Genomic DNA, 72,089 nt, shown 5'->3' with positions numbered 1-72,089 from the left:
TCTCTAGTCATCTAATAAAATTCTCTTATCTCCTAAGTGAGGCTCACTGCTGTGTGAAAGAGCGTTCAAGCTAGTGAAAGTTTTTGGGAGCATAACAGTGAATACCTCTTAAAACAAAGAATGAAAAAGAAAAGAAGAAGAAGAAAAAAAAGAAATTGCATGCAGCATCACCATGCTCCTTACTCCTATATCCAACCCCTTCCCACTGGGCCATTCTGGTTTCACTTCCCATGGGACAACAGAAAGGACAGTTTTGAAACTAAATTGACTGAATAATATTTTACAATTGTGATGTGTTTATATGAAAAACTATGTACAGATTGATTATATATTTTATATTTTCCAGAGTGAGCACATGTTGCTTCTTTACTCATAAGGAACAATAAAAATGTGAACATAAACTGAGTTGAAACAGGCCTTTCCTTATTCTCTGGTTCCTTCCCACCAAAAAACTCTAAATTAATGCATCATGTAAGCTGAAGGATTTGTGGTGTAGACTCGTTAAAAAAAGATGAGCATACAGATCCTCCGCATACAATAAAGATTCTTTGCTTAGAACGAAGGTAAATATCTAAACTGCAGTCCCTGCACCAAGCCTCCAAGTCTGGCAGAACTCCTCTCAGGAAATGATGGAGTGTAGAGAGGCCTTGATGGCAAAATGACCTTAGAGTTTTTCATTGTTCCGTTTCTCATGCTATCCCTAAGTCCCAAAGGTTCTTCGCAATGGTTTGGGGCAGAGCAGATGAAGCCAACTGCTTGTGTCCCCATGTGGTATTGTGGGATTTATGCTAGGCTTGTTGGAAGATAAGATGAAGTTCTATTAAGTTTTGTTACTTAATAACTATGAAAGCTTGGATAAATCACTGAATTTCTTTATGATGCAGTTTCCTCATCTGTAAATTAGGTATAACAATATCTATCTTTCCTAACACACAGAGCAGTTGTGAGATTCAAATGGCAAAGGCATTTGGGGTCCATGCCATACAATGGCAGGGCATTATTTGGTCACACATAGTCTGTATACTCAATACCTGTACCTGTTTATCCTAATTATGCATCATCTACATATAACCCATGTATCTATAAAGCATATAAGCATATGAATGAATGATTTGTAATTGTATACTCGCATAGACTTTAATGCACTTTTGGGATCTAGGAACATTAAATGGCCTACACAAATAAAAGTTATCTTATTTTTATCACTGGGAAAGTTTCCAGGACATTATCAACACATGCTAAAGTTTCCTACATAGAATGTAACACTGAAACCTCTGCTACCTTATGCTCAGGCTCACAACTTCCATATGATTTGCCTCTTAAAAAAGCCACAGAACTTGTCAGCCAAATTCCAAAGTGACATTCAGCAGTGAATATTTGGAATCAGTTTTGGTTTTGCTTTCAGGCTGTCACAAAAAACTACAAAACGGCTGGACACATGTACCTCTCTCCACTCTCCATTTCTTTTTCTTTCTCTAGAGCCTGACTAACATGGTGGTTTCAAAACCGTGATCACAAGCATTCACATACACACCTTCAGCAGGATTCTTAAGATATTGCTTCCCATATGTAGCTCATAGATCAATTTAACTATATAGCACTGCCCTGGGTTATCTCTCCTGAAACCATGTGGAATACTCATCTTCTCTAATCCTGGTCTATAATATTTCCAAAGTACTTTACAAGCCTGAGTAGGGCCTCTAATGCCTTGCAGCAGCTGAGCTGGTAGCACACATGATATCTTAAATGTAACAATCAAAGGAGCACGCTGGATCTTGGTATTTCCGCTGGTTTGCAGATGTGCTGCGTCCGGATCCAAAATCTCTAATGTCAATTTTAGATAAAAGAAGCTTTAGACAAAATTGTCTCCCTGCCTTGTGTCAACAACTGAGCCAGGACAAGGGAACGCTCTCTGATAGCGAGGCTGCATGTATTGCATATCAGTTATCTGACCCCTACAATAATTTCTGGGGGGGTGTGTGTCCCTGAGCAACCTTGCTCAAGATTTATGTAATGGAAGGCATTGTTATATTAATCTACACCATGTGGAACTCTCCAGGTGCTAAGCTTTGATCTTCCTGCCCTCTGGTGCATTAAGTTTTCTAGTATTCATTGACAACGATATTTGTGATTTAAAGCAGTCCCTTTCCTGGCTACAGAGGGGGACACAAAAAAGGGTTCAGAAAACTGTATCTTGAACCAGACACCCTCAACTTTCCTTGTTTGGTTTCAGTTTGGTATAAAATCCACTCTGATTCTTTTTGGGAGAATTTGATAGGTATTCCAAGGAGTAAAAGAATATCTTTCTGAAACATTTTATGGCACATTAGATTACTGCTGAAAATGCCAGACTTGGCTGACTGGGGACGCTTGGCCTTTGTCAAAGTGGAATGTGAAGATGGAAAGTAAAATGCGATTTTCCACTTCTCACTGCTACGAGGAAAAGGGAAAGGGAAGTGGGAAGAATACAAAGAGATACAGACATTCAGAAATCCAAGTCTGTCATGAACCTAATAGCGACAAGAACAAAATGATAAAATTTTCTAATACAAAAGCATAATAAGCCCTGATTTGTCATATTTCAGGAAATATAGTATTACTTTGGAGGAAAATGTAAAGAAATACCAAACAGGTTAAAGGTAATAAGGACATAGACCCTGGTGTCAGATTGCCTGGTCCAAACCCCATTTCTGCTGCTTAACTAGTGTCAGGTTCCCCATCTGTAAAATGGGGATAATAATAGTAACTGTCTCCCAGATTACTGGGAATATTAAATGAGCACTCAGAACAGGGACAGTATATCCTCAGTGCTATATAAGTGTTGGCTAACACCTTACCCATATCTTCTGCTGATAATACCTGTAATTTGTAACACAGATTACTTTTTATTTTTACCTCTAGTATTAACTAGTATGATGCCTTTGAACTTCCTGGGCTGGCAGAGGTCAAGGCTGGATTCCTATGAGGTATGTAAATGGCAACTCCTTTATTGGGGAAGAGAATAGGTTCCAACTACATAGATTTGTTCAAGAACACTAATCCCAGAGGAAGAAATTAAGGAAGAGGAACAGTGAGGTTCTGGGGTCATGGAACCCAGAGGGCTCTGGAAGGCCCTCCCTATCTTCTCCCTTATAGGGAAAAGATATTGCCTCTTCTTCAGACCTCTCCATCTGCATAGAATACAAACGCATTCTTGCCTCCATCACCATAGATTCATTTTGCTTCTTCATAAACTCCATATAAATGGAATCCTGTACTAAAACTTACTCTTCTTTGTCTGGCTTTTTCACCCAGTAACAAAACTAAGATTCATGCATGTTTTTGCACATATCAGTAATTAATTCTCTTTCATTGCTGTGTAGAATTTCATAGTGTAAGTATGTCCCAGTTTATTTACTAATTGTACTCTTAAGTTGTTTGCAACTTTTGGAAGCTATAAATACATTTGAACATTAATTTTTGAAAGACATTTTAATAGTAAGCATCATTAACACTTTTGTAGAAATGTATGCACTAACTTTTCTTTTTGCTTACACTCGAGTTGAATTCAGGAAGCTTTGATGTTTTCTAAGCATTTTGGTGGGGGTTCTTTATTGTCTATATTAGATTGTCTCTTTAAGAAGGGTTTAATTTTTATTATGTGGGGCAATGCCAACTATCTTTATTAATAACGATAGCTGAAGAGTAACGAATGATGACCAGGTGAGACTCATCCTGTTATTTTGTAGAACTATTGCAGGATTCCAGGACTCATTTGCTTTCGTTCAAGAGAAAGATCTAAGACATGCTAAGATGATGAAAAATTCATGTTCCTAAACTAGGGTACATAGGACAGAAAAGGTTTTCCTAAGGAAGGTTCCTACGTCCATATTCATTTTGAGGAGATGAGTGTGGGATGCTTTGCAGCCAGGGCCATCGCTAGGCACAGGTGTTCCAGGACTCCATTTCTTGCTCATATGATGGGAGGCAGAAGTTAAGAGGCAATTTATTCCAGAAGTGTAAGAGAGAGGGCATGTCTAACTCTCAAACAGCCTGAGCCTGTTCTGCATTCGTCAGCAATGTCCAGTGCTAGAGACTCAAGTGGGCAACACGGGGGGAAATAAATTGAATGGTTGCGGGACTAAAGGACTGAAAGTCCCATTTCCCATTTCTAGCAGTCCCATTTCCCATTTCAAGATGTGCAGAAATGGAGAAACAGCCTTACAAGACTTTGCAGTACTTGGATATAGTCCAAAGAGAGGAAAAGAAGGCAGAGGAGAGTGCCAGAAAGTCTCCCCCTTTTTAAAGAGAAACTTACCTGCTAAGAATGCATTAAATTAGACTTGTTTAGCCTAGGACTGAGGGTTTTCCACTGGCATGGGACTGGCAATATTAAAATTAAGAAAGTCCTAAGCAAAGCAGGCACTTTGGAGAACAAGGCAGATTTAGCAGATCCCTCAGAGTTCTAGATTGCCTGGGCAGCAAGGGATTACCTAATCGGATTACCTAATCCAGGAGTTGTAAAGTTTGTTTAGCAGGAGACCAGTCTCCCTTTTTTGAATGCAGGATCTTTGGCATTAGCTTAGAAACTCAGCCTGATGAAGTGGAGCTGTCCTGTTCCAAGCAGAGAAGTCTCCATTTGGCCTAACTGCTCCATTTATAGATAGAGAAACTGAGGCCGAGAGACTTGACACACCACATCTAGTTTACAACAGGCCTAGGACTGAATCTCGACTTGTCTTCTGGATTATTCTTGGCCCGCTACAACTGTTCTTCAAAGTATGGGCAGGGTATTCCGCACCACCCCCAGTCAGCATCATCCAAAGCAATTTACAGATGCAATGTAATCTGCATCTAAATGCCAATGATGTTCTTTTTAGAAATATAAAAAAAACCCGAAAATTTGCATGCAATCACAAAATATCTGCCATCTTGAGCAAAAAGAATAAAATAAAGAATAAAGCTAGAGGCATCACACTACCTGACTTCAGAATTTACTACAGAGCTATAGTAACCAGATCATGTGATACTGGCATAAAAACAGACACATAGACCAATTTAACAGACTAGAGAACCCAGATATAAATCCATGCATTTCCCGTTAACTCATTTTCAACAGAGATGCCAAGAAGAAACAATGGGAAAGGACAGTCTCTTCAATAAATGGTGCTGGAGAAACTGCAAATCCATATGCAGAAGAATGAAACTAGACCCTTATCTCTCACCACTTACAAAAATAAAATCAAGATGGATTAAAGACTTTAATCTAAAACCTGAAACTATGAAATTACTAGAAGAAAACACTGGGGAAATGCTCCAAGACATTAGTCTGGACAAAGATTTTTTGTGTAAGACCACAAAAGCCCAAGCAACCAAAGCAAAAGTAGACAAATGGGATCACATCAAGCTAAAAAGCTTCTGCACAAAAAACGATACAATCAACAAAACGAAGAGACAACCCACAGAATGGGAGAAAACATTTGTAAACTACCCATTGGACAAGGAATTAATAACCAGAATATATAGGGAGCTCAAAAGACTCAACAGCAAAAAACAAAACAAAATACCAAAAAACAAATAATCTGATTAAAAATAGGCAAAAGATCTGAATAGACGTTTCTCAAAAGAAGACATACAGTGGCCAACAGGTATATGAAAAAATGCTCAGCATCACTAATCATCAGAGAAATGCAAATCAAAACCACAAGGAGATATCATCTCGTCCCAGTTAGAATGGCTTTTATTAAAAAAAAATAGGCAATAACAGATGCTGGTGAGGATGTGTAGAAAAGGGAGCCCTCGTACACTGTTGGCGGGAAGGTAAATTAGGATAGCCACTATGGAAAACAGTACAGAGTTTCCTCAAAAAAATAAAAATAGAACTGCCGTAAAATCCAGCAATTCCAATACTGGGAATATATCCAAAAGAAAGAAAATAAATATATCAAAAAGACACCTGTACTCCCAGGTTTATTGTAGCACTATTCACAATAGCCAAAATATGGATGGATGAATGGATTTTAAAATGTGGTATATATACACAATGGAATATTATTCAACAATAAGTAAGAATGAAATCCTGTCATCTGCAGCAACAAGAATAGAACTGGAGGTCACTATGTTAAGCAAAATAAGTCAAGCACAGAAAGACAAATATTGCATGTTCTTGTATGTGGGAGCTAAAAAAGTGGATCTCATGAAGATAGAGTATAGATTGTGGTAACCAGAAGCCGGAAAGAATAGTGGAGAGACAGGGATAAAGAGAAGTTGATTAATGGGTACAAATATATGCTTTGATAGAAAAAATAAGACCTAGTGTTAGGTAGATCAATAGGGTGACTATAGTTTACCATAATCCATTGTATATTTCAAAAGAGCTAGGGAGAAGAATTTGAAGGGTTCCAGCATAAAGAAAAGACAAATATTTAAGGTGGTGGATATCCCAAGTACGCTGATTTGATCTTTACAAATTATATGCATACATTAAATGATCACATGTACCCCCAAACTGTGTACAACTATTATGCATTAATGAAAAAAATGAAAAAAATGCTTACCAGGGGACTCTGTTCTAGACTATGGAGAAGTTCTAAAAATATGCATTGTAACAAGTTCCCAGGTAATTCTTATGAACATGTTGCTGCTTAAGTCTTACCACTCCCACGCCTTACTCCAGGATTCTTACCTGACAGGTATTGAAGACCATTTACTCTCATAATCTCTCAAGCTTATCATTTGTAATTTGGGCATTGGAGTTTTCTGCAGGTTAATGAACAGGATAATAAAAGGAACCCCAAATCTTGGGGAACAGGCGGTCTATATAAACCAGCTCCTTCTGCTCATGCTTCTGCCCATCACAGCTGGGCTGGAGCTGGGCTCTTCTTTGTCAAGCTCAGGGGAGTGACACTCCCATGCTGGCCTGGCCAGCTTCGGGATTCACTCTCTTGCATCATCATGAGGTTTTTGTCACTATGGTAGAAATATTCTTTTCCTTGGACAGAGATAGATGAGTCTTCCTGAGAAGCTCTGCCCTATTCCCTTGGGGGCTTTAATTCCTCTCCTGTTGGCCCCATTGTGTCCTATGATGATGTTAACGGCATGGCCCAGTATGGTGTGGTTTATATGGCTTTCCTATTTTTTTTCTTCCATTCTTTTTCAGAAGCAATTTCTCTTTCTGTGTCATATGGTTGGTTTTGGCTTTGAGAAAATTGACAGGGACAGGAGATCCAAACGAGGATGTCTCACCTTATAATGCCAGTTCATCACATTTTGCTATGAAAATATCCTACTGTTATGATTCTGGGGTGGCTCATATAAATAATAAATAGCAACCATTGTGCTGAATTCTCCAATATTATCTCCTTTTAAAATTCTTAACTTCTATTTTTTAACAAAAGTATTACAGCTTTGTGCATTGGGTTTGGTTCAGTTTCTTCCTGGGAGACCTGAATAATACTTTCTTCTACACTCATCCCTGAACCCTCCCTCATCCCCTACCAAATAAAACCAAATAAGAGACTGTGGACTTCCAGAGCATCAGAAGCTGGCTGCTAATTGCATATCCTTGGAGGAATATGTTTGTCTACCTTCTTTGAGGCTGGTGGATCTCCATGCTATGGTTTCTTTTTTTTTATTTTTTTATTTTTTTATTATTATACTTTAGGTTTTAGGGTACATGTGCACAATGTGCAGGTTTGTTACATATGTATCCATGTGCCATGTTGTTTTGTGCACCCATTAACTCGTCATTTAGCATTAGGTATATCTCCTAATGCTGTCCCTCCCCCCTCCCCCCACTCCACAACAGTCCCTGGAGTGTGATGTTCCCCTTCCTGTGTCCATGAGTTCTCACTGTTCAGTTCCCACCTATGAGTGAGAACATGCGGTGTTTGGTTTTTTGTCCTTGCGATAGTTTACTGAGAATGATGGTTTCCAGCTTCATCCATGTCCCTACAAAGGACATGAACTCATCCTTTTTTATGGCTGCATAGTATTCCATGGTGTATATGTGCCACATTTTCTTAACCCAGTCTATCGTTGTTGGACATTTGGGTTGGTTCCATCAGAGTGAACAGACAACCTACAGAATGGGAGAAAATTTTTGCAACCTACTCATCTGACAAAGGGCTAATATCCAGAATCTACAATGAACTCAAACAAATTTACAAGAAAAAAACAAACAACCCCATCAAAAATTGGGCAAAGGACATGAACAGACACTTCTCAAAAGAAGACATTTATGCAGCCAAAAAACATATGAAAAAATGCTCATCATCACTGGCCATCAGAGAAATGCAAAGCAAAACCATCTCACACCAGTTAGAATGGCCATCATTAAAAAGTCAGAAAACAACAGGTGCTGGAGAGGATGTGGAGAAACAGGAACACTTTTACACTGTTGGTGGGACTGTAAACTAGTTCAACCATTGTGGAAGTCAGTGTGGCAATTTCTCAGGGATCTAGAACTAGAAATACCATTTGACCCAGCCATCCCATTACTGGGTATATACCCAAAGGACTATAAATCATGCTGCTATAAAGACATATGCACATGTATGTTTATTGTGGCACTATTCACAATAGCAAAGAGAATAAAATACCTAGGAATCCAACTTACAAGGGATGTGAAGGACCTCTTCAAGGAGAACTACAAACCACTGCTCAATGAAATAAAAGAGGATGCAAACAAATGGAAGAACATTCCATGCTCATGGGTTGGAAGAATCAATATCATGAAAATGGCCATACTGCCCAAGGTAATTTATAGATTCAATGCCATCCCCATCAAGCTACCAATGACTTTCTTCACAGAATTAGAAAAAACTAAAGTTCATATGGAACCAAAAAGAGCCCGCATCGCCAAGTCAATCCTAAGCCAAAAGAACAAAGCTGGAGGCATCAGGCTACCTGACTTCAAACTATACTACAAGGCTACAGTAACCAAAACAGCATGGTACTGGTACCACAACAGAGACATAGATCAATGGAACAGAACTGAGCCCTCAGAAATAATGCCACATATCTACAACTATCTGATCTTTGACAAACCTGACAAAAACAAGAAATGGGGAAAGGATTCCCTATTTAATAAATGGTGCTGGGAAAACTGGCTAGCCATATGTAGAAAGCTGAAACTGGATCCCTTCCTTACACCTTATACAAAAATTCATTCAAGATGGATTAAAGACTTAAATGTTAGACCTAAAACCATTAAAATCCTACAAGAAAACCTAGGCAATACCATTCAGGACATAGGCGTGGGCAAGGACTTCATGTCTAAAACACCAAAAGCAATGGCAACAAAAGCCAAAATTGACAAATGGGATCTAATTAAACATGCTATGGTTTCTAAGCTGAGCAGCACCCCACTGTATTCTTCTCTATCAGGCTCTAATTTCTAAGCAGTAGCCTGGCTTACTGCTCAGACTGAGCCTGAAACAGTCAGTTGGATCTTACATGGTTTTGGGTGGCTCACTGAGAGTGGGACTGGCCCTTCTTGAATGTTCTTGAAGACATTGGTAGTGTCAGATTGGGCCCTTAAGAATTGGTGGTGTCAGATTGGGCCCCTAAGAATGTTTAGCCACATCCCACTCAACTGAATGTATCCACATGCCATCTAGCTACAGACTTCTGAAATCCCATGTTTCTAGATCCTTTAGCTTTAGTAAAATGGAGGAAAATGTCTTGGCATCTCCATCTTGGTTAGGAATATGCAGACCCAGGTATGGTTCAGAGGTCCATGTGGCACAGCTGCTAGTCCTTATGGCTGCAACAGGTGGGTTTCCTGTGGTGGGGGCGGAGGGGGAAGAAAGGGAAAGGAGAGAATGAGTTTCCTCCTGACGACCTTGTCAAGACATGGTGGCCAGAAGTTATGCTGAGGACAGAGTTCCGTCCCCACCTAAAAAAAGAGAGAACACCCTACTGCTGCAGTGGGGTAGTGTGGACACAGGCAGGGCCACCGTTTCTTCTTTCCTGAGAGGGTTCCATTCAGCCTGCTGAGCAGGCCCAGCCCTGCCTTTCTGTCTATGAATCTCTCTCTGGAGCTAACACCCCTGCCTAGACCAACCCACCCTCTGTGAACCTGCTCCCCAATCTGTACCCACCTTTGACTTGTAACAAACCAGTCAGCATTTGCTGCTTACTGAATAAACCACCCCAAAATGTAGCAGCATGCAGTGATAAACATTTGTTTTCATCACAGGTCTATGTGGTGGCCAGGCTGGCTGTGCTCCCTGGGTTCCTTCTGGGGCTCCAGATGAATGAGTAGCCACCAACAGGAGTTATGGAAACACATCATGGCTCTTGGGGAACCAAGACTCAGACCTGCCGAACACTTACTGCCACCCACATTCTCTGGGCCACAGAGAGTCACAGACAAGCCCAGTGTCAGTGGAGCTGGGAAATATCTGCCCATGGAGGTGGGGGTGGAGTGACTATTTGCTAGGTAATCATCTAACCTACCTCACCTGGTATTCCTCTTCAGCCTCTTCATAAACAGAGCCCAGATCCTGGCGCTGACCCCTCTGGGTATTCCGAATGTGTTTGCAGGGTGTTTCTAGCAGGAGAATCCGCTGCTAGGATTTAGCTGTATCTCCATGTCTGCGGTATTGTGGATTGGGCCTGCCAGAAATAGACAAAATAAATGTTGCAGGAGAGACTTTAGTATCCCCTGAATTTCACCTTTAGTAAAGTTAGAGGCTTGTATAAGAAGGCATAGCTCTGAGAGAAGTATTAACTAAAGCCCCAACTCAGGCTTTGATGTTTGAAGTTGATGAGAAGATGGTTCAGTACCACATGGTATCATTACCTAACTGGGCTCCCCAGCAGACATAGCTAATTGTAGATTTCTTTCCTGCTGACAGAGGATGGTAGCAAATAAAATTTCAAGGCAGCATGAAGCACTACTGCTAATAAATTGGATGGCGAGATGGTTCCTTGGTGCTATCCCTGACCCAAGAACTTGAATATAGGTGGGTGGCTTAGGTGTGACAGTGTGACACATCAATGGCATTGCATTTTTGGGAATGGTGCCAGGTGGCACCAAACTCAGAGAGGTCCTGGACAGAGGCCTAGTGTCCTTATGGTTCTTACGTCCAAACTTCTGGTGCAAGGAAGATGGGTGGGCAAAGTAGATCAGCTGTGATTGGCAAGGAAACCGCCTTCTGGTACTGAGGAAACCAAGTTTACAATGGGCTGGATCTGGGAAAGTGACACAAGGCGATAACAGTGAGTAGAATTATGGATCTCTAACTATCTTTAAAGCACTGCTCAGGCAATGCATTGTCAGCAATCCAGAGGACATTGTAAAAGGAATGCTTTCTGGGCAAAGCCCTGAGACTCTGGAAATCAGAAATCATTTTATTAGTTTCACTGAAGACAGCCACTTTTTGGTGGAATAAAATCCCAAAGGGATGCCACCTCTAGTGATTCAGAAGCAAGGGTATGGTTAGGAGATGCCCTTGAATGACAAGTTTACATAAATCTATAGACAGAGGTCTGGTAGGTCCTCCCGGAAAAGAGGGAGGCAGGTAGATAAGTTGCTCAGCACCAAAGCCTTAGGCAGGCAAGAAGAAAGGAGAGACTTATGTCCAATGAGGCTGTATCTAGCCCCAAGTTCCTGCACCCCCCACCCACACCTCTGGCTCAATCAGCTCCAACCAAACTCATCTCTGAGTCCTAAATAGGAAACATTGTTTCACTTAACACTTTATAATTTATTGGGGCCACAAGTCTCTCTGCTTTGGGATCCACATGGAAAATGTGTCCTTAAAGGAAAAGTCAGAAGTTCTTCTCAGGACACCAGGAGGCTTTAGTGACCCTGCGGACCTGAGCGTAATGGTACCAGTTGTGTCTGGCTCAGGCGAGGGTGCTTTGCAGACACTGGTGGATCCTGAGGAATAGGCAGTGGTAGCAGGCAGAGTTGGCCGAAATTTGGCAAAAACCGGGTTGCCTGGCGGAAGCCGTAGTATCTGGCAGGCAGCAATGATGTGCAGTGGATGGTGGGGCCCTGCAGAACAACTAGGGCTCCCCAGGAAGCGTCTCTGTGGGTCGTTGTGGGCAGTCCTGGCTTTACTGGTAGACAGCACTAAAGGATGGAGGAAGAGAGAAGAAACTGGCAGAAGCCATGTGATAGTTAACAAGGCTTATTTAGGAACAAATTGATAATACTCCCTGAGGACTTGCAGAAATTACCAGCAGTGGGCAGGGTTATCTGTGGTGAATTCAGTTATTCCACTTGCAGGAGGAAAGCCAGCCAGCAAAGTCATGACTATTCATGTCAATTTGTTTCCCATTGAAATGCTGGCTTGGTGTGGCCTGGAACATCTAGTTTGCAGAAACTTTCCTGTTAGCTTCTTGCCCTGCCCCTTCACATGTCCTGCAAACACTCTGCCACTTTGGCCTCTGGACCTTGAAGCTTTTTTCTGAATTTACCTTCTCTGAAGGCCAAACAGGCCTTGGAGTCTAGAGTCCGTTTCTGATAGGAGAGACCGCTAATTTGATCATACGAAGTAGAGGTTAGTGTGAAGTCTGGTGTCTAACTCCTGAAAGCCACCTCCAGCTCCCATCTGAGTAGTTTTGTGATCCTGGGCAAGCTATATAATCTCTCAGAATTTCAACTGTGATGCAATTGTAGTAGTACCACTCTGAGGGTCCATTTGTGTGTGTGTGTGTGTGTGTGCATTTTGTGAAAATGTACACGGAGCACTTAGAACAGTCCCTCAGTAGCGGCACCATTCATATAACACCTTTTAAGTTCATTAAACAAATACTTATTGAGCACCCACTGTATGCCAGATCTTAGTGAAATAAGCAAAGTTTTCATTAGAGAGGGAGGAGGGATGGGGGTGTTGGAGGTTTGAGGGGGGAAAGTATGAAATAGTCACTACAGAGAGAGGGAGGGTGTGTTGATTAGGAAAACAGAGTAGGATTCCTGGACAGTTCGGAGGGACTTGAGAATTCCTCCTTAAAATGTTGAAAAATGTGCAATTTCTTAACCGTGATTTTTAAACTTTGATTTTTTTTTTTTTTTTTTTAAAGCAGAGGAACCACTTCTTCAAATAAGTCCTGTGGACGCCATCAGTATATTGAAGGCTAAAGGGGAGCTGTTCTGGTTGAGGTGGCTGGGGGAGTGGTAGCCTGCTCCACACATAGACCCAACCCCTGTCCTCTGTGAATGTCTTTCTGGTTCCTCGGTAGCATCTCTAGAGATCCGGGGAACCCAGTTTAGAAACCACTGTTTAGCTCAGCTCAATAACAAAGCCTCAGTCATCAAAGCAGAAAAGGAACTCTAGATCAAGCATCATATCTGACATTCAGATTTGTGAACAGCCCAGTCTTCCATTTACTGTATCTGAGTTTTATGGAAGTTGCAAAAGACAAAGAAAATATAATACTCATTTTGATATCAAGGGTTTTATGACAGTGCAGTTTTATAAACAGCATTACTTTAATACCTTTATCAGATATTTCTTGCCCCAATAATGCTGTATCACAAACCACCACTAAACTCAGTGGCTTAATTCAGTGATCATTTATTGTCCTACCCCTGGTTCTATAGGTTGGTGGGGGTGGCTCTGATGCAGGCTGTGGGTCTGCAGGTGGTTTTCTCTTCTGTGTCTCATACTGGAGCCCAGGCTACCCAAGGTAGATTTTTACAGTGATAGCAGAAGCATGCTTGAAGCATATGCTCACGTCTTACTTACTGAAAACTCATGTTAAAGCAAGTCATGTGGTCAAGGCAAAAGTCAAAGGGCAGGGAAGTACACTGTGCTCATCATGAGGTCATAGTAAGGATGTGTATGTATGTTACTACTAGAGAGGAGTGCAAAAGTGAGACGAGTAATTCAATCCCCTACAATACCCATGGAGCAGAGTGTAATCACCTGTGGGGAGAGTGACATTTTCTTCCCTTCTGCCTGGACTGCAGCCCAACTTCTACACATTGAGGGGAAGAGAATCCAGGCCTACTTTGGCGCCTGGAGGCTTCCATGAATCAGAGGCAGCACCTGGTGGAAGTGGAGGCAGTGGCCAGCAAGGTTGATGGTGCTTGGTAAGGGCGACTGGACCGTGTGTTCTGGAAATGGTGGCAACTGTCTACAAGCAGTTTAGTGTGTCAGAGGTTTCAGCAGAAGGCAATGATAACAGGAGGTGGAGCAGGAGAGAAGGAAAGGGTCAGATGTTGTACTGGTTAACAGGACTTGCAAGGACATGTGAAACATCCCTAGAGACCCCTAGAAACAACTAGGAGTGACTTTGGGTGTCTATACTAGCAGTTGGAGGTGGTTTATTGCTATTAATGCAACACCATATATTTCAATAGTTTAAAGTGGCTGGAGAAACTGATTTTCAACAATCAAACATAGAATCTCAGAGCTGAAAATGACCTTAGATCCATCTGACTCAACCCTCTGCTCCATAATATCACAGATATATGTCATTTGACACCTGTTTGAACCCCTTCAATGATAGATAACTGACGCACAGAAGGCAGCTCATCCAGCTTTAGATACCAACATTGACAATGACCTTCTCAGCTTGCAACATGCAGGACTAGAGCATGAAACAGATAGGGGAGGCAAAAGTCTAGAATGAAAAGAGGTTTTTGAAGAATGGCTAATTTAGAGAAAAGATTCTTTTCATTGTTTTCAGAGGGAGAAGAAGAAGGGAAAGAGAGGCCAACTGAAGGCAGAAAGAATCGGAGCTATTTTTTTTTCTCTTTTGCTTTCATGTTCTTTGTAGATTTAAAAATTAATTATCATGGTTAACAGGGAATAAAATGGAGGAAGTACAAGCACTGGCTGCTCCCCAGCAATTGTGTCTATGATGAGTTAGAGTAGAAGGAGACCTTTGGGGTAAGATCTACATATTGTTCTCCTACAAGTAGACAAATTACATCTGACATTAGCTAAAGTTTGACCCTGGTTTAAACCTTCCATTTCCCATCTCACGAATTCCTCTCACAGATAAGGGAGCGGATAGCCAGGGATATACCTGCCACTGAGTACTGTCAACCAAGGAATACAAATTTTCTTCTATAGTTCTACTCTAATAAGCCTATCTTGAGAGCTGATAAGAACTTGATGGTGAGTCTGGGGTACAAGTCTGAAGTTAGTTTATACAGTTATAAATTTTGTCCTCAATGTTTAATTTTTAGGGAGTTGGGAGCCAGAACCACTCTCAGGTTGTTTCCACAGTAACACTAAAATCAGCTGTCAAGTCAGTTGGGTTGCAGGCGGGGAGACAGGCACTGGTCAGACTGGTTATTGCACTACTTAGGTATAACCAACCAAAGAAATAACAACTACCACCAACAGTTTAAAGACTGAATTTTAAACTTTTCAACAAGCCGTGCTGACATATAGCGATAACCTTAACGTGCAAACCACTTCAAGCAGAGCGACTTTTAAAAGCTGTAAATTAAAATCACCTTTATTTTGCAAGCCCTTGAAACCTTTGAAAAACAAATAAATCAGTTAGTTGGTCCCCTGTTGAGATTCCCACATTTTTTCAGCAAACTTAGAGCTCAAAAAGAAATTAAAGCAGAAACTTGAAAATGTAATTTTAGACTAATGATTTACTGCCTGTCAGGGGGTATGACCCACATTTTTATTCAATTTCATGATATATTCCTTCTCCTAAACCTTTCCTCTTAACACCTGGATTCAAATGCAGTCACAATGCTGGTCAATTGCGGCTGGACTTACCTGATATGTCCTCTATGTGGTGATCCAGATTAGAGCCAGGCCCCGGTGTAGTGGTCTGGCCAGAGTGGAGTAGAATGAATGCTTATGGGCCTAAATGGCAACGGGCTCGCTCTTAGGAGAGAAAGAACCTCATCAAAGTGGCCCGGAGATGAGGTATTTTTAGATCAAAACTAACATCATTGTTGATCAGAAATATTTTGCTCGAAAATGCCCATTGTAAGAGGTAGAAACATTGAGTTTCTCAAAACCAGGACTGAGACACCACAGATGTTTGCTGAGGTGATTATCACATTAAAACAGGCAGGTTTTAGCCAACAGTAATCTTGGTCCACCTAGATATTTGTGGTTCCAGCTACCTTAGGGGAGACCTGCTTTTCTGTTCTCTATGGAAATATACATAAAGGTTTTGGGTTTGTGGCTGCATCTTATGTCTGGGCAATGCCACCATATTCTCCATCTTACAGTACCCTTATTTGAGAAGAGTCAAACTCAGCCCTGTGGTCAGGGGAGAGGCAGAGAGCCTACACCCCGCCTGAATGGCTAGTTAAGAATATGATTTTATGGAGTTCACAAATTCTTCAAGAGGGCCATTCCTTGAAAGAACTATGTAACCTTGTAGCTGCCTCCAGTGACTTAGCAGAGCCACTTGCCCTCTAGAGAAAGGGCTGTCGAATAACCATAGCTGTCAAATTTTCTGTCTACCAGAATGGCTTATGCTGTACTCCACGGCTGGCAGTCATTTGAGAGGACAGTGGCAAGCATAGCCACGGAAGCAGTAGGAATGGCTACTGGGAACAGAAAAAAGGTAGGACCCCCACATTGCCAGCCTGTTCCTCCATTCCAGCTGGGGTCACTATTTTGGGAGCAAAGAATGACTGTTTCGGTGGTTTTGTTGTGCTGGTGGGGTGAAACAGGCAGTAGTCATCAGTGAAAATAGAGTAGGGATGAGTTAAAAATGATTGCAACTAGGAAATCTCAGGGTTTGGGAATGTGACTCATACCACTCACAAGGTATCAGAAATACTTAACAACCCTCTGTTCTGGCAAACATCTCAGATTCTCAGATGGAAGGATTCAGTGGTGAAGGATGAGGAGAGGGTTTTGGTTTTACATACTATATATACATATATATGTATATATAGTATACACACTATACTATATACATATATATAGTATATGTACATATATAGTATATACATACTATAGATACACACACGTATATATATACACACACACAGACATACACATACATACAGAGAGAGAGAGAGAGAGAGCGAGAGAGAAAGGGAGAAGAGTCGAGTCAGAGCAGAGCGACCAACCCCCGGGGTTCTTGAGCAAGGTCATATCATCCATAGGGGACAACAATTCGCTATTCGAAAAGTAATTGTTAGCAAGCTATTGGGCTCCAATAGAGGCTGAGAATCTAATCACAGGACAGCAAGTGGCCATGTGGTCGGAAGTGTTCATTATGAGTTTGGGATGTCAGGTCTCCTAAGACAATGAGTCATTGCAAGAAGGAAGTATTACATCTAGGGTTGGCTTGAGAAAGCTCAAAGGGCACAGTAGCTGAATGAACAGATGATGGGGATTCCATGTCATCTACCACTGTTGCACAGATGGCTCTCCCTCAGCTCTCACCTATGGTTTCGTGGGAGTTTTCCCATGACGAGCTGATAGAAGAGAAAAAAGCCTAGGTTTGTTGGGCACAGTTTATTGGTGCAAGCCAAAAATAGACAGCTGTTAGACTACCACCCCACCTAGGAGTGCTGAGGGGAAATCCTCAGCAGGGGGAGCTTTAGGCAGAGAACTTGGCTGTTCATTTTGCGTGAAGGGAGAAGTGATCCAAGGTAAACATTTACACAGGTGTATGGGCATTAGTGATTGGCTTTGCTGGTGATTGGGGCCTGGAGAGAGCATGGTCAGAAGATAGAAAACAAAGTGGTCTGGGGAAGAAGCATGTGGCTAATGATGTGGGAGCAGGAATAAAGTGTGAGGAACTTTGTATTGCATAGTGATTCTCACCAGATAACATCCACTGCAGAAGTGTCATTAAATAACCACGTTGGTAGGATGTCAGCCAGCTCTGCCCTTGGCCAGCTCACTGGCAAGTTGATTGCATTGGAAGCTTTCCACCTGGGAAAATCAAGCCTTCACCCTGCACAGGATTAACACATCTCTTGGGCATGGGTTTTTCTTTCCTGCTCCTGTCCGCCTGGCTATATGAGGACTCACAGAGTGTCTGAAGATTGGACACAGGGTCCTGCAAAATATCACTATGAAGCAAGGGACCAACTGTATAGCAAAGGAGTCATGACGGTGAGCACAGAACCATGGGATCCATTGGTTCTGCCCCAGGCCATGGAGCCTGGTGTGATGGTGGCATGACCCCTTCAAGGTGACAGCTGAGGCTCTAGCTTGTAGATGATACCCTGTGGGGCTGGAGTAGTACATTTCAGGATGCCATATTCATGTTGACCTGTGGACACTGGGTAGAATACGTGGGTCTTGAAACCAGGGGATGAAAATAGGAGGGGACCTGCTCCCCAATCACTCCCAGGGACCCACTTGGGGAATTTATGTTTTCCATCTTCAATGTTAGGTTCTGTGGATATATACGTTCTGATTCTCAGATGCGGATACTTCCACAAAGGTTCAAAGCAGGAATTATACTAAATATAAAGCTATGGCTGTGACTGGTCACTTTGGACTCAACATGCCAGGAGAGCAGGCAAAAACAAGACTTGGTCTATTGGCAGAGGTAACTGACCCCCATCATCATGAGGAAGTAGGGTTGCTGCCAAGTCATGGGGGCAGACAGGAAAATGTTTGGCAGTCCGATGATCCACTGGAGCATCCCTTCCCTGTCAATTCAAACAGGCAATGGGCAATTATAGGAATGCTGATCTGTTAAAGGCAATGGTAACCAGGGGCTCAAATTCTTCAAGGATGAGATGGGAACCCTCTGCCAGTGGCCTATGTGATGCTATCTTGACCAGGAGAAAAGCCAGCTAAGGGTGAAGGAATCTAGGATGGTTTAGGGTGGAATGAGGGTGATGAATTGAAGCCATCACTTCTGGCTCAGGACGAACTGAGCAGCTGAGACTGTACTCTCTCAAATGAGTCTTCCTTTGATATGTTTCTCTAGACATGCTGACCAGTCACAATCCCAGAGAAGCTGTTCCTGGAAGGACTGAACTTAATGTGAGAAACACAGGGCTCTGAGCAGTGGGTTGGTGCCCTTCCTAGGCTCACTTTATGGGCCCGGGGACCCTCTCTTCAGCTGCTCTAAGTGTCAGATGCTAAGGGCTCACAGCTTCACTCATATCTGGGGAAACCTGTCTTCAGATGGGAGGTTATGCATCTCCCCTCTTTTGTAGGGGCAACCTGCAACCAATGACTGCATGATATGGTAGTAGTGGTGGTAATTTATTCTGAGACTGTAATTCTGAGTTGTAATTCATGCTCCAGAGCTGCCCATAGGATAAAGCTGAAACTTGACTTCAGCTGCAACCACATCCTAGCTGAGTGTTTTCCCCTTTGTGTCCTGCTCCTCTTTCTCTCTTACAGGTTTCTCCTGAGCTTTCACAGAAATCTCTCTTTTATTTCTCCTTCTACGGAATCCAAGCTAACACAGTGGCCAATAGGAGAGACTTTTGCTTGGCAGGCAGCCCTTTTCTGGGAGCTCAGACCACACTGTGGAGGCTCCCAAGATACCACCTGCAAAAAAGGTGGTATGGGGGGATGCATAACCTCCATCTGAAGAGCAGTTTCTTCAGAGATGAATGAAGCTGTGAGCCCTTAGCACCCAACACAGAGAACAGCTGGAGAAAGGTGCCCTGGGCCTATAAGGTGGGTCTGCTTGCAAACACACAGTCAGACTTCAAGCTAGGTGGCTCCCTCTTAACACTCACCCTGGGATACAGTCCTGGCCTCACCAAGTTGTTGTCTTTTTAAAATTCAAGTCCAGTAGGGTGGGGAAACAGGGCCTCACTTCTCCCACCTGGCATCTTCCGGCTCCCTGTGGATCCCCTGCTCTTCAGGCGCCTGGGGCTGCTCTTGTCAGCTTGAGAACAGGAGGGCAGTGGGTGGACAACACCTGGTGAATAAATTTACACACTGAAATAATGGTTTCCACGTTGGTTTTTCATAATTAACTAAGCAGACTGGAGTTAAGTTTCATGGGTAAAAAACTTGGGAAGAACTCTTGACAAGAGATGAAGGTTGACGAGAGGAGTTGAAGTTTTTAAGAACTTTTGTTTTCCTTGGACTTTGTTCTCTTTCTCTCTGTCTTCCTCCCTCCCCCCATTTCTTTCACTCTGTCTCCCTCCCTCTCTCCTTCTGTCTCTTCTTCCCTCGGTTTTTCTCCCTCCACCCCCTCTCTCCCTCTCTGCCTCATCCGCTTTCCTCTCCCTCTTCTTTTTCATTATAAAACCCTCCTTGGTCCTGTTTGGGTTTTCAAGTATTCATACAAACTTTCACTTCCCAGCATGTGTGTGAAAAGAAAAATAGTAACATCAACAGATTATATTAGTGCTTCCGTAATTTGAACACTCTACCTGCAGATGTGTCTCTGATCTTGAAGGAAAAAAGATGAAAGGCTTTTCTCTGTCTCCAGCAAAAGAGATATGGAAAACAAATGGGACAGCAAGTGGTTGGAGCTGAGATGTGAAAGCACAATGAATGGAGGATGCCACATCATTACTGGGGAGAGAGCACTCTGCCTTCTCATTGAACCTCAGCAACTTCTCTGGGGTAGGAGAGGGCATTGCTATAAAACCATTCCTTCTTTGTGAAAATGCACCTTGAACTTACCGGTTTCTTTAAGAGCCTACCATATTTGCTGACAGAACAAAGGGCTTTATTCCAGTGCCTGGATCAGACTTAGATATTTTGAAACTTCACAGCTCATATTGCTGAGTGAGAGCATGCTGCTCTTTCATGTGATTTATATGAAATGGTGGCCCAATAAAAATTTGAGGTAGAATGGCTAGCTTCTCCCCCTAGGAGATTCTGCCTTTTTGATTCTTTTCTTGGTTAGCCAAAAGTACAACGAGAATTAAGGTGCTTTTTTTTTTTTTTCATTGACAATGATTGGTTGTATTTTCTTTCTCAACTGTTCACTCAACACAACAAGCCTTAAAAAAAGTAAGAACCAAGATTGCAGATGGCAGTGAGGCCTTTGAGACCCTCGGTGCTCTGTGAAGGTCTTTCAGGAACTGGGCCTTTTTACCTGAGTTAAGTAGGAACCTTCTAATTACATAAATTCTCCATGCTTTTGCTGGTTTGTTTTTCTTCCCCAGAGTGGGTTTTTGTGGGTAATATATTATAATGTGGGTTCTGTAACCTTTCCTCATGTTCCAGACACATTTACTCTGACGTGGAGGGTCTATTCTATGGTTTTTCTTTGGGACTGAATATAGACTGTAGATTCCCCCTACAGGCTCTGGGTGGTTTGGGGTAGACCAGGGACATGTTTGGTGCTCTTGGTCTTCTGAAGTGCCCACAGTTCCCATCCAACACTGGTATATTGAGATGCTCTATACATTAGTTGCTATCTACTTATTTTTAGAAGTACTACTTACTGATAAAACAGCATTATCCATAATAATTAACATACTGTTTCAGACATCCAAGTTCCTGAAAAAATGCTGTTTTCAGTGCTTAAGAATTGTAGGATAATGGAATCTCTTTACCCTCTTCCCTATAACTTTTTTTTAAAACAAATACTTTTATTAGGGAAATTCTAAACCTCATTTTCCAAACTTGATAGATTTGGGAAAATCATTACTTAGCAACAGACCAAACAGAAGACCCTTCTCCAGCCTGTCATTGAGAAACCAGATGAATTGCTTCCAACGTGGCCCCACCTCCAACACAGCCCTTTCCTGTGCCCTCCCCTCATACGCAGGCTCTGCCCTGTTCTACCCACCCTCTCACAGCCACCACCCTCTGTTCTCAGCAACATCCCCGCTTGACTTGTCTGTTCTTCCGGATCCAGCTCTCTTCCTTGCCTTTCCCACAAAGACTCAGCTGACCACTCCAGCTCACCGACTTTATTCTTTCTCTGGACTCTTGTTACACTCGTGTCAGTTCTCCATAGCTTAGTATTTGCTTGTGTGTTCTCTAATAATATTATGTCAATTTTATTTTTTCAAACCTTTGCATCTAGTAGTAGTAGTTACAATTTATTAAGTACCTGTTATGTGTTAAGCTCATCAATTATGTGCATGACCTCTAACTGTCACAAGACCTCTGCCAAGTATTGTCCCATTTTTAAGGCTAGTAAGGTGGAAGTGCAAAGTGCTTAACAACTTGCCCAAGTGGTAAAGCCTGAATTGAAACCCAAAACTCTCTGATTCTAATTTTCATGCTCTTAACATTTGTCTCAGCCCTGCCTCTCAAAGGCCAACACTATATTGTATATTTTTTATATATATACACATTTTTTTGAGACAGGGTCTCGCTCTGTTGCCCAGGCTGGAGTGCAGTGGCGTGATCTCAGTTCACTGCAACTTGTTTCTCCTTGGTTCAAGCGATTCTTATGCCTCAGCCTCCAGAGTAGCTGGGATTATAGGCATGCGCCACCACGCCAGGCTAATTTTTGTATTTTTAGTAGAGACGGGGTTTTGCCATGTTGGCCAGACTGGTCTTGAACTCTTGACTTCAGGTGATCCGCCTGCCTTGGCCTCCCAAAGTGCTGGGATTACAGGCATGAACCACCACGCCCAGCCTATTTTTCTTTTAGTTTCACATTATTTAGCATACAATTGGGTACAGAAGAGGTGACATATAAATTCCTGAATGGCTCTGTAGGGCTTTATATAGCATTTTGTGTTTTCTCATAATGTTTCAACACAGATGTTTAAAAACTCATCTTCCGTTTAACATTTATTGAGTGTAATTTTCGTGCCAAACCCTGCACCTGGTGCTGTGGACACAGAGATGAGTAAAGTGGGGTCCTTATCTTGCAGGTGCTTTTATACCAACCATAAAATCTAATATAACTGGTCCATTATCCAGAAGGATTGCCCTTGGGCCTTAGTTTGATCACTGGTATTGGATTTGTGCAAATGCAGCCATTTTCTTCCAACTTCATGACAAATGTGAATTTTTGTGATGTTTTGCTAGATTCAATCTGTAACAAATATACAAGAAGTAGAAAATCCACATGGATGGAAGAATCCATAACTTTAACGAACTAAGCAGTAATACATAATTGATCTTTTGCATTTTGGGAATATTTCTCTGTAATGGTATACATGATATGAGTTTAAGTTGTCCAGGGAGTCACTTCTAATTATCTTTAAATAAAATGCAATGTCTGGACACGGAATCGCTAACTGCTTTGCAAGGCTAGTATTTTAAGAAATTCTTGGTTCAGTGAAATCTTATACTGATGTTTCAAAATTCCTTAACTTTTTAAACTCTTAGAAAAATTTTAAATGCTGTTTAGAAAGTCTTTGTTGCTATGCCCCTCTAAGAATAAACTACTGATAATTTGTAACACATACTTTTTTTTTCTTTAAAACTCAAGACATTTAAAGTTTCTAGGAATGTTCCTAGATATATTCTGTGTAGTTGAAATTTTGTGATATTTAACCGGAGAAGTGGAAAGTTAAATTCCAACACAAAATGCTGGAAGGTTTATAGCGTATGAAATGTATTTTCTATGTAATATTCTCAGTGTAGATGGGCAGTCTTTCAACGAAATTCCCAAACTCTAAGCCATACCAATTAAAGGATACATATTTACTTCATAAGAAAATTACTATGAAATGATTAACTTTCCTTTAAACATTTAAATCATTACTTAGTTTAAAAAGTGAAATAAACCGAAATTTTTAGGAGATTATCTATATTTTGAGTATAGCACGGTACCCCTGGGCATTCTTCCTGGTATGTTGATATGTGGAGAATACACAAACTGTGGGCTAAATTGAGAGACACATTAAGTAGAAATATTTTATTTTTCTGTCATTTGCATATCATCACACACAAAATTTTATGTTGTGGTTCTGTTTACTCTTTTTAGCTTCTGGCTTCCAGCCAACAAGATTTTCCTTCCAAATTTCCCTGTTTTATTGAGTTGAAAGATTTGTCCCTTTCAGGTAACGTGGTCTGGGTCTTCCTATAAGATGTTTGCAGTCGTGCCATGAAAAATGCTTGTAGCACAGACATATGCAAAGTATTACCACTTTGCTTTAATCACCAGAGCAGAGTCAGTCCATGAATAATTCGAGCGCAGAGTCACTCCATGAATAATTCGAGACACTAGCATCCTGTTGAAAGCCAAGACCTCTGGGTTGTGAGTCATCTGTTCTTTTCTGTGGCAGGTGTTGGGGTCAAAGCACTTTGGATCTTTACTATGGTTTGTAGAAAGGACAGTTAGCCATGTATGTTCCTAAGCTGCTGCAGTTAGTGCACTTTCATTAGATGAACGCTCATTTGAGGTGGTTGCATCCTGGAGGAGACAGTTTGCTTTTCTTTCTGCAGACATGAGTTTTAGGGTCTCTCTGTAGTATTTCAAATGGAAGCAACTGTTGATGGATTCTAGTTCCTCAGAGTTGGACCTTTTATCTGAATCACAAAACCACCAAGTGATTTCACATGAGTATAAACCTGTCAAGGTCTGTTTTATGGAGAGACAGGTATGGACAATTGTTGGACAGGCCACTGCTGCTGCCACCTAGGTCCCACATTCAATTTGGTTGAATTTTGATATTAATATTAAGTAATTGTCAGGCTGAGAGTAAATGGGGATAAATACTCTAGCACAATATTATTATTTAAAAGAGAGTAGCATGAATACATGAAATCCCAATTAAAAATGATAGAGTATGACTGAAAAATATCATTCCTTCAATTCCTTTGTTCACTTATTCATTCATTCAATCCATTCTGATTAGTGGCAATCAGGAGGCTTATCATGATTAAGTTACGATACTAATTTGTAAGTGGCATATTAATTGATCTTATATGTGCAGATGCCTCAAAAATTCCTGAAGGCACTAAAAATTTCTCCCTGAAGACATATAATACGTAAAAATATAATGCAGGATAATTTCTTGAAATGCCATTTTTTCCCTTTCTTTCTGGTTAGGATCTTGAAAAAAGTTAAAAAGCAGTGATTACATTCAACATATGGTGTTGAATGTAAAGGAATATCAACAAACAAAAAATGGGGTTTGACCGTTATCTAACGTCACATACAAGCGTTAACTCAAAATGGATCAAAGTCCTAAATGAAAGATATAAAATTATAAAATTCTTAGAAGAAAACATAGGAAAAAATCTTCATGATACTGAATTTGGCAGTAGTTTCTTGGATATAACAACAAAGACAGAGGCAACAAGAGAAAAAATAGACAAATGGTACTTCATGAAAATTGAAAAATTTTGTGTGTCAAAAGACAATATCAACAGAGTAGAAAGGCAACCCACAGAATGGAAGAAAATGTTTGCAAATCATATATGGAATAAAGGGATTATTATCCAGAATATATAGAGAACTCCTAAAACTCAACAACAACAAAAACAAACAACTGGATTCAAATGTAGGAAAAGGACTTGAATAGGTACTTCTCCAAAGAAGATATACAAATGGCCAATAATGGCATGTTAAAAAGATGTTCAACATCACTACCATTAGGAAAATGCAAATCAAAACTACAATGAGATGCCACCTTACACCCATTAGGAGTGGCTACTATTGCTACTAGAAAAAAAAACAAAACCCAAAAAACAAACTGAAAACAACCAGTGTTGGCAAGGACATGGAGAAAGATGAAATCCTTATGCACTTTTGATGTGAATGTAAAGTGATACAACCACTGTGGAAAGCAGTATGACAGTTCCTCAAAAAACAAAAATAGAATTACCATATGATTTAGCAATTTTGTTTCTGGGTACATACCCCAAAGAATGGAAGACAGGATCTCAAAGATACTTGTATACTTATGTTTATAGCAACACTGATTCACAATAGATAAAATGTGGGAGTGACCTAAGTGGCTGCCGATGGATGAATGGATAAACAAAATGTGGTATACAAAATACCATGAAATAGTATTCAGCCATAAAAAGGAAGGAAGTTATGACACAGGCTACAATATGGATGAATCTTGGGGACATTATGCTAAGTGAAATAAGCCAGTCACAAAAAGACAAATACTGTATGGTTCCACTTATGTAAGATACTTAGAGTAGTCAAGAGCATAGAAACAAATAAAATGGTGATTGCCAGGAGCTGAGGGAGAGGAGAAAGGGGAACTATTGTTTGATGGGTATAGAGTCTCAGTTTATAGAGATGAAAAGAATTCTGGAGGTGGATGGTGGTGATGGTTACACAACAATATGAGTATATTTAATAACACTGAATTGTACACTTAAAAATGGTTAAAAGCTAATACAAGAAGATGGCTTGAGGCTAGGAGTTCAAAAACAGTCTGGGAAACATAATGAGACCCTGTCTTTACATAAATAAATAAATAAGTAAATAAATAAATAAGCAAGCTAGGCACGGTGGCAACACATCTGTAGTCCCAGCTACTCAGGAGGCTGAAGTGGGAGGATTGCTTAAGCCCAGGAGTTCGAGGCTGCAGTAAGCTGTGATTGCAGTAAGCTGGGATTGCACCACTCTATTCCAGCCTGGGCTACAGAGCAATACCCCATCTGTAAAAAATAAAAAACATTTAAAAAATAGCCAAGATGGTAAATTTTATGTTATGTGTATTTTACACCAATAAAAAAAATTGTGATAAAATAAGCAGCAATGATTCCACCCTCTAGCAACCATAGGCAATGTCTATATTTTTGCCTCCTTTGCCTCAGGAGAGTTAGTATCTCCTTTGGATTTTTGTGGTTCTCCAGAGAAAGTCTCCAGCAAGTCTTTGGAAGCCCTGGGGTTTCAAAGGGAAGACGCTGGAATTTCCTGTGTGTGGTGAACAAGAAGTGTGGTCAACTCAGGAGCTGACCTGGGCCTTCTCCTGTGCCATGTCACAGAAACAGCAGGCCCGCTGAGGGGGATGGCAGTGTGAGTGTTGGGGATGGGACGCTAAGTGAAGTTTGCCTTGCAAGGTAGGCAAAGGACCTGGGGCAGAGCCAGAAAGAGAGGGGAGATGTTGTGAGCTGAGCAGTTGCTGCCTTCAAATGGTCCATGCTTGCTTGGACAAGGGCATCTTGGGGGTGACCAGTGAGATGCTCCTTCCAACGACAGAGAACCTTCATCCATAAAAGTGGGAAACTATCATAAGGCCCTCATGGATGGTAGAAGGCATATGGTAAAATATTTGGTTTAAGTGCTTTGTAGATGGTAAACAATAACTATTAGCCATTGTATTATTTTATTTCCTTTTATACTCTTATTTGTCAAAATTAGGTATTCTGAAGGGTTTTTATGAAGGGTTTACCAACCAAAGGAAAACTTCAATCTGGCCTGTGTCCAAATTTTCACAAATTCAGAATTATGGAGATTTTAATATGGATTATATATGTGGTTAACATTTCTATTTTTATGGTGAAGATAATTACTACTTTATTTCTATTACATTTGCCACTTGAAATTAATTTATACTCACTATAGAAATGTTTGGAAAGCTTAAGAAAGTTAAAGAAAAGAACTTACTCAAGATCTTTTTACTTGGGGTTAACCACTATTAATTTTCATATATTTCATTCCAGTATTTTTGAATACACATATAGAGTATATATGCACATATAACAAAATTTGATGTATGCATATATTATAAAATTGGAATCATTACTATATATAATTTGTACCGTGTGTTTTTAACATTAGTATTTTATCATAAACATTTACCTATGTTATTAAATACTCTTCAAAAATATGACTTTTAATTCCTACCTAATATTCTATTACAGGACCATACTATAATTTACTGAATCTTTTCCCTATTGTGGGATCATAACTGGGTGATAAATATTTTTGTACATAAATCTTTTACTATATCTCTCATTTACTTAGGATAGATTTCTAGAAGTAATATTGATTCAAAAGTATGAGCAATTTTATGACTTACGATACATATTGCCAAATAGCTTTCCAAGTTAAATTCCAATGGAAATATATGAGAATACTTGCTTTTTTTTTTTATCTCTATTAGCATTAAATATTACCTTTAAAATGCATTTTAATTTAATAGGAATTTTAATTTGTAGTTAAAAAAATTAGAAGTTGGACATGTTTTCCATTTTCCACAAGTTTTGGGTTCACCTTATTTTTTTCTCTGATGAGATTTTTGGTCATGTTCTTCTTCTCTTTTTTATTGATATATTAGTATTTCTCCTATTGATTTTTGTAAGAATTAAAAAATCTGGTATAGATATTAACCCTTTATCATATTTATAAATTAGCTAATAATTTTTCCTAGTCATTTGCTATTTACTGTTGTTTAGATTTTTTTTAACATACAGAGTTTAAAAAATTTAATGTATTAAATATGTGAGTACAGGTTGAGCCTTCCTAATCCAAAAATCTGACATCCAAAATGCTCCAAAATCTAAAACTTTTGGAGTACTGACATGACACTCAAAGTTTATGCCCAAAGGAAATAATTGATTACTGGAACATTTTAGATTTTGCATTTTTAGATCAGGGTGCCTGACCAGTATGTATAATGCAAATATTTCAAAATCTGAAAAAAATCTGAAATTTAAAACACTTCTGGTTCCAAGTATTTCATTTAAGGGACACTCAACCTGAATTTACTTTGTGATTTGACTCACTGTTTTATACTTTGAATAGAGTTCAGACTCTGATCAGTTAAAGAGCTTCCTACATATTTTTTACGCTATATTAAAAAAGAAGTCTGACTCCTTAACTTTTAAAAAAATTAATGTCATTTTAATTGACACATTGTTATTGTACACATTTAAGGGGTACCATGTGATATTTCGAGATACACACACACACACACACATACTCACACAATGATGAATGATTAAATCAGGCTAATTAACATATCTATCACCCCACTTGCTTATTATTTTGTCTGGTAAGACATTTGAAGTTTACTAAGTTATTTTGAAATTTACAATATATTATTATTATCAACTGTAGTTACCTTGCTGTACACTAGATCTCAAAACTTATTCCTCCTGCCTAACTGCAACTTGGACCTTTTGACCAGTAACTCCCCATTTCCTCCCCCGTGACTCCTTAACTTTTACGCAAGTTGTTTTAGCATATGCTATAAGACAAGACTCTGACTTTGTGTTAACTGACAGGGAGCAAAGCTCTGGAGCTGAAGGCTTGGGTGGGTCTTCTAGACTCAGCTCCCAAAGCTTTCTCTTTTCTCTATCGTTGCTGAGTTAGTCTACACAGAGCTAATTGAGATGGGATTGATTTTGTTTTAACCCATGACATAGGATTTAACTCATGATTATTCATGACTTATTCTCCTTGATCCTATCTTGTTTGTTAAGAGTTTGTATCAGGAAAGGTAGTTAACTTTTTAACATTGATTTATTAATATCTAATTTTCTATGTTATGTCTAAAGAATGTGGCTTCTATTTCTAATTCATTGAGATTTCTGTTGTGTTTCGTCATGTAACAAAATCATGTTCTCATTCATTTATTTTTATTTTTATCATTGTTTAAGGGATCAAACACGTTTGTAGAGCTTGTTATGAAGAGCAGCAGTCATCCCCCTACCCCTGACTTCCCATCATCTCGACCTTCTCAGAGGCCACCAATCTTTCCGTAGATTGTTTTAGCATTTCCTTCCATGTCTCTGTCTCTCTCCTTTTTTTTTTTTTTTTTTTTTTTTTTGACACGGAGTCTCCCTCTGTCGCTCAGGCTGGAGTGCAGCCCAATCTCAGCTCACTGCAAGCTCTGCCTCCCGGGTTCATGCCATTCTCATGCCTCAGCCTCCTGATTAGCTGGGACTACAGGTGCCCACCACCATGCCCGACTAATTTTTTTTTTTGTATTTTTAGTAGAGACGGGGCTTCACCGTGTTAGCCAGGATGGTCTCGACCTTGTGATCTCCTGATCTTGTGATCAGGTCAGGAGATCACCTTGTGATCTCGATCTCCTGACCTTGTGATCCGCCCGTCTCGGCCTCCTAAAGTGCTGGGATGACAGGCGCAAGCCATAGCGCCCAGCCCCATGTCTCTCTTTATAACATATTTATATTGCTTCTTCTCACAATGGAAGCGCAAAGACTTACTCTTCTGAGTTCCTCAGACACATACAGACACAGAGACATACTCGGAGTCCTCACAGCCCCCAGTCTTTCCATTTTCCCCTGATATATTTATATATTTACTGGTAATGTTGATTTGCTTTCCATTCAGTGTTTATGTTCTCATTTATTACATCAGTACAGTTCACAGCTGGGGAGCACTTGGATGGGGCTTATTGATTGTTGGTGTCCTTGCGTTTTGAGTTGACTTGGCTGTTTCACTGGGAAACCAACCCTTGGAGGCTAAGACCTGGGTGACTGTGTTGGAAGCTGTGCAGGGCAGAGGCTGGCAAGGAGGGGTGGTGGTGGTCGGCGTGTGCTAAATCCCTTTATTTCTGGTATGGTCCAGCACCCTTGCCCTCACCTGTATCTGATATCCCCTTGTCCAGAGCCTTTTGCTATACAGTCTCCAGAGAACAAACTTCCATTTTTATGTAGAAATTGGGGGAAGGCTGGGGAAGGGATGGGCTGTTGGCTGGCCACCTAAAGCAGAGGGGGCCACTTGGGAATCTAATTACTTCTTAAACGGACTTGCACAAATCCTTCTTTAGTCTGACCTTCACCTCCCCCTTACAGAGGTACCTGGTGCTGCCAATTTCTGAGTCTTTTGGGTGTTCTTCAGGGTAAATTGGGTTGTTCATGGCTTTTCCTACTGTCAGCTTAGAATTCCGCTTTCTTGGGTCTGCTAAGTCAATTACCATGGGCCATCTGCTTTCCAGCTTCTAAAATTGTGTTGCTGTTTTCCTTTCTCCTGCTCTGTTTGTTCTTATGAGTTTTTGTCTTTATAAAGCTCCTTTACTGTCACTTTAATAAATGAAGATTGTTAAGAGCAGTTTATGCAGATGCAAGCAACTCACTGTCTCTTTAGTAGCCCACTTTTTCTTTATTAAACAAATGCTATGTCTTCATTTTAGAAAAGCTGGGAAATACAAGGTAGGCAAAGTATTTAAAAATCATCCATAATTTCACTTTCCACACATACCCATCATTAATATAATTTTGGTGTACAGCTTTCAAGATAAAAATATTTTTTATTTATTGAATATATTTTTAAAGAAATGGGAATATGATTTCCAGACCTTTGGTAACTTCACTCAAGAGCATCTTAATCTGGTCATAAATATAAATTTACTTTATTCTTCATACTCTACTTAATTGCAGCAAGTAAAAAAGATTCTCTAGATACTTTTATAAATATGGTTTCAATGCTGAACATAAATGTCAAAGATAATTGCTGAAAGGAAAGATATATTAGTTAAAAATAATTTCAACTGTATTCTTGCTTTCATCTACCAAATAGTGTTAAACAAAGGCTTAGGAAATGGGAGTAGAAAGGAGGTAGAGTAAATTCGTTGTTTTAGATAATGGGATGTTAAGAGATTCCATTTTATTTTCAATTTTGATTACCAGAAAAAAATACAGCTTAAAAATGTTTTGTTTAACTTATGTGGTAAAGATAAAAGTAAATACAATGTAGAAAGAGAAGAGAAATTGCAGTGAAATGAATACAATACAAAGGAAAAATAAGAGCAGAAAATGAAAGGGAAAAATAAGAGCAGAAAATGAAAGGTAAAAATAATAATTTCTCATGTAATGTTTTCTTTTTCCTTTTGTATAATTTCTTTTCAGCCTCTTGCAAGTTAGTTAAGTCGATTGGGCCGTGATGCCAACAACGGTAAAAGCCAATTTTCTTGTTTTAAAAGTATTTCCTGTAGGAGTGACTCCAGTCAGTCATTTATAGAAATATATGCAGTTTCTCCAAGAGTCTCTAGCAAACATGTGGATGACTGGGAGCTGAAAGACATTCTTCTTCTTTTTTTTTGGAGATGGAGTCTCGCTCTGTCGCCCAGGCTGGAGTGCAGAGGTGTGATCTCGGCTCACTCCAAGTTCCGCCTCCCAGGTTCACGCCATTCTCCTGCCTCAGTCTCCTCAGTAGCTGGGACTACAGGCACCTGCCACCATGCCTGGCTAATTTTTTGTATTTTTAGTAGAGATGGGGTTTCACTGTGTTAGCCAGGATGGTCTCGATCTCCTGACCTCGTGATCCACCCGCCTCGGCCTCCCAAAGTGCTGGGATTACAGGGGTGAGCCACCGCGCCTGGCCTGAAAGACATTCTTAAATCATGTAACAGTAGATTAGAATACACATCTTTTTCATTGTGAGTCAACTGTATTATGTTCTATATTTTAAAATAGGTGTTATATTGTGCACTTGTTTGCTGGGCATTGTCAGGCATTTAAAAGGTGTATATATAATCTCTAATCGTAAAAATAAGGTCACGGTATGTATTATCCAGTGCACTTATTACGTAAGGAAGCAAAGGCTCAAAAAGGTTAAGCAGCTTCTTCAAGTTTTCTTACTTAGTATGTAGCAAATCGTGGACTTGAACTAAGGTCTTCTGTTATCAAATTCTGTGCTCTTCTGCAAGGTGCTACCTCCAACAGATGTAAAGGTTCACTTACTTTTCCCCAGTCGAATGATTAAGCTCAGCCCCAGTGCAATTCCTCCTCCAAATGCCAATCTTGGAAAACTGTTTTTCAAGTTGTAATTATGTATTCCAATGCTTGGAAAAGCTTAGGGGGATGCTGCATTAAGCAATGATAAATAAGCACTTCTGGGAGTCTTGCGAATGCCGGTGTGTATTGTGAATCGTTAGAGGCAGTGCTGTGTACCTAGTTTTATCAAATTCCTTGACTATGAAACCCCTTTTGTTTCTGATTTTTCTGGAATTGATTCACCCATCATCACGCATTGATTAATACTAAGTAGGATCAATACTAAGTCTTGTAACTTCTTTCCTCCTAAAAAAAAGAAATGGAAAGAATGAAGGTGGAAAAGAAGGAAACAAAAAAGGAAGGAAAGAAAAAAGAGGGAAGAGAGGCTGCACCAATTACGGGCAATGTCCTTTCCTTGGGGAAAGCAGTCACTAGATTATGCCATTGGAAGAGATTTTCTGTGGCTTTGGAAATCACACTAGACAAATGATAGAAGCTTTTCATGCATGAGTGGGGGAGTGTGTATTATTTAGCTTTGAGTCTATAGTCCTTAATGCAGAGCCTACCACAGTCAGTGCTCAATAAATTAATGAACAAGTGAATAAAGAAGTGAACAGAATGGCAAGTCTGAGGTGTGAAGACCTTAGGTGACTTTGGGAACCTCACTTGGTCTCTCTTCTCCTTGTGGTTAAAAATGACAGCGCATCTTGTGTTGCAGGGTGTTGTGAGGTCTACACAGACGGTAACATCCCTGCCACAGTGTCCAGGGAGAGTAGAAACTGACCTCATCTCAGTTACCTTCCTTTGTTCTTCCGGGGGAAGACTTCATGCTTGACACTGGAAGATTATTTTAGGAATCCCTGTTTCTTGGGGACATTACAGATGAAGTGAAGATGTCCATAAATTAATGTGTTCTTAGTATTCAATCATCTTTCTTTTATCTCAAGGGTTTTCCTTTCAAATAAGTAGTCTCCAACCCATCCTGTTACACGTTTCTGCACAAGACTTATATGCTGAGTATCGATCAAGACTCCAAAACATACAAACGCCTCCTCAACATAAGTATGGGGATTGATTTTATAGCCATCACCCAGCTGCTAGACAGCAAGAAAGTACTGCGTGATGCTTAGCTAGGAAAGTTAATGTATAAAAATAACGGGCTTGTCATTACATGGTCACCAAAGGCACCCCTTGGGAAGAGACAGGCAGGAAACAGTAGGGGATGGGGGTAAAGTTCATTGGCTGGCTGTTAATTATCACCACTTCTTTATAAAAACTAACAGAATCCATACAGATTTTGTGAATTTAACATTTTTATTCCACCAGGTTTCCTTTCTTTTTCACACCTCTGCTCCTAGTCATGTCGTATTACCAGGGATTGAAGCTTAGCTTGCTTTACCTTCTTCTGTTTGTTTAAAATTCTCTAAGAGAAGAGAGAGTAGTGGGCCAATGAACACCTAGTAATCCTTCAATGAAAGCAGTGATTTTTCCTTTTTCCCGGTTTTTTTTTTTTTTTTTTTGAGACGGAGTCTCGCTCTCTCACCCAGGCTGGAGTGCGGTGGCGCGATCTCGGCTCACTGCAAGCTCCGCCTCCCGGGTTCACGCCATTCTCCTGCCTCAGCCTCCCAGCTAGCTGGGACTACAGGCGCCCACCACCACGCCCGGCTAATTTTTTTGTATTTTTAGTAGAGACGGGGTTTCACCGTGGTCTCGATCTCCTGTCCTCGTGATCCGCCCGCCTCGGCCTCCCAAAGTGCTGGGATTACAAGCGTGAGCCACCGCGCCCGGCCCCTTTTTCCTGGTTTTTGGGTGGAATAATTCTGTACTCTGTGTGTGTGTGTATAACTCTGTGTGTGTGTACGTACACACACACACACACACACACACACAAATGCCTTTCACAATAGGCCAGAGACAAGGTCTGATTTCGCACCCGATAAGGCCTATGAATGGAAGGAGGAGAAAGAGTTAATTGTAGGTGCTGAATATGAATACTTTTGTTTCCCCTGGGACCTTGTATTCTGAGACGGTGCACAATTTGACTCCTCAAATTTCCTTAGACTTCTCAACTTGGTATTTAAGCTGATGGTATGTTGACGTCTCTCTCACCAGCAATAGCAAAACCGCCTGTGCACATGTTTCTTTCTACCTCTCTCTGCATGGTTGGATTGCTTTCTTCTGAAAGCGTTTAGTTACTGCAGGTTGGTGTTCTCTTGAGTGAGTGTTTTCGTTATTTTTCTCAGAAAAGTGAGGGGAGAGGAGGGCTCTTGTCTGAGAGCATGTCTATTCATTAAGACCTGATGAACCACGTAACACCTAGGTTTAGTTTGTTTGGGGATCATAGTTTGTGCTCAGCCTGTCACTTGCGGAATGTTGGCCAAGTTCTCCTCATTCTGTTCTTGAGGCCTCCCATTGGCTGGCCTCCCCTCCATCTCACCCATACCTCTTGTTCCTGCCCTGAGTCCTTCCTTCCCTCTAACTTCGCTTGCTGACTCACCTCCCTCGGGGACAAGCTTTGGAAGTCACAGAGCTCAGCTCTAAAGAACATGAGGGGCTTAGGAGATCCCAGTTCCTCCTTTAGGACTAGGTGTGGTGGAAAGACCCCTGGCTATGAGTTAGAGACCTGATTCTCCCGCTTACTGGCTCTGACCACTGAGCAAGCCTTGGTAGTAACACCCAATTTTCAAATCTATAAAATGGAGGAATGACATATGGATGTGTGGTTTTGTGAGGCTTAAAATAATAATCACTACAAAAGCACTTTGCGTTTTGCAAAGCCCTGGGCTTTCATAGCTATTATGGCTTAGAACGGGGGAATGTACCTGTTTATATTCTTTTTCCACATCTCAGCAAACCCCACCCGCACTTTGACCAGCGTAATGAGATCCTTTCCACTGTCTCAGCCCTTCTTGGCTCTCTCTCCGATGCTTTACCCTATTGCTCTGACCACACTGGTCTCTCCCTACTGGCAGACTATGTCTCATCACTTTAACAAATTAGAATAGTTCTGTGTTTTGATTTAACTCCTCTGCTTGTATCGCACAATAGATTGATTCTCCTCCTGACTAGTCTGAGCAGTGTCATATTCAGAAAACACCTAGGTTCAGACTCTAAAATTAATTGAACATCTATTAAGTCATTACTATAATCTTTCTACAAATACCAAAGAGGGCTGACATTGCAGGACCCACAAATGCCTCCTCGTCATCACAGCATTAGAGCATCTCTTCTCCTCCCTCAAAACTCCTTTTATAGCCATTATGGCTTAAAAGGGGGGATGTCCTTGGTTTTTCTTGGACCCAGATTCCTTTTTTCCACCCTCCTGGGTCTATTTTCTTTTCTCTGTGAGTAGATCTCTACTCTACCAAAGATAAAGTTAGACTTTCTGACCATTTGAGGGAAAAGAATAATTTTGAACCCTTCACAGTGCCTAGTACAAGGCTGTAATAGGCGTGGGGTAGGTGCGCACTCATTAATTGTATAGAATACATCCCATAATAACCATGCAGAGAGTGCAATGAAGAAAATCAGACTGATGGTGCCACAGTTCTTGGGTCTTGGGGCGGCTACAGGAGATGAGATGGCTGTGTTCTTGGAGGCTGGAGAAGTGTAAGAAACAAGAGCCTTCCTGACTATTTTGTGTTTCCAGCCTGGCAGCTGATCAAGGTCTGCTGCCAACTCTGGGGCCAGTGACAGGTGGGGGTGTAGGACTCAGGCCCAGCCCCCTTGTCCTGCCCTCTCCTCCTTGGCCCTTCTCCATTGCGCGCTCTCCAGTTGGTCCTGTGACCAGGGCTTACGTGGTTACTTTTTCTGGGAAAAGGGACCTCTTGAGCACGTCTCCCACAATCTCAGTTTATTACCCAGCTAGGCCCTTTTCATCCCTTACATTTGTCAATAATTCCCAGTTTTCAAGCTAATTTCATGTACATTTTTTATGATATGATATTCAAAACAACTGTGGAAAACAGCAAATACAGGGCTCTGAAATGGGACATCATCTCTTGTTCACAGATGAAGGAAAGGAAGCAGAAGCATGAGGTTTCTTTTGTCCCTTTCTGGCCACACAATGTCTTCCTAAAACCCTCTCTAGTATATACATATCCCAGTCCTTTAAGTTTTTTTTAAATTTTTATTTCTTTGATCCATGAGTTATTTATTTAATTAGTTTTTATAAATGACAAGAGACAATCTACAGAATGGGAGAGAATATTTGCAAACGATATATCTGATAGAGAGATTTACTTAGTTTTATCTACTACTTTTCCTTTTCTTTATTAATTTAATTGATGCCGTGATCCATTTGTCCTGTACCCTTTAGGTTTGTCAGCACTGGTCTGCCTTCACTGTGTACTCTCTGGAGAACAAAATCTCATCAATCTAAACTCATGGAGGGGGAATCAGCACAGCATTCTGCATTTATTATGAGAAATGCTTCTGTCTTGATGGTGTTGACAACAGCATGCCTGTTGGAAGCAGGGTTTGGGGGCACAGATGGTGTGACCAAAGGAATGAAGATCATTTGGGAAGAGTCTCCTCTTTGACATGTAACAGAGTGGAAGGCACACCTGGACTTTTATGGGGGGAAATGAAAGGGAAATGATTTCCAGGAAAGATGAGTCTTTAACCAGCTCCGCCCAGTCCATCTGGGCTAACTCTTAAACATGAGCCCTGCACCATTCATCCATGGTTTTGTGAACATCATCTGGTTAAGATACTCAGGTCTGTACTTTAATAAGCTCGCCAAACCTGTCACTGTTTGGGGTCCAGCTGTATTTTACTGTTTTTGCTTTTAAGATCAATGTTCCCAGATTCAAACCATGAAAAGTAGATGGTTCCTTGAAGTCACGAGTCATAACCTGGTAGAGTTTGGGCCTCATTTGACCTCACAGATGTGTTTTGTTTAGCTTTATTTTCTTTTCTTTTTTTCTTTCTTTCTCCCTTCTCCTTCCTTCCTTCCTTCCTTCCTTCCCTCCTTCCTTTCTTCTTTCTTTTCTCTTCTTTTTCTTTCTTTTTTTCTTTCTGTTAGTTTTCAACCTTTACAAAATGTGAGGTTTCAAGTAAAATTGTATTTATGGCATCTTTAGAAAAATTAACTTGTCCCGGGTCAGTGGGGTTGAATAATTGCATGTGAGTGTTTGGCCAGGACTAGCTAGTGGCCTGTGGGGCTGTGGTGTGCCGCAGTCCTATAAGACTGCCTCCCTCATCTGTATTGTTTTCCTAGCCCCTGGGGGCACTTTGAGTTTCCCACCTCTTCTACCTAAATGTCATTTGTCCCCAAAACTCTCTTTTTGAGCATCGCAGGGAAACAAAAAGATGGAATGTGAAGCTAGGGACTGAGGGGAGAAAAGATGAATGGTTGACCAGGAAATCTTTTTAGGTTTCATGGAACTTCTTTTCTTTCTATTCCCAAGCTCTTCTGTCATGGGTAACTTACTTAAGACCAGTGTATTACAAAGAAGAGGCTGGAGGCATGCCAGTTTTGTTCTGTGAATGATAGGTTACAACAGTGGTTCTTGACCTTGGTGTACACTAACTCCTATACAGTCATTTAGATGAGAACATACCAATGCCTGGGCTCCACCCTGGACCAATTCAATTAGAGTTTTTAAGGGTAGAACCTGAGCATCAGTAATTTTTAAAGTTCTCTTAGTGGTTCTAATGTGCATCCAGGTTGAGAACTGTTAGGTTACGCTTTTGACAAGGTTTATGGAGGATCTCTCAGGTCTTTGAGCTGAAGGATGTTCTTTACTGTTTTGCTAGGTGGTCACAGAGAGGCATCTTATATGCATCTTTCCAGGGTTAGCTGAGAAGACTTGAGGGCAGATATCTTCTCCATCAAGTTAAAGGATCCAGTCCAACATTTAATTTCCTGCCACAGTGGGATTGGTACATTGGTCAAATGCCTCATCTAAGTTCACGAAAATTTTTCAAAGCACTAAGGATTCTTTAACTGACACTCTGAACTTTCAATAGAGCAGCAAAAACAAGTTATCTCCTACCCACCCTGAAATAAAATTTTAGAGCAAACCAAGATTTTTTTTATTAGCTTTAAAACCAATGCCAGCAATACAAACCAGGAAATTTTATAGCTATATGTAGCGAAATAGGATCAGTGGACAGGGGTTGTATCTCAGGCACTAATTCTATCTGATTTTCAAATGCTACTTTCACCTACGCAGGTCAGAGTCACACGTGTGAGTAATTCTCAGTGAGATGACTAACTGATATGTAGCTAATTGGTACCTCCTGCAACCATAGATGGTATACCGCAGAGGTTTCAAATTCTGACTGATCATTTTAAATCCCTTGAGCACTTTAGAAAATACAGATACTTAAAGTTCCCACCTGCAGATATACTGCATCAGACTTTCTAAGGGCATGGGGCCTTGGGCGTCTTATTAAGAGAAAATTACCCCCACCCCTCCCCTGTAAGACTTCTTCTGTACTGCTGGTGGGATATAAATTGGTAGAACCTTTTAAGAGGAGCAGTTTGACTATATCTGTCAAAAGCTAAAATGTACTTCCCTTTGAACCAGCAATTCTACTGCATGTATTGGATAAATTTGCACAAGTTTCAAATATATATGCAACTTTGTAATAGCAAAAAAAAAAAAAAAAAGAAAACTAAACATTTGTTATAATGGTACTGGTTGAATAAATTAAAATACATCTCCATGATGGAATGCTACACAGTTGTTACAAATAATAAGTTAGATAATGTGAGAATAATCTATGTATGGTGGTATGGAAAGGTATGCATGCATATTTTAAGTGAAAAAATAAGTTGCAGAATGACTTGATTATTTTGATCCCGTGCACGTATGTGTACACACACACTTGCATACATATACATATTCCAGCCTATAAGAGAACACACGCAGCTACACATCCACATTGGCATGCACATACACATGTGTATACACTGGTTGAAATGCCAAAGTTGGATTCTTGGGCCAAACCAATAATCCTAGGAGCCTCCCAGGAGATATTCTGTGAATGTCCATTTTAACTGAAGAGAGAACCGCTGCTTTGGTCATGTTAAGGTAGCAACTAGATTGGTTTTGAGACCACTTTGAATGTCAAGAATTAATTGCCATAGTTTCAAAAGTAGCACTATATTTATTTTTCCAGGCATTTTTTTTCCTCTTTGCTTTCATGGATAAAGCAAATTCAGAAATATATTTTAAGAATAAAAGAGGTGATCTTGTTTTCCTGGTGGAAATAATATTTCAATGACTTTGACCCTGTGCATTTTATTTCATAGATTTTTATTTTATTAAATAAACTGCTTTTTCCATTTTATCAATGTAAAGAGGAACTTTATGATGGTGACCACTGATTTGAATCCGTTGTTCAGTTTCAAGAAAGCAGGAGGCTTTGAGAAGGTTCCTATTCTTATAAATAGTACATAGGACATCAGATGGTGGAGGCACAACCAGTTTCTCATTTAGATTAAAGGCCTACCAAAGTAGCACTGTGAGAAATCTCACTTGAATGCTATGTAAGTGGTGAGACACAACGGTCTGAATATGAGTGAGGAAAATGCCTGGGTCCTTTTATCAGTTTGATGCATTTGCTGCCGCTGTTGCTGCTGTTTGCCTCAGATGCTGTTTAAACTGTTAGCCTACAAGGTGGCTTTTATGTACAAAGTTGTTAATACATCCAATTAATGATGTCTGACATGCTATTTTTGTAGGGAGAAAATATGTGCTAATAATAATTTTAGTTAAAATACCTTTTGGGGAAAATTTGCTGAAAATTTGTGCTTTTGCTACAATGCTTATGCTTGGTACAAGCTTATGCTGTCTTTTGAAAAATATTTATTTATTTATTTATGTGAGATGGAGTCTCACTCTGTCACCCAGGCTGGAGTGCAGTGGTGTGATCTCAGCTCACTGCAACTCTGCCTCCCGGGCTCAAGTGATTCTCGTGCCTCAGCCTCCTGAGTGGCTGTGACTACAGGTGTGTGCCACTATGCCTGGCTAATTTTTGTATTTTCAATAGAGATGGGGTTTTACCATGTTGGGCAGGCTGGTCTCGAACTCCTGACCTCAAGTGATCCGCCCACCTCAGCCTCCCAAAGTGGCTGTCTTAAATTATATATATATATAAATACTTTCTGTAAGAAACCAGCTGGTTTAGAAAAGTTTAGTATGTGAAGATAAACTAGAAGTTACCTTTATATTCTAGTATTTTCAGCACTCCATAAATTCCATTACCCAAGTATTGCCACACTATTTTGTGATTTTTAAATTCTTGCTAAGGAATAAAATCTTTAATATATGATACAAATAAATTCATTAAAGGGCTACCATTTTGTTGACTCTACCAACCCCTTCTCCACTCCTTCTCCATTCCCAGGTGATTGCACACCAATGCAAGGGGTATGAAAAAATAAAGAGAGCAAATGGGTTTTGAGAAGAAAACCATTCATACAAACTGTTTTATAATTTCTCTGAATAACTCTGCAAGAAGCTATTACTATTCTCATTTTACAAATGAGGAAAAATATTGACAGGGATTTGGTGAGTTTCCCAAGGTCTCATCCAGTTAGCAAATGTTGGAACTAACACTGGGACTCAATAGGCCCATGTCTTTTCTGCTGTCTCCACCAGGTAAGCCCCAAATTAATAATTTTTAATAATAATATTATCTTGGGTATGAAAACAACACAAGAGTCATTTTGTCAAGATTGGGAGAATCTTGATAGCAATTTTAAGTGCTAAGCTTTTCCTGACTGAATTCAAATATATTTTTTTGTGTGTGTGCAGATCTTCCTTACATTCTATGAAATGGTAGCAGGTTAACATTTTAAAAATATTTTCTCTAATTCATTTTTGTCCCTTTGACCCCTTTCCAATTCATTCAGGTAGACTGGAGGTATTGCTTGTCTTAGGGGAGGAATATTATGATATCAATACTAGAATCTATTTTTGATAGATTCTAGTATTTGATAGGGCTGCAGTAACAAAATTCCACAAAGTTTGTCATTTAAGGATGGCTTAAATGACCGCAATGTATTATCTCACAGTTCTGGAATCTGTAAGTTCAAGACTTACAGAGTTGGGTTTTTCTGAGGGGTGTGAGAGGAAATCTGTTCCATGCCTCATGCCTGGCTCCTGGTGGCTTGTTGGTAATCTTTGGTCTTCCTTGGCTTGTAGATATCATCTTCACATAGCATTCTCCATGTCTGTTTCTCAGTGTCCAAATACCCACCCTTTTATAAGAACATCAGTCATATTGAATTAGAGCTCACTCTAATGACCTATCTTCACTACTTACTTCAGTAGCAACCCGATTTCCAAATAAGGTCACATTCTGAGGCATTGTGAGTTAGGACTTCAATATATGGATATTTGGGGGACACAAGTTAGCACATAGCACAATCCATGACAGATTTGGAGAACTGAGTGACAAGGAGAACTGTGGCTCACTTCTCCAGCAGATGAGAAGACCCCACAGTGGAAATGACCAGGTAGTAGGTGCATACAGAGAGGCCTTAGCCCTACACGAGGGAGAGAAGCAGAATCATCCTGTGTGGTTGAGCAAGTAGACATGTAAATTGGAGCCATGGATACCTGGGTCATAAACTGGTTTTAGAGGGCCCGTGATGTTTCTGAAACCCATGACAGTGCTGGAGCAGGAGAATGGTTGCATGCGCTAAGAGGGTCCCACTAAACTCAGAGCAAGATTCAGATGGGAAGGGTCTATTTGGACAGGAATGAGAAAGAACAGAGCTGCCATCAACATGGAAACTTAGAGGAAGAAAAGTGATTTCAGTTGTTGTCCGACTGTGGAGACGACTCAACCCTTCTCTCCTCCCTCCACAAGAGGAGTTTTGTCTGGAGGTGCGCACTCTGGTGAGTCAAGCTTGGCTTGTGCCAGGCTAGACCAGAAGTGATGCCCCAAACCTGTTCCTGCCATTAGCACTAAAAGAGAAAAACCTCAGGAAGGCAGGGGCTGCTGGAGCCAAGCTGGGGTTCTGGGTTATGCTATTCTCAGACAGCCCCAGAGGAAAGAAAAAAGAGAAACTTCCCAGGGTGGCCATTTAGTGAAACAAATTGACTGCCCTATTAGCCAACATTTCACTGCACATTGGGGAAAAACAAGTATGAACACTTTTCCTCCCCATTGCTGATTATGGGTTGAAACTCCCTTATAATAAAATGCCATGAGACACTAGAGGCCAGGTAGATGTTTCAAAGAAAAACAGACTTTTCTAAACATTTGCAATGATTTTCTTTGTAAATAGGTTTAACCTTAGACCTTCTGTCATCTCACATTTTTATACAGGAAATTAATTTTCTTCATCCTCTTGGTGTTTGAGGGAAGGGAAAGAAAGTTGAACAAGTCCCTGGGATTTCGAAAAGCTGCCATATAAACTTTAAAATTAAACAGATGTTATGTGAATCACATGTAAATTGGAGCCATGGGAACCTGGGTCATAAACTGAATGTGATGTTCTGAAGTGAGAGAAGTGGTGGATTTTCTGGCAATTATTAAAGGTCTCACGGATCAAAAATATCAAATGAAAATGGATCTTTGTGTTCAGCAAAAGTTGGAGAATATTCCAAAACATAAATCCTTTCCAGCAGATTTTAAACTTCCTGAGGGCAGAAGCTGTATCTTTCTCCACTTTCCATTCCTAGCACCTACAAATGCCTTGCACAGGGCAGACGCCTGAACTATTTAGTGAATTCAACCCTTCCTTCTGAGGGCTGTGAAGGAAGGATCTGATTCCTTCACAGTGGCCATGTTAAGAGAAGGCTTTGAGGCAGAAAGACAGAGAGATGGATCTACATGCACTTGAGTGGGACATTTATCATGGGTTCAGATCTGTGGGGACTGAAATCAGAAGTGGCCCAGGAAGATGTGATATGGCACACAAGAGTGTTTCCTCCACTTACTGTCATGGCTTCCCTTCTCTCCTTCTCCTTTGATGAAGATACTCTTATTTGATCTATTCTAGGTGGTATTTATGGCTATCTCTGAATATTTTTTAAACAGAAAAAAACTTACCCTTGATTTTAAGTGGTTACTTTTGCCGTTTCTAGTAACAGGGTGGGGGAACCAAATCAGTATCAGAAAGCCTGTGAGCACGTTCTGTCTCCTTAGGTGCTTGCCACACCTTTTGTGGGGAAAGATTCCTGGAGGGTAATTCATCCCATGCCTGGTCCACTCAACCTCCTTACTCTTCCTTTCTCTCTGCTTCCTACAGTGAGTCTTGGCCCTGCCATGCCAATTTCATTTCTGCCCATATCTTTGCTGATTCAAGTAAGTCATCAATCAATTCACCTAAGAACTGTCTCTCTACTTCCATACCACTTTCTAGCTGTCATAGGTTGAATTGTGTTCATCCTTCCCCCAACTCCCACCACCCTTCATATGTTGAAGTCCTAACCCCCAGTACTTCAGAATATGACCTGTTTATAAATAGTGTCATTGCAAGTGCAATTTGTTAAGATTGTCAATACTTGCCTGTATACACAGCACAATCTCCTTTGTTGATGGCCAGTAGGAGTAGGGAGGGCTCCTAATCAAATATGACTGGTGTCCTAATAAAAAGGGGAAATTTGGACTGAAAGCCAAGTATAGACAGAAGACAAAATGAAAAGACACAGGGAGAAATTGGCCATCAACAAACCAAGGAGAGAGAGAGAGTGAGCAGATCCTTCCTTCACAGCCCTCAGAAGGAAACAACCTGGCCAACACCTTGATTTTTTAATTCCAGCCCCCAGAACTGTGAGACAACAAGCTTCTGTTGTTCAGGCCAATAAAATAGTTGTGGTGCTTTGTCACCATGTTTGTGATGCTGGGTTACCGTGGTTTGTGTCCCTTTGTTATGGGAATCCCAGCAAAAGAATAGGCTAGCCACCCTCCACGCCAGGTGCAAAGCTTTCCTCTTCCATGAATTTCAGTGGATTGTGAAGAGCCTTGGACCAGAAGTTAGAAACTCTGGGTCTAGTCATGGTACCTATCACTACATGAAACAATAAATTGTATAAATATGGGCAAATGTCTTAACCTCTTTGGGTCTCTTTCTTTACAGGGCAAAATAAGGATAATACCACCCTGCCCCTGTTGCCTCAGAGCAGGCTGTGGGAATCCAAGGCAAACATGTGAGAAAGTGTTTGTAAACTAGAAAGCATGACACAAATGTAAGGAGGGGGTGTAAAAAAGAGGAACATGTTGAATCTTGATCTGGGAGTCAGTGCAACCTTGGGACAGTTGTTTATTTCATTTGAGCCTCAGTTCCATCTTCTGTAAATTGAGATTATTTTGAAGGTCCTCCCAGCTCTCAAGCTCTAGGATTACAGGCTTATTATTAGTCATTTATTGATTCAATAAACATGGATTGTCTGCTCCGTGCCAGGCTTTGCACAAGGCACAAGGGATAGGAGTGTGAGTAACTTTAGCTCTGGTCTTCCAGGAGTTTTGTTCCTCCAAAATTTTCCTTCTCAGTAAATCCCATAATGGCCATCTCCACCCTTTGATGACATATTTTTCTCATCCTTGGAGGAACAAAAGTTTGGAGAAATGTAAAGATGGGAGTAGGAAGGGATGGTTTTGGAGAGAGACTACTTCCAAAGCCATGTTGTTTTGTCAACAGTCAAGGAAGCTGTTGGCTATGGATTCCCCTTTTATAGGCCAAGAGTGACATTTTGTTAAAGTTTCGTCTTCCCAAATGTTCTAGCTCAGTCTGGCTTCATTTTGTTGGCATACCTCTGGGTTTACTAACAACATGCAGCTGTGCAAGGTGTGGGGAGAGCATGTCCTTTCTTTGAGTTACTTCTGACAGCCAGTATTTGCACTGTAAGTTGTGTCACCATCTCCTCTTTGGTTTTCAATTAATCTTTGTTGTATTTTGCATCATGGACACTCTGTTTATAAGAAATGTAAGCTGTCTGTCCTTATGTCAGTCAGGCAAAACTCTATGTGTGTTTGTCTCTGTGTCCAAATCACAGTGGCTGGACACTAGACTGATTCTAGACCCTGGACTTGAAGTATTTTATTGATTCATCCAGCAAAAATGCTTTTTAGGGTACCCACACCTGGCTCTCTAATAGTAGTTGGGAACACAGTAGTGACAAGCCAGGAAAGCTATTGTGTGCATTGGAGCTTCCCTTCTGCCGAGGATATAAGAAGCATATGAAGAAACAAAATAAGTTCAGATAATAAGTGCCAGGACAATGTGATAAACAGAGAGAAGGATGGACCCCAACAACATTAGATGAAGTGATCAAATAAGTCCTCTTTGAGAAATAATTTTTGAGCAGACACTTCAATGAAGAAAACTGAGACATAGATTTGTGGGAAAGTATGTTGCATGCAGAGGAAGGAGAAAATCTAAAGACCTCAATGACAGGAAGAATTTAGCATGTTGAAGAAATAAGAAGAAGGCATGGATAGATTATAGAAGCAGCTGGAATGCTGATATTATTCCAACCCTTTCCCACCCCTCATTTCTCTGCTTCCCTTTTGTTTGAATGAGTTCTTTGGACCAATTCCTCATCCAGCCTGTCTACCTCCATTTCATCAATCTGCTACATTGTCTGCATGGTTCCCTGAGAACTGCATTTATTAAGCCTGAAGCTATGAGAAACTGTTTCTTGGGATAGTTTGCTTTAGTTAGGTAAATGGGAGAAGGCAGCACAGAGTTGAAGAAGTGAACTAAAATATATCTCAGACAGGAGTAATTTAATCATAAAAAGATGAACTCATTGAATTAGCATGAGAAAAGTAGGATTGTTTGTAAGATTGGAAAGGATACTCTTGGAACTCAAAGTAGGGAGTACAGCTAGGCTTCACTGTCTCAGGCAGATCCTCTCTTTGTAGTCCTCTTTAGGGGATGCTTGTCCTCTTATATCTACTTTTCTGCATATCTGGTTCATTTTCTTCTTTGCAGCAGCTTCCACAGCAAGGCTTTTAGTTACCTCTTGCCCATAACTTTGAATTGCACTTGACTTAGGTGGCAGGTATATAGCTTGACTGTTAGTGCCCAGCCCTGAACCCTGTAGTGACTATAACCCAGTAACAATAGACTTCATTCTCAGCTGCAAATTCCAGAACAATGACTCTGGCTGGCCCAGCAGGGATCAGGCATCCATCTTTGGCCAATTCAGATATATCCAATATGGGGAGTGTTCTCTTGATTCATAAGAGTGCCTCTAGGGCCTGTGGGTGGGGCAGCTTCTCTAATGAAATGGAATAGGTGGGAATAAAGTCAATGCCATCTTTAGCAAAAAGGTTATAGGTAGAATGTGCTTGGAATAGGAGGATTTACACCAAGAGAGAAAATGTAGTCTGGACAGAAAAGCAAAGGAGAGAAGGAAAATATTTGGTATTGTAAGAAGTATGGTGGCCATGAAGATATAGGTTTAGATTTTGTCTGATTTTTTTATACCATGCTTTTGTATACATGCACACACATGCACTCCATCTCTTCCCACAAATGACTTGATGCAGCTTTCATGAAAACATCTAAATTAAAATTCAGAACTGGAAGAAATAATATGGAGCTTAAGCTATTTTATTCTGCTTTATTGTCTATCTTTCCTAAATAGACTATGAATTTTTATATATGTCGTCCGTAATTAAGATTTAATTATTTAAGGCTGCTATGTGCACAACAAAGTCCACGTTTTCTTACTTTTTTAGCAGATACAAAAACATGCATTTCCCAGTTTCTCTGGAACAAGAGGCCTCTGCAACTAGGTGGTGGCCAATGGTATATGAGCGAACTTCCCATCCCTGGCCTCTGAAACATTCCCAGTGAATCTCCATGCTCTAGTCCTCTTCCATTGTCTGCCGTCTTGATCCTGAAGATCCAGTAGGGAATTCCAAATTCATAGAAGCTGGTTTAGCCACTGGTTGGAAAAATCTTAGATTCCTGAATGACTCGATGGAGCGGAAACTGTGTCATGAGTAAGAAATGGGTAAAGCCATTGAGCTGTTCTATACTGACCAATGCATTGAGAATGTAGATTCTTTTTTGGGGTTTCTGCCTTCTCATTTAATGTGCGGCAAAGATGGTGGCATATTTCAGTGTAAAACTAATAAACGCATATGATAGAATGGAGTAAAAAATAACTGCAAAGGGCATGTATCTATTTGACCCCAAGGAAATTGTCTTGAAATTGAAATATCCAGGAATGTGCCTAAGATGCTAAATCTTTAGGGATGGCATATAATTCACTTAGCGATTTGTTTTTTGACAACAGAAGTGGTTTGCTTTCCATAAGAATGGATTCATCAGCTTAAGTTCATTCCAAAATGTCATCTACAGTGTGCCCTCTTATTTACTAATGTCGTGCAGAGAGACATTTTCTTAAGAAAAAAAGTTAATCCCTTCCACTGCCAAACAATGAACTTTTGGTAATGGAAATGCAAATAGAAGCACAATGCATTAATGTTTAAATTTTTCTCTGGCCACAGATATGACTGACATAGACATGTAATGTAGATGGTATATCCAAATACATAAAAACACACATGAGTGCATGCACACACACATACACAGAGCTATCTTAGCTTGCCTTACATGCTGGTAAAGGTGTATAGTTTGTTTATTCTTGCTGCTTCGAAGTTTCTAACAGTCCTCTACGAATTTGTTCAGTTTTGTTTTATCATGAATTCCAAGTTTGCACGTTGTAGAATTCTCTAAAAGCTGTAGAAAAAGCAGTGAGCAAGAGTCAATGATTTTAGTCTCATCTCTGCCACTACTTGGCCTGTGACCCTAGACATTACCTCATCTCTTTGGATCTTAATTTCCTTAAGTATAAGATAAAATTGCACCGAGAAAATGGGCTTCAGAGTCTGATGGATCTGGGTGACTGGGCAAGTTCTTTAGCTTGTCAAACCCTCATTTCTCTAATTTATAACTTAAGGACAATACCTTCTTCCTGTCAAGGTTGAGGTGCGCATTAGTGAGAAATGTCTCAAGGCCTGGTTCACAGTGAGTATTTAATTATTTGCCTCCCTTGGCCTGTCCTCTTGATATTGAGAGCTGATGCCTTCTACCCAAAGGAGCAGCAGATGTGGGAATCCACTCTTTACCTTGTTGGAGGTCAGGCTGTTTTAGCTTTTACAGGGCGGAACTGGACTTCTTCTATTCTATTCTCTTAGTGATCAAAGTAAACATGCCTAGAAAAGGAGTGTGTTGGGGACATCATCTGGTACATATCACAGTCACTGTGAGCACTATACCAGATGAGGACCTAGCCCTGTGCAAAAGCAGGGTTGGGCACACACCCACGACATTTTTCTATTTTTAGTAGAGATGGGGTTTCGCCATGTTGGCCAGGCTGGTCTCGAGCTCCTGACCTCAGGTGACCCACCTGCCTTGGCCTCCCAAAGTGCTAGGATTACAGGTGTGAGCCACGACGCCCAGACCATTGCATGCACTTTGTGAGGTTCTTGCTTCCTCTTATATGATAACACAGACAATAGGAGAGAAGAGGTAGGAAGGAGGGTAGGATTCTCATCTTGGCTACCTGTTACTCTGATGGTGTCAGAGTAAATCCACAAGGGAGTCATCAAAGATAAGTTATCAAGAAACATGTTTACAATCTATGACTTATAACCTCTTTCATAAGATACTGTTTTCTCTCGGTAACCAATTGGTTTCTCTCAGTTAAAGGTCAAAAAAGAGAGAAAACATCACTGTTCTGTTCAGCAGAACTTTTGTCAGTGTGCTCGAGAAGCGTCTCAAGTGACAAGTGAGCTGACCAGGGTAAGAAATAGTTTCCTGTGTCTGTTCTTGGCCTTGTTACTTTCCGGGAAGGGACAGATTCCAGAGGGCCCCCTCATTGTTCTTGCCCTCGCCCTCAAAATGTGGATTGGGAGGTAGAGTATTTTTTTTCTAGGAACAGAAAACCTCGTTTCTTTTTCTTTTTCTTTATTTCACATGGAGTTTTGCTCTGTCACCCAGGCTGGAGTACAGTAGCACGATCTCAGCTCACTGCAACCTCCACCTCCCAGGTTCAAGTGATTCTCCTGCCTCAGCCTCCTGAGTCTCTGGGATTACAGGCGCCTACCACCATGCTGGGCTAATTTTTGTATTTTTAGTAGAGACAGGGTTTTCCCATGTTGGCCAGGCTGGTCTCCAACTCCTGGCCCCAACCAATCCTCCAGCCTCAGCCTCCCAAAGTGCTGGGATTACAGGAGTGAGCCACTGCACCCGGCCAGAAAAACTCATTCCTTGTCCTGGCTTTGCTACTAACTCGCGTGTAATATTTAGCTAATCTTTTAATTTTCTGGGCCTTGCTTTCTACGTTTTTAAAATTGGAGAGTTGAAATGATTGATCTCTAAGATATTTAGTAGTAGTGTTATATAATTTCAGCATAGAATTTTTCTCAAGTACGTTCTAATACATGTTCTCAAAATTCCCTAATTTGCACGTCACCTCACTCTACAGTTTTTCCCTTTGTCTATGCATTATATACGCTAGACGATCATTTGTGGAATATTTTTATTTCAGTCCCTTTTGAAATTTATCTTCTTCCTAAGCTGTAACATTCATGAGCTTACAACTTGATGGTGCACACACACACACATGCAAAATCCCCAGCTATTAGAACTTTTTTGCGTTCTTACATGTAATAACATATATTGGGAAATGATACCATAGTATAGTATTTTGTGAGACAGATTAATATACAATACTCAAACATTGATCTTTATCTTGAGTGGCTTATCCAGTGAAGATGAAAAACAATGTGCCAATGTTTATGCTGGCCCATAGGCCATTTCCCACTCACCAGGAAAAATCTGAAGTACAATTTTGTTGTTGTTCTAACGACCTTTGAGGAATGCTGCTTGCTCTTCTTGGTAACACCTGTTGGTTTACACCTAGAATTCTGTGCAACATAGATGTAAGATAGCTTGCAAGACAAGAAAATCAAAGAAAGATGCAGAAGGGGGGTTAGAACATTATTTAGATCAAATTGTGAGTAATAGAATGTTCCTTGTTTCACCGAGAAAGCACTGAATCATCTGACAATGGATTGTGTATGTCCTCTCTCTTCTACACTTTTGGCATTTGAGCTAGGTTGTATACACACCTTCTTTAAGTCCTCCTTTAGATATTTAAAATAGTGAAAGTGCACACATTTATTTAATTAATCTTCATTTATTTAATTAATCTTGGAAGATGAATAATTTCTTGCACATCTTGGTTTTGAAAGAGTTCCATAAGAATTAGAATTCATGAAACACACAGCAAGTTTAACCTAGCCTTCATTTTTGAAATCACCTGATATCAATTAGCATTCCTCCAGTTTGGGGTTGATTTATGATGCCCTTGTAAGGCCCTGAAAATATGAAAGCAGAGAAGCAGTATTTCAAAATGCAGCATAAAATCAACAATAAAATGTATATTTATAACCTGAAAAGTATGATTTCATCTTGGAGAATTACCAACCCAATAGCAGTAATAAGCATGATTTTCATTGTACCATATTGTACTTATTAAGCACTTCAGGGGACTTGTGAATAAATCAAATTGTGGGATCAGTTTTGGATATCTGAACATATTTTTAAATATTGTAAAAATGTGGAAAAGTATCACAACTGGTTATCATTTGTTCATGCTTTCCAAAAGGGTTTTAATCATAAGCTCATTCTTACATCCTCCTACAAGCTGGATAAGGTTAGAATGGCCCTTAAAGTGAGGCCCTTTGAATAAATGCAGATTTAATATGGTCAAGAGAGAAGATTAGATCCTTCAAAAATCCCATTCAAATACCACACATTCTGATTTATGCTCATAAAAGTCAGGGAAAACTAGGTGGTTTGGAGGATGCAATGTTATCAGAGAATTTAGGGTGATGTACATGCCTGCTTTGGATTTAAATTTTAATAAAAATATTCAGGATGGAAAGTTAAGGCATTGAATTGAAATGTCCCAACTTGCTCTATTTGCATTATGTTGGCTTCCACAAGTCAAGTCAATTCAATCCAACAAGTATTTGTTGACAGTGTACAATGTGGCAGGAAATGTGACAGGTGTGGGGGCTACAAAATCAAGAGATAGCAGTTTGGGGGAGCTCTTGCTGGTGTACAGATCAGTGTGACAGAGCTGAAGTTCCAGGTTGACCGCAGAGCATAGCCTTCCCAGATTTGGATAGTATTCTGAATTTAGATCAATGATCATGGATTCCAATGGAAAAGGGACGTATAGCTTGGCCTAATCTGCAGAGATCAGTATCCCCAATGCGTCATTCTAGGGTGATCCCAGGTTAAGTCCCAAGTAGCGGTGGGGTTAAGCTGGAGTGTCTGGCAAAAGTAGTCTCAGATGAATGGTTCACCTAATGAGAACCTCCATAATCAAGAGAAGGTTGGTAACAGGGGCTTCTCTAAGAAGCTTTAGGATCAGGACAAATAAACAAGATTTTTCAAAGTCCCAACATTTTATTGACATTACCTTTTTTCATAGGGCAATTAGATCATAGGTTCTATAGCTGAAAGCAAAACCAACCACTTTTGCTTCAGGGTTATATGCATGTCAGGGTGTAAGCCTCCCTCCAGGTTTCTCAAAGGGAATGATAGACATGAGAGAGCTCTAAAGAATTGTGTCAGGATGGCATGTCTTGAATTGGAGGTCTACTCACCCAGGCCTGCCCTGGCCCATATCACCCATGCTGGAGACCCAGAGTCTCTGCCTATGAACCTTTGGGTTCTTGCCTACAAAGTAGCTGACCCACAGCTTCTGTAAGCCAAACTGACATCACTTTTCTGATTCTGTTGTTTCTTCACAGTGTTAATAATTCTGTGAGGTGATGAGGAGCAAAGGAAAGCAAGTAAAAGGATATTGAGGTTATTTAAAATGTTTTGTATTTATATTCCAATGGGTTGCATGTTTTCAGTTCCAAATTTGCTTGGATACCAAATTCTAGTTCTTACTAAACAATGGAATATTATGATAGTTTTGGAAATAAATATAAAATTGGATGACTATCTTCTCACACTTTACTATTCCATCCTCCCTTGGTAACACGCATAGAGTAACTATCTTGCCAGAGAAATGCAGACTGCAGACAGGGGCCACATCTCAATTGCAAAGTCTAATAAAGGGGACTGATGACACAGATGCTTCCAGTGAGTAGATAATTTGAATATCACTTCCATTTTTGTGTGATCATACCAATACTAAGACTGGTAATAACGGCTACCATTTGTTAAGTGCTTACTTTGTAGGAAAATAACTGTGCTATGTATTTTATATAAGACCCTCCTTTTATTTAATTTGAGCCCCACAATATTTCTATGAATTAGCTAACATTACATCAGTATACTTGAAATATAAAAAATCTAAAGCTCAGAGAAGTTTACTTCTCTGAGCTTTAGATTTTTACCAGGATCTAAAACCAGCCATTTTTCTTCCATAGCCCACCCATTTTTATTCTTACCCTATACTGCTTATGCTGAGATAATATGTCAAGGTTTTCTGATATGCTTTTCATGTTTTTATGAGACTTGCAGTGAGCTCCTCTGGAAAACCCCTTGATGGATCATTTGAACCCTGGAAAAATAGACAGTGAGCCAGTGTTTTTCCAACTGTGGATTTTAGCCAGTTAACAGGTCATGAAATCAATTATTAGTGGATGTAACCAGTAATTTTTTAAAAGGGAAATAGAGCATAGAATAGAAAATATCAGAATACATAGAACTGAAGCTAACTATTGTTTCATGAAACTTTTGGCATATATATTAAATAAAAATATATAATTATATATTATGTATTATATAATTTTGGCTATATATTATATATAATATTTGTGTGCATGTGTGTACTCACCATGTAAATTTTTTTTTTTTTACTGTGATTTCAGTCAAAAAATTTGAAAACCACTGCCTTGGGATATAGATAGGGTGAGCAGGGAGTGAGACTTATGGTGTATAAGGAAGGAAGAAGAATTTGGGGATATTTGTGAGAGTCAAGCTAGGGAGGAGCAAGGAGGAAGTCAAAGGGAAGAGCAAGGAGACCCCAGGAGCAAGAAACTGTCGCCTATAAGGTTGGGAGGATATGCTGGATAAAGGTTGGAACAGAGGGATGTTGACTCTTGTACTAAGGAATGTGGACTTGATTCTCTGGGAGTGGATGGAAAGCCATCAAACAAATTTAAACCAAAATGTGACATGACAGAGCAGTGCCTTGGATGGAATAATCAGGCCACTGTATGTATGATGAATGGGAGGTACAGAGACTGGAGTAAGGTGTACCATTTAGGAGGCTTTTGAAATAATCTAGGTCAGGGACACTGAGTGCCTTGAATGGGGAGAGGGGAGTGGGGAAAAAAGACGTGGGAGATATGGTAAACATGAATATGGAAGTAGAGGCAAATGACTGGGAGATAGGCAGAGCCTTTGACTAACATAGAAACAGGGCAAAGAAGCAGGCCTCGAGGGTAAGATGATGAATTCAGTTTGGCACATGCCCAGTTGATCTGCAGGAGGTACATCTAAAGTGGATGACTACAAAGCAGGGAGCCACGGAAACATGAAGCTTGGTGCAACGTAGTTGAGTAAAACGGCTAACACACAGTCGAGCTAGGCAACAATGCAGCGTTCTCTAGACAGGTGCTGACTGAATGGTTGATCTTGGTGACAGTGGTGGGATATATGCATTTTTCATCCTGATACTCCCTCCATTAATATTGAAAGAGCAATGAGACATTTGTCCACTGGCCTGTGGGAGGTTCCAGACTTTGGTATTTTAAGACTGCATTAGTACAGAGAAATTGGTTTTGATGGAATGATTATCAGTATTTTTAAGCATGGTTATGTTTGTCAAATATCTGTTTTGTTTTAGAGAACAGTCTTTTCCAATGAAATGACAAATGGTCTTACCATCTTTGAGATTAGGATCCTTGGGATCCTTGGTCTTAGCCTCCTTGGAATGCTTAAGGTCTTAGCAACCTTATCACCCTTGGTCTTAGCATCCTTGGGATCCTCCTGATTGTTGTCCTTGTCAGGAGAAGGGAGAGGCATCAGCCTACTAGCATTGAAAGTTGCCTAACAGTTGGGCATAAAGGAAATTTACCTAGGCTCCTCCATGGAGGTCATCCCAAGAGTAGAAACATAATTGGTACATTGTGATAGGATTTTGTCTGCAGATAATGCATCTTGTATTTGGATGCTTTTTGTGTGTGTGGTGGAACAGGTTTTATCACTCCTAAGTGAAGTTTAACTTTGTGGCCTCATTTACAAGAATGAAACCATATGCAATGAAAACACGTTTACTTCCCTAAATTTGGCCTTGCTTTGGCTTTTCTGGACCAGGTTTCCTAACAGTATTCAGTTTCTTTCCCTGAACAGATCCTGGTGCTGATGGTAGTCCTTCAGGTAGAGATTGGGCTGATGTTTTCCACCAAAATACTGACTGGTCTCTGCAACGTGCACACGAACAGATGAATTTTAGAACTTTAGATCCTGAGATGTAGTTCCTATTCCTTGATTGGTAGCATGCAAATGACAGAGACCAGGCCCTGGAGTAGACCCAGGTCTCTAAGCTGCAGCAGTGAGATGCAAGGTGACTTGTTCTAGGAGTTCCTGCCGAAACAGAGTTTGGTGACTTGTGGGCTTTTAACAGACTAAGTTACTTCGTCCATCGTGTCTACCCTGGTCTCCTAGTCTGCAGACCTTACAGTAAGAAATGCCCAATAACCAAGATGCTGAAAACAAAGCCATGGCAGGCTTCTCTGCCAGTCAGTGCATTCTCTAGGAGAGCCCTTGGCATAAATCCATTTCCCCATAACTGGTGAGTTGATTATCACACCATAAAACCTCATCTTATTAGCTGGAGGAAAATATCATGAAAGTAAGGGATGTCATTTCCATGAGAAGAGAAAAACCCTCAACCATAGTTATCTCTTTGAATATTCTATAACCAATTATTTATTATTTGTGCCTCTAGAAATTTTAAAAATGTATTAATTAAGCATCAATTGTGAGCTAAGGCAAATAAGATGAATGTGTTGTTTGCACACCTTATAATGGTTAAGACCTTCCTAGAGTTAGTTTTGTCTGCTGTCAAAAACCACTCATGGTCCCAGGAATTTAATATCCAGGAACCTGTAGAATTTATGGGGATAAGGTTGGCTTTTGGGGCCTGGAAGGTCAGCACTAGAACTGGAGTGTAGGTTGACTTAAGATGGGGAACCAGAGGGCCCTCAAAAGTAAAAGCAGTTCTGTTTGGGGAGTATGAGGAGCACTCTATGAGCTAATAAATACCAATGAGGGTCAAAATACCTGAAGAATCCCTAGGACAAAGTATACCTCATGCCACTGGCCTTATCTCTGTCTTCCAACCATTTTGTGAATTACTGTCTGTGGGAGGCTGAGAGAGAAGGAAGAAAGAAAGAAGAATAAATATGGATTATAGTCAGAATAAATACGGGAGTCTAAATGAGACCTTAACCAACATTTGCTCACTCTTCTGCCCTCATGCTCAATGGTCCAGGCAGTTGTGAAGTTCTTAAGGCAATGAGCATATTTCTTTTATCTTTGATCCCCTAAGAGTTTCTAGTTTCTGGCTCATTGTGTTAAAAAAATTGCTGGACAAATGGATCATACAGAATGTCTAATCTTTTATTTAAATAATTCCAGAAAACAGGCTAAAACTTCTGCAGGAATTCACTTCAATATATCTGATCCGGGTTTTTTGTTTCATTTTTAAAAAGTGTTCTTAGAACTTATCTACTATAGTGTATTGCATCTATTAAAGGCTTACCATGTGTCACTTATTGGGGTAAGGAGTTTACATTGTATTAAGAGCCTGTGTTGTAGGTAGTATTTTTATTCTCATTTTTCAGATGAGAAGATAGAGCATGAATAGGTCATATAGCTAGAAAGTGATGGAGCTAGGAGCTTTTATTTCAGGTTTTCTGTCTGTAGAAAAAACATATTAGAGCTTATTATTTTAAAAAATAGTCACTTAACTGGCTAGGTTCCTAAGGCAAGAATCTATTCTTATCTATACCTATTTTCTCTTGTGTGGTCCTCCATGGCAATGAAGGATGAGGGTCTGCAGGGTTTAGTCACTTCATTGTCTTGAAGACCACTCTGAAGTCATGCACTAAATTTTTTTAACTTAAAAAATATGATTTGAAGTTTTGGGGCTCAGAAGACTTAGACATTTTAATTTTGATATCTCCAGCACCTGACATGCAGCCCGGCAGATCCAGTGTCAGGTTATGATCCCAGGCAGGGTCATGTGGCATATGCCTATGTGAACACCCTCTGTGCAGATGGTGCATCTAGAGCTGTGTGATGTCAGGCTCTAGGCCCCATTCTGTTCTAGTACCTTTCTGATATTAAAGGTGCCACACACTGCACTGTCTCTCGGTAAGCACAGATTGATTATTCAAGAATGAGCTCCAGATGCAAATGGACCTGAAACTACATGGTTCCTGAGGCATGAAGTGCAGAGCCCTCTGGATTTTGAGGTGGAAAACTCAGGGGCAGGTGAGGCGCCATCCAAAGGTTTGGTCTGCATCAGAGTCACAAATATGGTGTGTTCTTACTACTAATTCCCCAGAAACAGCTGCTGGTTGGAACATAGGCATGGTTTCGTGAACTTTTCTTTCCAGAGTCTCAGAAATTCAGACTTTTAAGAGGGGGTTGTGATGTATTAATATATTATCAGATGTTTCCATGATTGATATTTGTGGAGAACAGGGTCAGGGATAGCAATTTTTCAGGGACTGTTTTGCTTGGTAACAGTCCATTACAATAAAGAGAATCTCATACACTCTTTGCAATTCTTTTCCACTTCACTTACTCCCACAGTCATTTTTGCATTACCTACTGTGTGCAAAAAAAGTGCTCAGGCTCCTGCCCTCTAGGGGTTTAAGGTTTACTCCTCTGTCAATGAATGACATTTTTCTTCTGAGGGGTGATTTACTGAAATTTTATGTATGTGCACTGATTATATATATGCTACTTAAAACTTTAGTGGAACTATAAGGATAGCCAGTAGGACAATATAACCAAATGACTTCTTAAAATTGAAAATTCTAAATTGTGAATATTTCAAAATTTCTGAAACTGATAGAATGTATTTTCATGTGAAGCCCCCTTGATCTGGCTTGTTGTTTTCTTCTTCCCTTTGTCTCTGGCTGGGGACTCCCTATGTCTCTCCTGTCTCTCCTCTTCTTCTGACTCCAGGACTTTGGGTCTTTCCCTTTCCCGGTGATCAGTCCTAACCATATCTTTCATTTACCCTGAGAACTGTATGAACTCCACCTCCTAACCTGTCAAACTCTCAGTAGTGAGTGAGTCTGGGTCTGCACCTGTTATGCTTTTGCAAAATTCTCTGGACAAGCTGAGGTGGAGCCTGTGACTTGCTTCTCCCTTTAGGTTTGATATTCCAATGGAAGCACTGCATGAGTGGCCAGGAGAGGGATGTGCAGGGGTGGTCATGGCAGGCTGTGTGCACCTGGCACCCACAGCAGCCCTGTCAGCATTTGAGTGTCTGGATGTGGACCGTTGTCTTTGGCGAACATCAATAGCACATTTTCAAAGCCCTGCTGGCTGCTCCTTCTCACTTAGGACGCCATTAACCACCTCCCTCTAGACAGCTGATGTGTGTTCAAGGAATAAAAACTGATATGAATCCAGCATATGGACTGTAGACACAATTGATCTGAAATCTTCATAATTTGAAAAATAAAAATCAGAATTTTTTCTGCATTAAAAAGTAGACAAGATATAAAACATAGCTGAATTTGTGAGATGGGTTTGGTACTCCCTTCTCCCCATTGTAAGTCTTTGACTTCTTTAATGAAATAGGGCCAGAGTGCTCAGAGATATGTGGTGAGGTCATGGCTGGGCCCTCTAGTAAGTCATGGATTCAACTGACTTAGGGTATATAGTCTGTTTTGCTATTTGTATAGGATCTCATGTAATACCACTACTTTCTTTCTTGTGCCATAAGTTAACACCACAGAGCTGGGGAGCTCTCTGACCTTTACCTCTCCTCTGTGAGGCCTCCAGGTCTTTGGCTTCCTGTGTGATGATGTGCTGTTTTCCCTAGCCTCTCTATTCTTTCTCCCCTTCCTCCCTTTGCTGTAGGCTTGAATACTCAGATTCCACCTCTTCCGGTGCAAGAAACTGCAAATCTTCCGTAATTCTGGAAAAAAAGTTGTTGTAGTTGGGATAAAAACATGTCAATTTCTGTTAGAAATCAGTAATGTATGTGTCATTCATTCGTTTATTTATTTGACCATTATGACATTATTGAGTACTTTTATCTGCCAGAGAACACTCTAGAAGTTGGGAATACAGGGTTGAAATCTCTGCTAGACCAAATAGAAGTTGGTACTATTTTCTCCTTGTTCTTCAGGCATGGGTGTGTCTTATGTCTCAATTAAAGCAGCTTGAGAGGAGAGATTGCCTTCTATCAACCACACAGGCAGTAGAATTCACACAGGCTATGGGTTTCTCCCCATCTCCTTTAGAGTTGCTCAGGCTGATGGTAATTTTGAGGGGCCAGAAAAATTTGGGATCCTTGCCTACCCCAAGGTTAACAGTGTATTTGCAGAGTTCCTGCTATCTGAAGCCACATGGGAGGACTGGTGACCTGAGGTAGTATATTTAGAGTGCCACCTATTTCTAGGATGGGCCAAATGACAATTTCATGTCATTATTTGGCAGGGAGGGAAAGGATTAGTCTACAAGCAGGTAACTAAATATGATTTCATTTTCCATCTTTTAAATCTTCTCACAAATAAAAATACATTGTTGTCAAACTACGAATCCTAACTTTGGGTTTAGATATATATGCAGGGACATAATGTAAATGTACATTGATATTTTCAGTACTATCTCAGCACAATTGACATTTAGCTTGACTTGCAAGTAAATTCTGACAGCAGTTTCCAACACTAAAATTTTGTGTGGCCAAGTACACCAAAAGGAAGTCAGGGAAAGTCTTAACCTTGAGTTTGCTTTCTGTTAAAGGGAGTGTTTTTATGGATTTTATTAAAGATCATGCTTGTAAAAAGAATTGGGTACATTATTTTGCCAAAAAATAACTTGAAAAGTAGTTTTTCCTCTTGCCCCTCCCACTGTATATGAACCTGAGAAAGAACAAATGTGATGCTCTGCTAGGTAAGAGACGTGGGGCTGCAGATGGTCTGGTGAGCCTTGACGCTACCCAGTTCAGGTCAGATGCACCTGGACCTTTTTCAGGGGTTGGGATAGAGGGGCTTGGAGTTTTTTGGCCTGGTGACTGATGTGCTTGATTAACTAACAGCATCAAATGAAAGCAGGCCAGGGCTTGGCTGTGAATTTCACTACCCTCTGCAGACTCATCTAGAGTCCTCCCACATTGAGTGGAAGCACAGGCTTCTGTCATTCATGTGTCTAATCTGCTTTTCTACTGCACACTCTCTGGCTTCTCCCATCGTGATCCCTGGGAAAGAAGGAAGGTCCAGTCTCTTTCTGCCCCTCAGGAAAAGCCTACCTTATTCTCTCCTTGACTTCCTGCAGCAGCCAACGCTTCAGGCTTAGAAAGAAAAAGAAAACCCTAAAGGAGAGTGACATCTGCCAGAATGATTATTCCCACATTTAAGGCCTGACTTGGGTTAGCATGAATTGAAAGATCAACAGGCATATATATATATATATATATATATATATATATATATATATATTTTTTTTTTTTTTTTTTTTTCTGAGGAAAATGTATCTTTCTTATTCTTTTTGACTGGGTAGGGTAGTGGGATGTGTATGGGAAAATCCAAAGACAGGGTGAACTGTGTGTTTCGGAGCTGTATGAATATGAGACATAACCCAGGAATAGAACTTATGTCTACTCCCACCCCTTAGGCCTCTAGCAGAATTTGTGGAAAATGAAAATAAGGCTTGAAATATTCCAGATAGGACTCACTGAGACCACTTCTTCTTCTTCTTCTTTCTTCTTTCTTCTTCTTCTTCTCACTTTGTCGCCCAGGCTTGAGTGCAGTGGCACCATCTTGGCTCACTACGACCTCCACCTTCCAGGTTCAAGTGATTCTCCTGCCTCAGCCTCCCAAGTGGCTGGGCTCACAGGCATGTGCCACCACTTCTGGCTAATTTTTAGTAGAGATGGGGTTTCACCATGTTGGCTACGCTGGTCTTGAACTCCTGACCTCAAGTGATCTGCCCCTCTTAGCCTCCCAAAATGCTGGGATTAGATGCATAAGCCACCACGCCCAGCCCTCATTGAGACTTCTAATGTAAGTTGCTAACCTTGACTGAGTCAGTATTAAGTACTGGGTATTGTGCTGATACTTCATGTGCATCTTATTTAATTTTTACAAGAACCCTGGGTGGCAGGTACTATTGGCACCATTTTCCAGATAAAGAAAATGGAATTCTGAGCAGTCAAATGACATGTCAAGATCACCCAGCTGGTAAGCGACTTAGTGGGGAGTCCTGCCTTCCTTAAAGACATTGGGTTCCCCCAGTGAGGATGTCATAACGTTGTTGATAGATATGTCAAGACACCCTCTAGTATACTAGCTGCAAATGTCCTTTTATACATCCCTGGCGCCAGATGATGGTTGGCATTGTTGAGAAAAACTCCCAACACCAGGGAGGAGGACACAAGGCATATATGTAAGGAGCATCTATGATAGAATTCAACACAAGCAGGGCACAGGCAGAGGGTCTTCTATAGTATCCTTTCATAATTGGGATACTTGTCTTCTTGTGAAGAGGACAGCAGCTACTTTTCATTTTTCTGAAACCTTAAGATTGTAGGGAGGTCAGGGGCTTGACAAAGCAAGTGTATGTGTGTGAAATGCTGACACTCAGGTCTGTGTCGGTGTATGTGTGTGCAAGGGCATTGATGCCGGTTGGAATCCTTTTCCATCCAGAACCCAGTAAACCTCAGAGAGGAAGGCTTCTCGGCTAGACTCTATCTCCCAGGACAGAGAGATCCTGGTAGCCATTAGAGGGGATTCCAAGATAATGGTTGGAAACCCAGCTTCATAGGTTCACTCATTTCACAAACCCAGAACTATGTCATGGACCAAAGAACACAGGGACAGAGTGAACTGTGAGAAAACTTGCATATCTGGGCAAAGGCTGAGGGAATTTCAGAAATTATTTCCAATAAGATGTGAAAGTTAGGCTTAAAAGATACTGGATCTAGTATGTTCATACTTCATGTAGCTTAGAATAAGCTGTTCAACAGTAAACTGCATGCTCAACTTGAGTAAGGATCTCTGCTCTACTGCTTTATAAATGAGACGAGAATGTGGTTTGTGGCATCCGCATCAAATGGAAGATTGTTAAAAATGCAGAATCTCAGGTCCCATCCAAGACCCACTGAATCAGAGTCTGCATTTAAAAAAGATCCCCAGGTAGGTTGGATGCACAGTGACGTTTGAAAACTACTCTGCTAAAACATACTAAACAATAGCACAATGCACCAAAGATATTGATGAGTGGTCTCAACCCTGGCTGAATATTCCAATCTTTGGGTGGCCCCACTCCAGACCAATTATATCAGATTTTTTTTTTGGAGTAGGGGCCGGGTACTGGCATTTAAAAAAACTCATAGGGTGCAGCTATGATTAAGAATGCCCTGATTTAGATGGTGGGTGCCCCACATGGGGTAAATGTTGCTTTATTGACTGGAGTTCTGAAAGAGTTGGCCCTGTGACATGATACTAGTTAACGTGTCTGTTAGTGATTTAGGAAAGTACATATAAGACATACTGATTCCATCTGCCAGTGATAGGGGATTGCACTGTATTGCTAGCTAACATCCTGAAATTCAGCAGGACTAAAATGCTAAGTGATTGTGACAAGAGTGGAAAAAGTGTGGACAAGTGTGAAGGTCCTACTGATTCTCAGAGGACATTCATCCAGTCATAAGAAGAAATTGTCCAGCGGTCAAAGTGAAGAATGGTTCAGCAATGGAGGGCTGTGATTAAAAAGGCAGAGAAAAATAAGAGCATGAGAAATGTAGAGGAGAAATAAATCATTACATAGCCTTCCCCTGGTACTTGATATTGGTTAGGACTTTCTATGGCATCACCCAAGTTAGGATGCTGGAATTGAAGTGCAATTATGATGAACTTTGGATATTTTCAGGGGAGACTAATAAATATCAGGCATAAAAAAGCAAAAGAGGCTGCTTTTATTTAGTATCCTGAAAACAAGACTAAGGGGAGAACTTAACATTTTTCAAATATAGGAAAAGTGCTTTTACATGAAAGATGGTGATTAGCTGATCTTTTACCAGAAGGAGAAGAGAATAGAGAATAGACATTAGGAATAACTTTCTAACATCAAAAGTGGGCAGTCTCTGAAAAAGGTTGGGGAAAAGAAACCTATATCTGCTAATGTTGCTTTGGGGCCCAAGAGGCAAAATGTGGTCTTCATGAGAAACCTGGAATGTAAAGTCCCCTACCAATGGGTAATAAAAGCCTCCGGTAACTTTTGCTCTACATAGAATGAATGAGACATTGCTTTGGAATCCTGAAAACACTGATGAAGTTAGTGCACCTTGAATCTGCTAAACACCTGAGACAACTTTGATTTCTGCATATCCAGTCTTAGCCAAGTAGGAGTATAAGAAAACTGCTTTATCCTAATAAAGGGCATCTACAGATGCCTTTCAGCAAACATTGGACTTGATGGAAAGCATTTGAAAACTCTTAAAAATATTAATGTATTATTTTAAATGGACAAATCATAATTGTATACATTTATGGGGTACAGTGTGATGTTTTGGTATTTGTATAGAATATGGAATTATTGAACCAAGCTAATTAACATATCCACCTCACTAACATCATTTTTTTGTGTGTGGTGAGACCTTTGAAGTTTACACACTTAGCTGTTGTGAAATATATGCTACATTATTATTGAATATAGTCACCCTGCTTTTCAATAAACCTGAAAAATGTATGTCTACTGTCTAACTAAAACTTTGTATCCTTTTACTGTACTCTCCCGTCTCCCTGCCGCCTCTTTTAACCACCATTCTACTCTCTACTTCTATGAGTTCAAGGTTTTTAGATTCTGCAAATAAGTAAGATCATTTAGTCTTTGTCTTTCTGTGCCTGGCTTATTTCACTTAGTATCATGTCCTCTAGGTTAATTCATGTTGTTGCAAATGACAGGATTTCCTTTTTTTTTTTTTTGGAGACGGAGTCTCGCTCTGTTGCCCAGGCTGGAGTGCAGTGGTGTGATCTAGGCTCACTGTGCAAGCTCTGCCCCCTCGGGTTCATGCCATTTTCCTGCCTCAGCCTCCTGAATAGCTGGGACTACAGACACCCGCCACCACGCCTGGCTAAGTTTTTCATATTTTTAGTAGAGATGGGGTTCACCATGTTAGCCAGGATGGTCTCGATCTCCTGACTTCATGATGCGCCCACCTTGGCCTCCCAAAGAGGTGGGATTACAGGCGTGAGCCACTGCGCCCGGCCAGGATTTCCTTTGTTTTGTGGCTTAATAGTATTTTATTGTGTATGTATGTCACATTTTCTTTATCCACTTACCTGTTGATGGGCACTTAAGTTGATTCCATATCATGACTGTTGTGAATAATGCTGCAGTGAACATGGGAGTGCAGATATCTCTTCAACATATTGATTTCAAATCCTTTGGATATGTACCTAGACAGAAGATTCCTGGAGCATATGGTAGTTCTATTTTTAGTTTTTTGAGAAACCTCCTTACCATATTCCAAAATGACTATACTAATTTGCATTCCCATCAATATTGTACAAGGGTTTTCTTTTCTCCATATCCTTGCCAACACTTTTGTCTTTTTAATAGTAGTTGTTCTAATAGGTGTGAGGTAATATCTTATTGTGGTTTTAATTTACATTTGCCTAACGATTAGTGATTTGAGTATGTTTTCATGAATTGTTTTCCATTTGTATGTCTTCTTTTGAGAAATGTCATTCAGTTTTTTTGTCCATTTTATAATTGTGTTATTTGTTTTCTTGCTATGAGTAGTTTGAGTTTCTTATATATTTTGGATATTACCTCCTCATCAGATGTATGGTTTGCAAATATTTTCTACTCCTCTGTGGATAGTCTCCTCACTTTGTTGTTTCCTTTGCTGTACAGAAGCTTTTTAGTTTGATGTAATCTGTTTTGCCTATTTTTGCTTTTGTTGCCTGTGCTTTTGGGATCGCGTTTAAAAAATCAGTGCCTGGACCAGCATTGTAGAGCTCTTTAACTTATGTTTTCTTTTAGTAGTTTTATAATTTCAGGTCTTACATTTAAGTGTTTAATCCATTTGCGTTTACTTTTGTATATGGTGTGAGATAAGGATCCAGTTTCATACTTCTGCATGTGGCTATTCAGTTTCCCAGTACCATATATTGAAGAGACTGTCTCTCTCTCATTGTATGCTCTTGGCACCTTTGTTGAAATTCAATAGACAGTAAACACATGGATTTATTCCTGGGCTCTCTATCCTGTTACACTGGTCTTTGTATCTGTTTTTATGTTTGTACCATTCTATCTTGATAACAATAGCTTTATAATATCCTTTGAAATCAAGGAATGTGATGCTTTCACCTGAAAACATTATCTTGAAGGTTGTGAACAAGACAAAGTTGCCTCTGTCACCACTTCTGTTCAATTGCACTGGCATTCCCAAACAATGTAAAATACAAGAAAAAGAAATTATACATATGTAAGCCTTAGAAAGGAAGAAACAAAACTGTAATTTACAGATGATATGAATAACTAGAGTTGATTAGAAAACCATAATGAATCTTTAAAGAAACGACTGGAATTACTAGCAGAGTTTGACAATGTTGTTGGATATAAAAATCAATTTAATAAAATCAATCACATTTTTACATACCAACTACAATTGAAAACTAGTTTTAGAAAGACAGCATTTACCACAGAATAAAAAAAAATTAAAAAACTAGAGTTTTGCTTCCAGTAATGGCTGACTACAATATTCCAGACCAATCTTTATAGAAAAGCTGGATAACATGCAGAAGGTTGTTGGAAGGTGCAGAGAGAATTTTCAGGATCAAGACCTGGAATATGAGGGAAGCTGCAAGAGAAGTGAGTTTAGCATTTGGAGGTTGCTTTTCATCTTGAGGTAAATGCAGATTCTGAAATCAAAAGCAATGACTGAGAGATCCAGAAACCGGCCAGAGCTTTCAGCACTCTAACAGGGCTGGAGTGACAAAAGGAATAGGTCAAGGCCCATTGAGAAGGAGGTGCTCTGATAAACACCCCAGGCTTTCAGTTGGAACCCTAAAGGATTATATGCTAGGAGTAAAAGTGAACCTGAGCAAGTCAAATCCTCACAGGACTAGAGCTCAAAACAGACTAATTTTTACTGGATTAAGGTGACTTGCTCTCACCCTAACTGTCTGCAAAATTAAGTACAAAATTAAATAATTTCTGGAGAATAACATCATTCAGAGTAGCATATTACTTCCATAATTTGTCCTACAAAATGTCTGGTATGCTTTCAAAAATAATTGGGTATACAAAAATATAAGTGTATTAACCCTTTCTCACTCTGCTAATAAAGACATACTTGAGACTGGGTAATTTATAAAGGAAAGAGATTTAATTGACTCACAGCTCAGCACAGCTGGAAAGGCCTCAGGAAAATTATAATCATGGCAGAAGAGGAAGCAAACACGTCCTTCTTCACATGGTGGCAGGAAGGAGAAGAATGAGAACTGAGTGAAGGGGAAAGCCCCTTGTGAAACCATCAGATCTCATGAGAACTTACTATCACGAGAATAGCATGGGGAAAACCACCCCCATGATTTAATTACCTCCTACCAGGTCCCTCCCATAACACATGGGGATTATGGGAACTACAATTCAAAATAAGATTTGGGTGGGGACGCAGTGGAACCATATCACTAAGACCTAATCAAAAAACAAGAGAAAAAAGATACAATACAAGCATACTGAACAGAGAGATTCAGTTATTAGACTTAACAGATACAGAGTTTAAAATAACTGAGATCAGCATATTAAAAGAGCTAAAATGAAATATGGAAGACGTTGGTGAAGAATAGGAAACAAAGAGCTGAATGGAAATTCTAAAATGGACAAATGCAATACTAAACTTAACAACCAATGGAAGGATTTAACGAGCATACACAGCAGATGAGAGAACGAGTAAACTGGAAGATAATCAGAATACAATATCTCTACTGAAGCATGAAATGATAAACGATGGACATGGGCAACTATAGAAAGAGGCATATGAGACAGAGTGAAAATGACTAAGAAAAGTTGGTGAAGGAGAATGTGGCAGAAGCCGTATTTGGAGAAGTAACGGGTGAGAATTTTCTAAAATAGGTGAAATACCTCAAGCCACAGGTTCAAGAATTGCTGTAATCCCCAAACAGAAAAAATAAGAAAAAAACCATATCTGGGTACATTTTCTTATTTCTTTGATTCCAATATTTCTTTTAGCTCAGCTGTCTGTCTTGCTATTGCTCCTATGAAGGTACTACATTTTTTTCCCTCTGACTTGCCCTACCCGATAGGTATATTGGCATACGGGTAGGAAATAGACCACATGAATAGAATAGAGAGATCATAAATGGACCCATGAACACATGGAATTTGTTATGATTATTTGGCAAAGTGAAAGCAAAAGTATATGTTTTTAATCAATGATGTGGAGACAATTGGTTATCCATTTGGAAAATAAATGAAATTTGACTCCTACTTCACATAATATTTAACAATTAATTTCAGGTACATCAAAGACCCTAATGTGAAAAAGGCAAGGCTATAAAATTAATATGAGAGAATTATTGTGATATTATGGTAGAGGAGGACACAAGACACAAAACAATAATCCATGAAGGGACATATTGATGAAATTAGTTTACAATTTCAATTTCTATTCCTTAAAATACATCAAATTAAGAATTTACTTCCGTTAAAAGACACCATACATTGAGTGAATGTATTATCCAGAAGTTACAAATTCCTACTAATCAATAAGAAAGAAAAACAACATTATAGAAAAATGGGCAAATGAAATAAAGAGCAATTTTAAAGGATCAATTTCACATGAAACTGAGTCAATGGTCAACTTCATTACTAGTCAGGGAAATGCAAATTGAAACCTACTATTTTATACTCAACTCTTTGGCAATACCAAGTTGTAACTAGGACCAGCAGATACAGAAATTCTCATCCACTGCTATTGGGTGTAGAAACCGGTATACCATTTTGGAAATGACTTTGGCAACACTGAATTATGAGCATACCCTATGACCTACCAATTCCATGACCAGATATCTACTACAGAGGAGATCTTGCATGTGAGACACAGATATTCATAATGACCCTTTAAAATTATTAACAAAATATGTAACATATATATTTATATAGTTGTTCATCAATAGAAAGATGCATACTCATATGCTGGAATGCTATACAGCCATAAATATGAAACACTCTTTATGTGCATCAACAGGGACCAATGTCACAAACATAATATTGAATACAAAAAGCAAGTCACGGCCGGGTGCGGTGGCTCATGCCTGTAATCCCAGCACTTTGGGAGGCTGAGGTGGGTGGATCACGAGGTCAGGAGATCGAGACCACGGTGAAACCCCATCTCTACTAAAAATACAAAAAATTAGCCGGGCGTGGTGCCGGGTGCCTGTGGTCCCAGCTACTCAGGAGACTGAGGCAGGAGAATGGCGTGAACCCGGGAGGCGGACCTTGCAGTGAGCCGAGATCGCGCCACTGCACTCCAGCCTGGGCGATAGAGCGAGACTCCATCTCAAAAAAAAAAAAAAAAAAAAAAAAAAAGCAAGTCACTAAAAAGAACACATTGCTATAGTTCCATAATTTTAAAGTTCTAATATGGACAGTTAAATTACACATTGTTTAGGGATACCTACACGGATGGTAAACCCTATAAATTATTAGAATTCAATGTAGTGGTTACCTGTAAAGAAGAGGAATGGGTTGCAGTCAGTGATGTGTAAGTGGCTTCTAGGGTATGGTAATGTGTGGTTTCTTGGAATGGATGATGGGTGTCCATTTTAAGAAATACTGCAGCAACTTTTCTCCTTTGTGTGGGGCTGGATGGTATTGCCCAGTGAACCTGTAATCACCAACATCCTGGCAAAGAGTGTGCATCTGAACAAGATAACGTAGTTGAGCCAAATTTAGCTAAGTCTCCAATTGTGATTTTCCTTTGGTTGCACTTTTCTTAAAAATGATCAACTCACATTCATTTGAAAACACACCTAACTCGTGACATTCAAGTCATTTGTGACCAAATTGCTGAAATATGACTTGGGTATAGCTACTTGTTTCATGAAATCTTTGGAGACTATTTGGGACACTATTTAAAGTTGTTCTTCTTTTGCCATGCCCAATAAATTCTGAAAGATTTGGGATGATTCAGTTTTTCTAAGCTGAAGGCCCCCACCCAAGGTCAAATTACGGTTTTTTCTCCATTCGGATTCCATGAATGTCATGGTTTCACCCTTCTGCACTGCATATTGTTTTATATCAGTTCTCCTGAGCTCAAGGGAACACCCTTCAGTTCAGCTGCAGGAGCCCAGGGAAGCTGCTATCCAGAGGTTTGGAAAGCTCTCTCTGAAAGACGAGCTTGGTGTCACACAGTGTCTGTGAAAGCGCAGTGGCTTTCAGTTCAAAGGTGACCCTTCCCTACCCTCCTAGGATCATCTGCTGTTTGTACAGGCTACTGGTTCTTCCTCTAATCCTTTGGAGTCAATGAGGGTGAAGACCTGGAGGGTGTGTGTGTTTGTGATGGGGTGTGGGAGACTGAGTTTTCATGAAGACTCAGTTTTATTGATTGTTTATTTACCCCTGCCTAATCCCCTATGATTTATAATCCTCCCAATCAACCTTTCCCCAACTTGGAAAAACATAGTGGATTTTAGCATTTCTCTCCTTCCTAGTGTTTTGGTGCTAGTATATGCTTTGAACAAAGTATATCCACCTAAAAAATCAGGGGAGGAGAGGAGGTTGCCGGCAGCTCCCTTGGGTGAGGGCAGGAGTGAGTAGTGGGAGGAGGGAAGGATTGTTTGTGTTTTCTAAAGAGAGCTGCAAATGCTGCTTCTGAAGTCTTTGGCGGATAACCCTTGCTTATTTCTTTCTGAAAATTTTGTGAATTACTGTGTTGTCCTTTATTATGCTAGCAGCAGTAGTGGCCCCTCAGGTTTCTAATAACGAGGAGACATTGCCTTGTGGCCTTATGAATTTCTGGAGGTGAAAGAATGTAAACTTAAGGCCCCATGTCCTCACCTCAGACCTTATTATGGCCTGACAGCTGGGAAAAGCATAGGAAGCAATTAAAACACCCTGTATTAGTCACAAAAGGAGATCCCAGCCCAGCCAACTGTGAAAGGAGCAGATCTGCAAAAGAGTGCGAGAGAGAGAGAGAGAGAGAGAGAGAGAGAGAGAGAGAGAGAGAGAGGCAGAGAGAGGGACAGAAACAGACAGAGGAGAGTGAGCCAGAACAGTTAAAAATGGAGAGATCCTACCCAAGTACTTTCCCAATTAACTTTAGCACCTGTCTGGTTAGAAATGGTTTGTAAATGCATTAATTGAAAGGGGCATGTGTGTGTTTTGTTGGGGCAGGGGAGCAGTAATTCAACAATCCAGAAACCCGGAGAAGGAGAGGGAGGAGGAGTAGAGCTGAGCAGGGACCACGGGAAAACCATCGTCCCAGAGGGGGCCCTGGTGCCTCCTCTCTCCCCTGCCGAGGGGGCTTCTTTGCTGGGACCTCTGGAGGGCAGAGAGCCTGTGACAGCTAAATCACTGGATGCCCAGGGAAGAGGCTTGTTTTTGCTGGGCCTGCTTCTGTTTTATAGCCTGATGGATTTTGGCTCTCTCTTTTCCTCTTCAGAGGCCTACAATCCGCACCAAATGTTTCACATTACTCAGTGTGAAAAACCTCCTATTCTTTCAGATTTTTTACAAGTTCATACATCCTTGGAAACCCGATATTCCATATTTCATTCTGCTTTTTGGATGTCATTGTGAGGGATGCGGGTTCACATGCAACAGGCCTCTTCTGGCTTTGATCAGCTTGACCGCAACTAATTGTAAATGGAGAACAAATGAAAGAAATATTTACAAATTTCATGGGAATTCAGGCGGGGTCTAAGCCTTTCCTAATGCCTCCATTCACAGTAAATGTTTATTGAATACTTTGACTCTACTGTGCACTTCAATATTTATATAGTATTAGGTTCTAGCTTGTTCCGAGGGGATCCAAAGAATTAGTAAAATGACCTTCCCCTTCTCTGCTTTACCCCCTTCCCCTCCTGCAAACTTCCTTCTTTTGCATCACAAAATCTGTTGCTGCCTAAAGAAAATCAACTCAAATTCCAAAGCTACAGCTGTAAGAAGGAGAAAAAGGGGTGGGGAGGAGGTGTTAAAAAAGAGACTGGAAAATTTAAAACAAATTTTGAGTTGCATAGTCGAGTTGGGAAAAATCAAATGAAAATGTTAAAGATTTGTTCAAAATAAAGTCATAAATGCCTGGAGCCAAGTTAAACAGCTGTTGGGTCAGGCAGGCTAAAGCCTGAGAGGCAGCACCAACTCAGAGCTGAATATTATGCAATTAATCAGCACTTGCCTGGTTATAAAGAAACAGGTATAACCCTGTCGGAAGATTTTAAATGCAGGCCTTGCCTTTCCTAAGCACACTTTTCCAGAAGAATTTCTGTTTACTACCTTCATGGCTTCTCCCTGGAGGTTTTGGAAAGTGGATGCTCTAAAGCTGGGAAAGGGTCAACAGCCTCCCTCCAGCTCCCTTGAGTCATGGCATATGCTGGAAGCCCTATCAGACATTACCTTCTTCCCACTGCTGTCATGAGCTGCCTGCACTTCCAGGGCAGCTTGGACAGATGACGGGCCAGATGCTGAAGGGAGGAAAGGAGGTGACCTCTGTCCAGAGAGTCTTTTGCTATCACCTTCTTGGATGGCCAGTGTGTCTAGGGTCTGCCAATGTCGTCATAATAAATGCTGTAACAACTGCTCTTTTAATGAGGAACATTTCACATCTGTGTCTGCTGTACCCTGGGCCCGTTCCACCCCAGGAGTCGTAAAAGTCAGGCTAGATTCTGTTATCTATGGGGGCTGGCTTAACCTGCCATTCTTCATCTTTCCACTCAGATATGAAAGGCAAGATTCAAGGATCACACCAACTAGAGGGTGAGTGACCGCAAACAACCCCAAATGTTTGATGATACAGGGGCCTGTGGCAGAGGGCAGCTGGAAGTGGCTTAGGATAGATGGCTGGAAACAGAGTGGCAGGCAGCTGAACAGAGGAATGGGATTTTGGAGAAGGAAGTCAATGCCAAAGCTGATATAAAACGAGCATCACATCCCAAAGGAGGGTTTGGAGTGTTTTATTGGTACAAATTTCTTTATAAAATCCAATTTTAACTTTTACTCTTTGAGGAGTCATTGATTTCACTGACATCAAGCAAGCCTTTTTTCTGAGCACAAAAATCTGAAATCAAAGTTATTGGCTTTTAAAATCAAGGCTTTCTGTGTGTTTTGGTTTCATGGCGTTGAGAACATTCTTATTCATAAACATCAGTGGCTTCAAAAATGAAAGGTTTCAACATTTCACTTTGTGGTGTTGATTCTTTTTAAACTGATCTAGAACCTTGAAGGAGGATTATGCAATATTTTTGTTTCAGTATTCAACTGTTGACATTTCCTAACATAATTATAAAAGTCAGAGA

Source organism: Symphalangus syndactylus, chromosome 9 (assembly GCF_028878055.3).
Source record: "Symphalangus syndactylus isolate Jambi chromosome 9, NHGRI_mSymSyn1-v2.1_pri, whole genome shotgun sequence".
Taxonomy (NCBI): domain Eukaryota; kingdom Metazoa; phylum Chordata; class Mammalia; order Primates; family Hylobatidae; genus Symphalangus; species Symphalangus syndactylus.
This window is presented reverse-complemented; position numbering follows the sequence as displayed.